This window comes from Furipterus horrens, unplaced genomic scaffold (assembly GCF_987537825.1).
Source record: "Furipterus horrens unplaced genomic scaffold, mFurHor1.1.pri manual_scaffold_1, whole genome shotgun sequence".
NCBI lineage: Eukaryota > Metazoa > Chordata > Mammalia > Chiroptera > Furipteridae > Furipterus > Furipterus horrens.
In genome coordinates this window covers 213,181,099-213,250,419 of record NW_028327171.1, presented here as the reverse complement: position 1 = coordinate 213,250,419, position 69,321 = coordinate 213,181,099, and the positions used below count along the sequence as shown (strand labels likewise).

The 69,321-nt window shown below is 51.9% G+C and overlaps 3 protein-coding genes and 3 non-coding genes across 6 annotated transcripts; 5 read left to right on the top strand and 1 right to left on the bottom strand.

The window, feature by feature from the left end:
- The first annotated feature begins 262 nt into the window (after positions 1–262).
- On the top strand, positions 263–6,305 carry NMUR1 (neuromedin U receptor 1). The gene is made up of 3 exons (XM_090269370.1): positions 263–352; positions 2,518–3,385; positions 5,904–6,305. The coding sequence occupies exons 1-3, from the start codon at positions 350–352 to the stop codon at positions 6,230–6,232; spliced, it is 1,200 nt and encodes a 399-aa protein (XP_090125496.1). The 5' UTR covers positions 263–349; the 3' UTR covers positions 6,233–6,305.
- Positions 6,306–22,831: 16,526 nt separating this feature from the next.
- Positions 22,832–33,007, top strand: NUCLEOLIN (nucleolin multifunctional protein). The gene is made up of 14 exons (XM_090284958.1): positions 22,832–23,008; positions 24,239–24,355; positions 25,808–26,306; positions 26,655–26,840; positions 26,950–27,039; positions 27,217–27,358; positions 27,964–28,088; positions 28,993–29,116; positions 29,637–29,794; positions 30,286–30,409; positions 31,039–31,172; positions 31,699–31,825; positions 32,197–32,420; positions 32,541–33,007. Exons 1-14 carry the CDS (start codon positions 22,991–22,993, stop codon positions 32,615–32,617), a joined length of 2,145 nt encoding a protein of 714 aa, XP_090141084.1. The 5' UTR covers positions 22,832–22,990; the 3' UTR covers positions 32,618–33,007.
- Positions 27,075–27,144, top strand: LOC150022781 (small nucleolar RNA SNORD82). Its single transcript, XR_016513621.1, has one exon. It is a non-coding gene; the product is annotated as a small nucleolar RNA SNORD82 (small nucleolar RNA).
- LOC150022780 (small nucleolar RNA SNORD20) lies at positions 31,279–31,358 on the top strand. Its single transcript, XR_016513635.1, has one exon. It is a non-coding gene; the product is annotated as a small nucleolar RNA SNORD20 (small nucleolar RNA).
- Positions 31,878–32,012, top strand: LOC150022779 (small nucleolar RNA SNORA75). The gene has a single exon (XR_016513612.1). It is a non-coding gene; the product is annotated as a small nucleolar RNA SNORA75 (small nucleolar RNA).
- Positions 33,008–56,090: 23,083 nt separating the features above from the next.
- On the bottom strand, positions 56,091–59,158 carry B3GNT7 (UDP-GlcNAc:betaGal beta-1,3-N-acetylglucosaminyltransferase 7). Its single transcript, XM_090269357.1, has 2 exons — positions 58,978–59,158; positions 56,091–57,364 (listed from the first exon to the last, which is right to left on the bottom strand). The coding sequence occupies exons 1-2, from the start codon at positions 58,986–58,988 to the stop codon at positions 56,170–56,172; spliced, it is 1,206 nt and encodes a 401-aa protein (XP_090125483.1). The 5' UTR covers positions 58,989–59,158; the 3' UTR covers positions 56,091–56,169.
- Positions 59,159–69,321: the final 10,163 nt, after the last annotated feature.

Below are 69,321 nucleotides of genomic sequence, written 5' to 3'. Positions count from 1 at the left end.
GCCGGGTTCTCACCCCTGACATGGGCGCTGTAGCGGTTTCTGGAGAGGAAGACGCTCCTTGGAAGCGCCCCCTCAAACGCTTGGAAACACAACTGCTATCGTTCGGGTGGGCGCGCAGGTCGCCCCAAGGAATCGTGCCTGGGTCCAGCGGCAGGGCAGGCAGGCTGCGGGGGCGGCCCTGCCCCCTGGGGGCGGTCCTGGATGGGCGCCCGGGCCACTGACGCGCGGGCGACGGCGCGCGGGCTGTGGATGGACCACACGCGGGCGGTTGGCCAGTCCGCCTGGCGCCGCGTCCCCGTCGGGTGAGCTCCCCGCCCCTGGATCTCGGGAGCCGCGAGCCGCAGACGGCATGGTAGGGGAGCGGGGTGCCGGTGGGGGCGAGGGCGCAGCGGCTGCACGGGGGCGCGTCGCGGGCGGGGGCTTGGGTGAGAAGAGACGCGAGGAGCGCGCCGGCTGCACCTTCCCAGGGCGGTATAGGTTGGAGGCTCCTCTTGGGGCGCCCCCATCCCCGGAGACTCGCAGCTTCCCGGGTTATTTGTCTTATTGCGGGTCACGGAGACCCTTCCAGGCGGTGTAGGGAGCCTCTCTTGACCCTTGGTTTGCGCTGCACCGTCCCAGCTCAGCCCCGTGGCTCTGCCCTTGGCTCCCGCACCAGCGGGGTAGGGGTAGCAGAAGGGGGGTGGGGGCAGAGGTAACATCTGAGTGAATTAAAACGCACCCGGATCCCACGATGGGGGTTAGGTGTGGGAGGGGGCAGGGAGGCTGGGGGAGACTTCTGGGTAGAGGCTTTGGAGAGGCCGAAGGTGCTCAGGATTAAGAATGCTTGGGGCGGGAGCCCTGTGGCCCGGTTTACCCTATCATCGTAATAAAGAAGGAGGAGAAGAAAGCGGAAAGGTGGATGCACAGCTTTGTGGGTAACAGGAGGCCCCAAGTCCCCGACTGAGGAGAGGAAATAGGGCTGAATGAACAGGGGGAAGATCCAGGAACTGAGCCTGAAAATCCGGTTGCTCCGAGGGGAGGCTCAGGAGGACCGTATGGGGCTGTTACCCTCTTTCCCCTGGACTGCCTTTCCTTTTCTGTGCGGGGGTAAGGATCATGTTACTAGGCGCTGCAACGAAGCACCCAGAATGTGCCAAAGCGCTCCTGAGAACTTTGTGTGTAGTCTCTCATCTAATCTTTCCAGAACCTCTAAGCTAGGCTCTCTTTGACACCCCAACTTCACAGATGAGGAGACCGAGGCCCCGGGAAGGAGAGGTCACAGCCAGAGTGTGGCAGACCTGGCATTTGAGCTCAGGCTAGTTTGTTTAGCACCATGGCCTTGGTTCTTCATCACCGTATACGGTGGGCTGGCAGAGATGCGCAGCCTGAGAGAGGAGAGGGAACCCCGGAGCTGGCAGTGTTAAGGATGTCAAGTATTTCCACCTCTGACAGTTCGGGTGACGAAAAACAGAAACAAGAGCCAACTTTTGGATCAGCATTACAGTTTTCAGCCCTTGATCCCCTCAGTGACTCAGTCCCCTCAGTGAGGTGTTGATACCCTGGCCCTTCTGTGTGTCAGGCAGGCCCAGTGTTAACACCTTTCCTGGATTAAGTGCCCTCAGTCCTCGTAATAAGGAAACAGCCGCAGAGAGGTTACCAGGCAAATGGTCACACAGCCTGGAATTGGGGAGGCTGGATTTGAACCCAGGCAGTTGCTTCCAGAGCCTTTGTTCCTCAAGACTATGCAGCACAGCACACTGTGTCCATTTTCCTGATGCCCAAACTGAGTACCTGTCCCAAGGTCTGTGGCTTGAAGGGGGAGAGATCCAAGGGCGGACTACACAGATGGCAAAGCCCATCTGAAGAGGATTCATTTTTTAGTCACGGGATGTAATAGATCATGAAATTTAAAATTGAAGCCCACTTTTTATCATTTAAAACATGTTTTTATTATTTGACATTTTAGAGAGAGAGAAAGGGAGAGAGTGCGAGAGAGAAGCATCAACTTGTTGTTCCTCCTGTGCATGCATTTATTGACACTTGTGTGCACCCTGACCGGGGGATCGAACCCTGCATCGGACAGTACTCCAACCAACTGACCTACCTGGTCAGGGCCACATTTGGTCATTTTTAAGATATACACTTTTAGCCCTGGCTTGTGTGGCTTGGTGGATTGAGCACCGGCCTGCAAACTGAGGGACCGCTGGTTCGATTCCCAGTCAGGGCACGTGCGTGGGTTGTGGGCCAGGTCCCCAGTTGGGGGCGTGCGAGAGGCAACCGATCTATGTTTCTCTAGCTCATGGATGTTTCTCCTCCTCTCTGTCTCCCTTCCTTCCCCTCTCTCTAAAAATAAATAGATAAAATCTTCTTAAAATGTACATTTTTACCTCTCTGACGTTGTAACGCATCTTACAACGGATGACAGTTTTTTCTTTCTCAGTAGTACATAAAGTAATGGCACCTTTGGTTTGATGGACTATGACAGAGCCAGGGTTCTCTGAGTGACTTTTCTAGGTGTCCCTGTGTTCTGTTTCACAGGCTTCTTTCTGCCTCAACTGTTCCATTTTCCCTGGAGACATGTCCCCCAGGGATACAAGGAGCCCGGTGTCCTGCAATGGCAGTAGGGGCTGGGGGCTCTTTGACCCCATGGACTTGAACCTGACTGACAAGGAGCTGAGACTCAAGTACCTGGGGTCCCAGGAGACGGAGCTGTTCATGCCCATCTGTGTCACATACCTGCTGATTTTCGTGATGGGCATCGTGGGCAACGGGCTGACCTGCACGGTCATCCTGCGTCACAAGAGCATGCACACGCCCACCAACTGCTACCTCTTCAGCCTTGCCGTGTCGGACCTGCTGGTGCTGCTGGCGGGCCTGCCGCTGGAGCTCTACGAGATGCGGCAGAACTACCCCTTCCGGCTGGGGGCTGGGGGCTGCTACTTCCGCGTCATGCTCTTTGAGGTGGTCTGCCTGGCGTCTGTGCTCAATGTCACTGCCCTGAGTGTGGAGCGCTATGTGGCCGTGGTGCACCCGCTGCAGGTCAGGTCCGTGATGACTTGGGCCCACATGCGCCGCGTGCTTGGGGCCATCTGGGGCCTTGCGGTGCTCTGCTCTCTGCCCAACACCAGCCTGCACGGCATCCAGCAGCTGGATGTGCCCTGCCGCGGTACGGTGCCCGGCTCCGCCGTGTGCACGCTGGTCCGCCCCAGGGCTCTCTACAACGTGGTCATACAGATCACCACTCTGCTCTTCTTCTGCCTGCCCATGGCCACCATCAGCGTGCTCTACCTGCTCATTGGGCTGCAGCTGCGGCGTGAGAGGCTGCTGCTGCTCAAGCGGGCCGCCCAGGGCAGGGCCAGGGCCAGAGACAGCCGCAGGGGTCGGACGCAGGTGACCAAGATGATGTGTAAGTGTCTCTCAGGGGAAGCAGGGCTGAGCCAGGCACAGGGTCCGAAGCTGGGCCTTCCAGGGCTGAGGGGCAGGGGCTGGGGCTGGATTTATGAGTGGGAGGCTTGGAATCACACGCCCCACAGTGGTGTGTGTGTGCATGCATATGCGTGAGCATATGTGTGTATGCTTGGGTATTCTTAGATTACCATCGAGCTATTCACACCAAAGATAAATAGTCATGGCTTATGGCAGGATTGGCTGCATAATTTGCAGGGTCCAGTGCAGAATGAAAATGTAGATTCCTAGTTCAAAAATTATTAAGGATGTAAAGTCAGCAACAGCAGAGCATTAACGCTTTTAAGCTTGGGGCCCTGTGCACATGCACAGGTGGCACATCCATGAAGCCAGGCCTGGTCATGGTACCAAACCACAGACTAGGCAGGGGTACAGGGCTGGGCTCCAGGATGGCAGAGCTGTTCATGGCATCTGGACCCTCCAGATCTCTCATCTTGGCTCCTAAATATGTCTTGGCTCTGTCCTTCCCTACATAGCGTGGCAAGGTCACGGGTACAGAGGTTTGCTTTCTTTTATTTTAAAAAGATTTTATTTACTCATTTCTAGAGAGAGGGGAAAGGAGGGGCAGGAATGTTGATGTGTGAGAGCAACATCCGTCAGTTGCCTTTCCCATGCCTTCAGGGCCCACATCCCAGGCATGTGCCCTGATCAGGAATCGAACCAGTGCCTTTCGGTTGGCAGGCCAGTGATCAACCCCCTGAGTCACACCAGCCAGGGCTGAGATCTGCTTTCTTGAGGAAAGGATTCTAATGGGTGGGGATAGTTCATGGCCCACCCCCGGGCCAGAGTGACATGATGCTGAAGTGACTAGCCCCCACAAAACCAATCTGTGGGATCTGGGGGCAGCTGGAGAGACAACATGATGAGTTTCTTCCATTTATGTCTTTGGTGCCTTGGGGACCACAGGAGTGACCATTGTCTAAAAGAGAATTGTCCGGAGGCGTGCCTGTGAGGGTCTGTGTGCAGAGCATGGGAGAATCAGGGCAGAAGTGTGGATTGGGGCCAGCCAGGGCTTCCCCAGCTGGGGTGGGGCTCTGGGTCTTTCTGTGGCCTAGAACTGGCTCTTCTTCACAAACAGTGGCCCTGGGGAAGCGAGACAAACTAATACTAAACCAATCATTGATTTCCGCCCCATCTCACCCCACCCCAGCAGGGCCTGAGTCAGGTAGGTGGGGTGAGCCAGGGCAGGACAGGGCTGGTGAGGCCTTGGTCAAAGCCATGGGGTTAGAGCCAGCTAACTGGGGACTGCCCCATTCCCAGAGAGGCCCACCCTTCCTGCTGCCCAGGAAGAGTGTCCCAAAGTGAGGTGTCGCTTGTCATCGCCTGGAACTCCTTGGTTGCCTGCCAGGTCTGCAGTGTGAAACCTGCACTACAGACTTACTGGCCCCTACCCACCCTGTACCCGCCTTGGCCTTCCCCAGGTCACGGTCCGGGTCCGGGTCTGCTTGGCTGGGATGGCCCTTGCCCTGGGCAGGTGGGGTGTATCCTTCAAGCCACCTTGCTTGCTGGCTTGGGGCCCTGGCTTTCTTCTCTCCCTCCCTTCTTCCGTCCCTCCGTCCCTCTATCCCTCTTTCCCCCACCTTCACTTTCTGAAGGCCTACTGTGCGCACTAGGCTGTGTGCTGGGGACCCCGAACCCTGGGGCTGTGAGGAAAACTACCCTGGGGAAGACACTGCAGGGGAAAGATCGCTGAGCAAACAAGAGTAATAAGAAACCAAAACCAAGGCAGACCGGTGACAGAGACCCACAAAAGGACATGGCTGGTTAAGATTAGGGCTGGAAGGGAGATGGGGAGAAAGAGTCGGGGCTTGGCCACCTCTTGTGTCTTTGGCTGGGGGTGGGCTCCCAAGGAATGGGCGGTTAGTGCAGGGAGGGCTATTCAGCTGGGCCTTAGGAGAGCTGGCCTCTGGGGCTGGGAAGGCACCTGGGGCCAAGGGAGGCAAGGTGTGTGTGTGTGGGAGCGGTTGTCTTGCTTTCTGGCCCCTTAACTTCCGATCTACTGCTGTCTGAACATGGACCCATTCTCCTGCTTCTCTTTGCTTACGTGTCAGCAAGCATGGGCCCCGAGTGGCGCCCCAAGTGGGCGCCCGAGTGGGCCTTGGCCACACAGTCTGCGTCATGCTGGGGCCTGGCACCCGTGGCTAATAGTCACCCATTTCCAAGTTCCAGGGTGAGGCAATTGGGCTTGGCCAGCTTGGCTCAGATGCCGGCGCATGGTTCAGTCGGCTGTGGCCGGGGCAGAGCACACACGCCCTCGCCGAGCCAGCGACAGTGCTCGGAGCAGCATCTCCAACGGGTGCGGCGAGGGCAGGCAAATTGCTGGAAACATCCAGATGACAGTGGGCGTGGGGAGCCTGTGGGCTGGGAGAGGACGCGGGGAGGAGCGGAGCACAGCGGGGCGGGGAGGGCAGGGGACGGGGCTCCGGCGGGCGCTCAGCCTCCCTCCTCTGCCCCTGCAGTTGTCCTGGTCCTGGTGTTTGGCGTCTGCTGGGCCCCGTTCCACATCGACCGCCTCATGTGGGGCTCCGTGCTCAACTGGACCGAGGGCCTGCACCAGGCCTTCCAGTACGTGCATGTCGTCTCCGGGGTCTTCTTATACCTGGGCTCGGCGGTCAACCCCGTGCTCTACAGCCTCATGTCCACCCGCTTCCAGGACACCTTCCGGGAGGCCCTGTGCTTGGGCACCCGGTGCCAGCGCCACAGGCTCCGCGGCAGCAGCTCCCCCAGCTTCAGCAGGGTGAGCACGGGCAGCACCCTGTGTGACGTGGGCCTCCCACTCTCGGGCTGAGAGCTGTGGCCCTTGGGGGCAGCCAGAGACGGACCCCTCCACAGAGGAGCCTCCAAGCAGCTCCACCCGGAGGAGCCAGAGGGCCACGTGCAGCTTTGGGAGCCACACCTGCCCTCCTCTGCGGGGATGTCTTCATGCCTGTCCCCTTTGGGCCCATCCCCACTGCAGCCACCTCAGTGACTCCTGCCCCCACCACGTACCAGAAGGGATATAAGGTTACCGTCTGCCCCCAGGCCCCCAGGAAGCCCTTCCCTGCTGGACAAGCCTTCACCTGGGGACATCCCCACTCCTGCCACCAGTTTCTGACATGTTTTCACAGGACCCTCCCTTTCCTTTGCATTTTCTGTCCCTCCTAGCTTTAGCCTCCACCTGGGACCCTACTCTTACCTGACCCCTCCCCAGCCCCAAGTCAGTTTCTTCTGCTCTGGCGTCTCCACCTGGTGGCGCTGCTGCGTGGCGGGGCTGCCAGCGAGCTAGGGACCTGGTTCCAATCTCAGCCCTGTTGCCACCTTGCTGTGTGGCATCAAGCAAATCGCCGCCCCTTTCCAGGCCTCGGTCCCCTGTTTGCAAAACATGGAAGGGGTCCCGGCGTTCTAAGTGCCACCCCTGACACTTTAGCTGTGTTTTCTGCGTTCGTGCCTAAGTCATTATTACCCCGCGGAAATGACTGCGCACCCTCCCCCTGTCCCCCCAGCCCTGGGCAGTCCCTCCCCCACCTTCCCGGGCACCGCCTCCCATGCCCCCTTCTGGAGACTGGTTGCACAGCAACGTGAATATCCTCAAACAATATTAAACTGTATGCTTACCTGGTTAAGATGGTAAATTTTGTTGTGTATTTCATCACAACTTTTTTTCCAGCTTTTCTTTATTGATTATATTGTTACAATAGCTCCAATTTTCTCCCCTTTACTCCCCTCCCTTCAGCATCTCCCTCCCCCAGCATCCCCCCCCAAGTCCATACCCATGGTTCGTGAAAAATAACTATCCCTCCCTCTCAGATATTAAGACCCTTTGTAATCTTGTAAAGGACAATGGGCGAAGGTCTCAAGCTCCTCTAGCTGCTTCAAGCTGGACATGGTCGTCGTCCTACCTACCCTTGGGTCCAGAAATCCCTAATAACAGTGGGGGTGTGGAGGGGAGGGTGGCCTTCCCACATGGGGAAGGATCATGCAGACTCCAGGTCAGTTGGCTGTCTCCGGACAACGGCGTGCTTGGTTTAGCAGGCTGGCATCCTTGTTGTGTTCTGGGGGCAACAGATTTGGCGAAAAGGGTTAAAAGACATCATTCAATCCATAACTACAAATAAAGAGCATTTACAAGAGATTATTTTATTTTTTAAATTTTATTTATTTACTTTTAGAGATAGGGGAAGGGAGGGAGAAAGAGAGAGAGAGAAACATCAACGCGTGGTTACCTCTTGCACACCCCCAACTGGGGACCTGGCCTGCAACCCAGGCCTGTGCCCTGACTGGGAATCGAACTAGCGACCCTTTGGTTTGCAGGCTGGCGCTCAATGCACTGAGCCACACCAGCCAGGGCAGGTATGAACTGTTTTGAATTCTGCTCCCTCCCGCCTCACTCCCCCATTTAACAGTAAATCCTAAACATCTGCTAGTCCTCCAAGCTCAAGGCTGAGGTTTTTTTGGTCTATCATGTTTTATTTTTTAATTTCTTTTTTCAAGTATTTTTTTTCAATTATAATTGATGTACAATATTACATTACTTTCAGGTGTACAACCCAATGATTAGACATTTCTATAACTTACGAAGTGATTACCTCAATAAATCTAGTACCCATCTGACACAATACATACTTATTACAATATTATCGACTGTATTTCCTATACAGTATTTTATTGGGTTGGCCAAAAAGTCTGTTATGTTTTTTTCCCTGCGATGGATCTAGCAGTGCTTAGTTGTCTTCAACTTCACTCGAAACAATTTTGTTAGATTGTTTTGTGACAGCTGTCATATCAGTGTGCATTAAAAAAAACTTAACAAACTTAATTAATTTTTGTGCAGCCATTTTCATATTGAAGATAAAAGGAAATATGCAACATTTTTGGTATAATATGCTTTATTTTTTCAAGCATGGTAAAAATGCAACTGAAATGCAAAGAAAGATGTGTGCCGTGTATGGAGAAGGTGTCGTTAGTGATCGAATATGTCAAAGTGATTTACAAAATTTCTTGGTACTATTGACATTTTGGCCAAATAATTCTCTGCTGTGGGGCTGTCTTATGCGTTGGAAGATATTTAGCAGCACCCTTGGCCTCTACCCACTAGAAGCCAGTGGTGGGAGAGAGCTGACATACTCAAAATATCCAAATCAATGAAGTTATTGGTGAGAATGAAAAATGTATCTTTTATTTTACAGAGAAAACGTAAGGGGCTTTTCGGCCAACCCAATACATCTCTATGACTATTCCGTAACTACCAATTTGTGCCTTGTGATCCCTTCACCCATCCCCCAACCCCCCTCCCCTCTGGTAACCGTCAAAATGTATCTATGGGTCTGCTTCTGTTCTGCTTGTTGGTTTTGTGTTTTAGATTCCACATCAGTGTGAGGTCACCTGGTGTATGTGTCTTTCTCTGAGTGGCTTACTTCAAGGGCTGAGTTTATTTGACCGTGTCAGGTGCGCACCCGCGGGCCGCTGCTGGCTAGCGGGAGGTGGCGTCACCTGAGCCGCAGGGCTGATCTCCAGGTGTGAGATCCTGCGTCTGTCCTGCCAGCCTCTGAGAAGGCCCGAGAGAAGCCCTGCTGTCCTGGGAAGGAGCTGCAGATCACACCTGGTCACAGCCTCCTAGCAGTGGCCCTGGGACTGCTCCTAAGGGCCAAGAAGCTCAGCTGGAACAGCCCGGCAGAGGGGAGGGAGAGGGGAGGGAGATGGGGGATGGCGGTGGGGGTGGGGGGTGTTAGGAGGGGCCTGATTCTAAATCCATGGTTCCTGCCTTGGCCGGGCTTCAGTGATCCCTGAAAGGCTCTCATTCCCCGTGTCCCCTGTCCCTGTGGTCCCGTATTTTCCCTGGCAAGTCAGATCAAACCTACACTCTTCTCCTTCTCTTTCGTGAACGGCACCTACTAAATAAAAGCTGTTTGACGAAGCCCATCCACCCTGCCTTCCTCTTTGCATTTACACACTTGCCCAGATCCTCACATTTCCCGCCTCCTCCCTTCCTGCCCTACGGGCCCTTTTCCTTCCCTGGCAGGCCCTTCCTGGCACTCCTGGCAACATCCCTGCCTCTCTGAGCTTCCCTCCATCCTCTCACTCTCTGTTCTTGGGGGTTTTTGTTTGTACTTCCACCAACACTGAAGCATGCCCACGTCTCTGGCATACTCCTTTTTATTTCCTAGTTAAAACAAAAAATTTAAATTAGGAAACACATTCACATGGTTCAGAATTCAACAGGTATATCCCTGGCTGGTGTGACTCAGTGGATTGAGCGTCGGCCTGCGAACGAAAGGGTCGCTGGTTCCATTCCCAGTCAGGGCACAGGCCTGGGTTGTGGGCCAGGTCCCCAGTTGGGGGGCGTGTGAGAGACAGCCACACACTGATGTTTCTCTCCCTCTTTCTCCCTCCCTTCTCCTCTCTCTAAAAATAGATGCACGGGGGCGTGTGCAGGTGTGCATGTCTGCATGTGCAGACGCACAGGCATGTGTGGATGCGCGTGTTATCTTGGAAGAACAGATAAAGTTTATTTACTATTAAATAAATGAGTAAATAAAAAGTCAACGTGAAATAAATAAATAAAGTCAACATGAAATAAATACATAAATAAATAAAAACTCAACATGTACAAATCCAAAGGCCTCCAACCCACCCCCTAGTCCCCAGTTCCTCTGCGTGGGAGGAAACCAGTATTATGGTTCCACTGTTGTGCACGAACAAGGAATTATGTTTCCGTTATTTTTCCCCACCTGTTTTTTACACAAAAACTAATATGTTACACACATTCTTCTGTACCTTACTTTCTGTGTGTGTGTGAGATTTTATTTTATGTTGGGGGGGTCAGGAGGGAGAAAGAGAGGGAGAGAAATATTGATATGAGAGATAAACATTGATTGGTTGCCTCTTGAAAGAGCCCTGGGGGACTGAACCCACAACCTAGGCATGTGCCCTGACTGGGAATCGAATAAACCTGCAACCTTTACGGGATGACCCTCCAACCGAGCCCCACTGGTCGGGGCTGTACCTTGCTTTTTTTTCATTTAAAGTATCTTCGAGATTGTAGGGTGGTCGGTGATGTGGGCTGTGAAAGAATTCACAAAGGGAAGAAAGTGCAGAGAGCAAAGTTTTGTTCACTTTCCAAGAGTGGAGAGGGGCGTGGTGTAGCGTGACACCAGCAGTGAAATGTAGGGGCTTTGAGTTTTTATTGGATTATAATTGGATTATAGGAGAGTGGGGGGGAGTTGCCATTGTGTGGCCACTGGGCTGTTGGGGCGCTGTAACAAGAGGCTGCAGTTTGCTCCAATGTTATCTTACGCCTGCGGCTGTAGGGGGCAAGTTAGTCACATTTTGTTCTTGCTTTCCAGTAATTTTCAGTCCTGGGGACAAAAGCTCAGAAGAGTAAAATGGCAGCCATGTTGAACAAGGTCATAGGCCTGCTCAGTAAACGGGCCAGCTCTATCCTTTCAGAGATCACGCCGTATCAATAACAACCAGCCGCTTCGCTGGTTTTATGGCTGTAGCGCTGTATGCCGCGCGGGTTTATTTTATCAGTCTCAGGTTAACCCTCACTCCGGGAACAGATGGACTCCCCATTCATAGTACTGGCTCCGCAGTGGAAGTCTGTTTCTCACTCAGGCCACAGTTCAGAGAGCTGTCCGTGTGATCTTGTGCCTCTATGCTGTTCTGGGTCACTGGCAATCTCCTCATTCAGCGAGTGGACAGGAAAGAAGGAAGATGCCACGTGAAAACTTTCGAGGGGCCTGGATATGTTCACCACTGCCTTAGGCTACAACTGGCTCAAATGAGCGCAGCTCTAGTCCCAAGGGGGTCTGGGGGTTGTTCAGCAGCGGCACGTCGGGGAGGACCGGGTGGGACGAGTGGCTGCCCAGTCTCTGCCGCACCAGTGCCCTGTCCTGGACATGCTGCCGTGCTCCGCAGAGATCTGAGATCAGCCTTTCCCTCAGTCCACACTGCCTTCCAGGTCCTGCTTTCCTTCCATCTACAGCCTGCGTCTAGTCTCTCTGTCTACACTTGCTTCACTTCCAAAACATTCCCCACCCAACAGTCAAAGTGACTGAAGAAAACAGACCCAAATTAGGTTACACTACTTCCCTGCTTACCATTCTCCCATGATCCCCTACATTATTTGTGGTTAAACCCAGACCTTTCTAACTCATCCACAAAAAAACCAAACAGCCCAATTAAAAATGGGCAAACGACAGAATACTCAATGAGCCGGTGAGGGCTGGCAGAAGCGGCGCGGGCTGGCAGAAGCGGCGCGGGATGGAGGCCTGGGCAAAAGAGCCGAAGGGATTAAGAAGCACAGTACAGAGTGGTAGTCACAAAACAGTCACGGGGTGTCAAGTACAGCATGGGGAGCACAGGGAACAATACTGTAATAACTATGTTTGGGGCCTGCTGGGCACAGGACACACAGGAGGGTCACTGTGTAAAGTATACGCTTGTCGGACCACAGTGCCATGTGGGTCCTCTGTAGACACAGCAGCTTTTCCTTTCCTGCTTTACACTCAAGACCTCCACTGGCTCCCGCCTCCCCGCCCCCAGCTCCCCTTACCCGAGGTCACCCCGAGGCAGTCCTCCTCCTTTTCTGGGCGACTCTTGGTAAGGGCCTCTGTGCCCTCTCCCCACCAAGCCTTGCGCGCACACCCCGGGTGTGTTCTGAAGCTCCAGGGCAGCATCTCGTCCTCTGAAACCCTGCAGTGGTCACTGCCCACCCTGGAACGTTGCCACTGTGCAAAGGGACAGGAAAAACCCACTGAAGACTGGCCCCAGGGCCATCCGCTCCTGCCCTGTCTTCACTGCCCCTCCTGTGGCCTCTCCAGATGGATCTACTGCCGGTGTCCAGCCGGCCTCTGTTTACCTGCCACGTGAGGATTCCCTGCCTGCTCCCAAGGCCCGGCCTGAGCCCTGACCAGCGCCCAGCACCAGCAGCCTGCTGGCTACACCCCGAGCTACATATAGGGGCCCCACCCTCCCCATGTAGGGTCCCCTTCCTCTCCAGGCTTCCCGGCAGAGGGTGAGCAGGAGCCCCGGGGAGGCTGGGCAAAGGCACGGCAAAGGGAAGAAGGGTCCAGCCCATTTGCGGAAAATAGCGGTGATGGGGATCCCTGAGGGCATCCGCACCGTCATTTTGGGGCCTAGTGCAGGGCTCCTGTACAAAGATGATAGTTTCACGGTGGCAACAGCAAAGCATTAAACCAATCCGAGGGCCCTTCTAGGTGTGAGTCGCACGCCCACGAAGCCAGCCTGCGGGCACGTAGAGTCTGGGCTCCCGAGAAAGCTCTGCGGCTGTCGGATGCCCTTGGAGAGGCCCAGCAGCCTTCGCCCTGCGCGGGGTCGAGCAGCGGCCGCGAGGCTGGGGTCGCCTCTGCACTGCCACCTGCTGGCCACCCCAGACCCCTGCCCGTCTTCAGGAAGAAGGTCCCTGGGCAAGCAGGAAAATCGGCCTGGTGACCACCGGGCCACCCAGCCGTTCTTTTCACTGAAGGGGAAACAGCACCCCCTCCCCCGAGGGGGGCAGGGGCATTCTGCGCGCGGTCACAGCAGCCAAAGCACCTCAACGAGGGCAGCCCTTACCTGTCACACTTGAACCTGTAACTTTTTTAAAAAAATTAAAAAACAATTATTTAAAGAGAGAGAGGGGAAGGGAGGGAGAAAGAAAGGGAGAGAAACATTGATGTGTGAGAAAAACATCAGTTTGTTGCCTCTTCCACACCCGCCAACCAGGAACCTGGCCCACAGCCCAGGCATGTGCCCTGACTGGGAATGGAACTGGTGAACTTTTGGTTCACTTTTGGTTCACAGGCTGGCTCTCAATCCACCGAGCCACACCAGCCAGGGCTGTAACTTTTTTTTTTTTTTTCAATTGTTCCTAAAAAGAAAAATTGTTCCTAAAACCAGCTGCACTGCATGGGACAGTTATTCTAATAAACTGATGACTCTTTTATTTTATTTATTTTTAGAGAGAGTGGGGAGGAAGAAAGAGAGGGTGGGCGAGAGAATCCATCAGCTGCTTCTTTCATGTCCCCAACTGGGGACCTGGCCTGCAACCCAGGCATGTGTCCACACTGGGAACCGCACCAGCGACCTTTGGGTCCGCAGACTGGAGCTCAATCCGCTGAGCCACCGCAGCCAGGGTTGGACCTGTCTGTTCTTGACAATCCTCCAAAGTAGAGAAGACGCCCCATGTAGATGAGGGAATGAAGTTAAGAGTCTGAGCTCTCCTGCTGCTGTGCTTGTCTCCCATGCCCCTCCTCTCTGGTCCAGCCTACTCCCCTGACTCTTCCTGGGCTACCCACCAACCCGAGTGCTGCCCCACGTGAGCCTGGAGTTGGGGTGCTGGCCCCGGCTCACACTTACCAGCGTAACCCATTACCTGCTTTCAGGTGGGCCTGTAACCAAGGGCGGTGGAGGGGACTTCTTTTTAGCTGGGACAGCTGGGAAGGACATTTCTAGCTCCCTCCTGCTCTAAGGCGTGTAGCCAGGAGGTTTATTGCCTGAACCGCAGCAGGAGGCACATTGCCACAGCAATGGGAGCTGGTCTGAGCCCGAAGCTGACATGGGTTAGGGGAGGCACAAAAGCAAGTCCCGGATGATATCTTTGAGCTGCTGGATCAAGCCGGCCCTAAAGTGTGAGTCCGGCTGCCCCGCACTTCGCGGTGCTGGGAGCAGTGAATGCTCTCGGGTATGTGAGCCGTTTTGAGCAGCTGCTTGCAAGGAAAGTGTCTCAAGCGTCTTTCAAACCTCTCTCTGCCTCTCTAGCCCCCTCTGCTGTGGATCTTCTGTTTTGACCTGGATCCCAAGTCTTCAAGCCCCTGGTGTCCCTGAGTCCCCAGCAGGGCACCAGCCCTCTCTCCAGGGCGTTTGTACAAGCTGTTGCGCCCGCCCAGAGCACTCTCCCCTCCCCCACACGGACCCCTGTGGCCTCAGCCTACATGGCATCTCAACAAGGCTCTTTCTAACCCCAGTTCACTCCAGAAACATCTGCTGAGCTCCTGCTCTGCCAGCCGCGGGCCCGCACCCCACGGGGAGCTCTGGAGATGCTGGCGATCTCAGGGGGCGACAGGAATCAGACGGCCGCACTCGTGTCCTCAGATGAAAGAAGTGAGACGTGGGCCTGGGAACGAGAGCGTGGCTGGGTGAATCTGGAGATTTCAAAGAAAGCCATGAGGCTGGAAAGCAGAGGCAGGGAGTGGGGGATGGAGCTCTCTGTCGGGCGGGGCGGCGGGGAGGGGGGCTGGGGCTCTGGGTACCTTGGGAAGGCGGTCCGCCGGCCTTCCGTGTTTGCCCAGCTGCTTCTGACTCAGCTTCCACCGCAGGCCTGCAAATCAGAGTCATGGCTCAGTGAGAGCTGCATTTCTCCTTGAAGTTCATATGTTTTTATAAGGAATCTGTTATTGTGATATTATTCACGTACCATAATAGTCGCCCTTTTAAAGTGTTGACATAAGAAATGTCTAAACCTGCAGAGAACTTTCCTAAGAGTTTATTGGAGCCAAACAGAGGACATATGCTGGGGAGCAAGACCTCAAAGGCTCCAGAGGTAACAGTTCGGCAGCCTTTTTTCACGCATTGGACATTCAGAAAGGGCTCCCGGATCCCAGCAACAAGTGCCTTTCCCCGTCCCCTTCTGCCAGCCGCCTTTTCTGTGCCTTCCTTTCTCCTAAGTTCCAAGAGCCCTTCTTTCGCCTCTAACTTGTTTCTTCCACTGCTGTGACTTTCTAAGCAAACCCTTGCTTGCATTTGAGTTCCTTGGCTCTGAACTCTTTCCCAGCCGAACTCAAAACCGGAGGTTGCGGAACGAAGGTCTAACATCTGGTGCCATCGGCCGTTAACAGTACCATGCGCTTTACCTTCACTGTATTAGTTAATTTTCAAAATGACCTCATGAGTTTGGGGTAAGAAGAAAAAAAAAAGAAATTAAAGAGGGAAAGTAAGGAGGATGACAGGGAGGCGGGAAAAGCAAGGCAGGGATTGGAGTAGTTAATTATGTAATGGTTATGTGCTCTCTTGAGGGGGGTTATTTTCAAAGGTGTGTTCACCTAGAGGCACAGAAACAATGGGCAGGGCTTGCTTAGGGCAAAGACAAACCTTTTACTAAAAAGTTATATAGGCCTGGGGTGTGACTACCCAGCAGGACCTGCCCAGTTAGGAATTTATGATCAGATCACCCTGTGAGGTTACCTTCCACAGAGCCCCCTTTTTAACTTACAAAAGTGTACAATTTAGTGGGGTTTTTTTTTTGTATATTCATAAAGTTGTATGACCATCACAACCATCTAATTCTAAAACATTTTCCTGACTTTACAGAGAAAGCATGTATTACCATTCAGCAGCCTGTTCCTGCCCCGCCCCCAGTTGCCGGGAAACCAGTCAGCTCCATTCTGTCTCCAAAGATCTGCCAATGTTGGATATTTTATATACATGGGATCATAAAATATCTGGGATTTTGTATCTGGCTTCTTTCACTGTTTTCAAAGTTGATCCATGTGGTAGCGTGTATCAGCCACTTGTCCCTTTTTATGGCTGAGTGACATTCCATTGTATGGACAGACCACACTGTGTTGGCCCATACACTCGATGGTAGACATTCAGATTGCCTCACTTTTTGTCAGTTACGAGTGATGCTGCTATGGACATTCACGTACAGGTATTTGTAGGGACATAAGTCTTATCTCTCTTGGCTACACACCTAGGAGTGGATTTGCTAGATTATATGGTAACTGTGCGTTTAACCATTTAAGGAACGGCCAGGCTACTTCCAAAGCAGCTGCCCCATTTTACATTCCCAGCAGCAGCGCATCGGGTTCTGATTTCTCCATATCCCCTCCAACACTTCTTATGATCTCACTTTTTTATTATATCCATCCTACTGGGTATGAAGATGTGTCTCATAGTGGTTTTGACTTATATTTTCCTGATGACTCATAATATTGAGGATCTTTTCATGTGCTTATTTGCTATTTGTTCTACCTTCTTTGGAAAATGTTGATTAAAATTTTTGCCTATTTATAAAACTTTTTTATTATTTATTTATTTTTAGAGAGAGGAGAAAGGAGGGAGAAAGAGAGGGAGAGAAAAACATCCTCGTGTGGTTGCCTCTCGCACGCCCCCAACCGGGGACCTGGCCTGCAACCCAGGCATGTGCCCTGACTGAGAATCGAACTGGTGACCTTTTGGTTTGCAGACCAGTGCTCAGTCCACTGAGCCACACCAGCCAGGGTAAACAATTTTTTTAAAGATTTCATTTCTTTATTTTTAGAGACAGGGGAAGGGAGGAGAAAATGAAGGAGAGAAACACCCACAACCCAGGCACATGCCCTCGTCAGGAACTGAACCGGTGACCCATCCGTTTGCAGGCAGGTGCCTAGTCCACTGAACCACCTGGCCAGAGCGGAAGTGTTGCCATATGAACTAAATTAAGTCTATCAAACTAGAAACACAAAATTTCTTTTAATGACATTTTGCATTTTTCAGTGCACAAGCCTTTTTTTTTTTCATTGTACAAGTCTTGCACTCTTTTGTTAAACTTATTCCTGTTTTATTCTTTTTGACGCTAGTATAAACAGCATTGCTTTCTTAATTTCATTTTTGATTGTTTATTGCTATTGTATAGAAATATAATTGTTTTTTGCATGTTGATATTGTATCCCGAAATCTTGCTGAACTTTTCATTAGCTTTGTTATTGAATTTTAATTTATTTTATTTTATTTTTTAGGGAGAGACATTGATTTGTTGTTCCACTTAGTTATGCATTCATTGGTTGCCTCTTGTATGTGCCCTGACCGGAATCAAAAGAGGTGGCTGAGTCCTGAAGGTTGACGAGGAGTGCAGGGAGGTCGTCTTAGGCAGGGGAAGGAACACAGGAGAAGGTGCAGGTGGGACAGAGCCCCAGGGGGATCGTCCAGGGGGCTGAAGCCTGGGTCCCAGCAGTGAGGCAAATGAGGCAGTTGCCTTGGGTACAAAATTTAAGGCCCAAACTCAGTAATCAATGTAACATTTTAATGCAAGCTTTAAAAAGTAATGCAAGCAAGTCTATGATGAGCAAAAATACCAAGTTTACCTAAAGACGGGATCAGTAATAAAGTGTGTCAAGACACAGTGGAGCCTAAGGCAAAAAGAATATCAGTGATACGGACCCTGTGTTTATTGAAAATTTTGATTTTGCCCAGAAAGAAGCCCAGAGCGGTGCCGAAAGAGGAGGTCCAAAAGTGTCCTTTGCACTAGCAACCAAGGGGGTGTTGGGGGTCCTGGGAGGGACCGGCAGCAACCTTTCTAAAGTCTTCCCAGAAGGACAATAGAGCGACAGGAGGCTGTGGCTGAGGAGATTTACGGAGTGGGCCTGGATATATATATATATTTTTTTGTTCAAATTTTTTAATTTATTGATTTGAGAGAGAGAAAGAAGCATTGATTTGCTCTACCCCTTATTTATGCATTCATTTGTTGCTTCTTGTATGTGCTCTGACGGGGGGGGGGGGCGTCAAACCCACAACCTTGGGGTATCAGGATGATGCTCTAACAAACTGAGCTACCCCTCATGGATGAAAGAATATTGTTTCAGAGAAAGATTCTAGCTTCCCTTGGGCCTGGAGATGGGCAAGCTAAGGACCAGGGCTGTATGCAAATCCAAAAATGGGAATGCCCTGGGGAGGTCTCTATTTCCCTGTGAAGTGGAAAATGGGTAACTCTGTTGGGAGGGAGGGGGCGGGGAGAGGTGAGGAGCCCTGCAGAGAAGACAGGGAACAAAGGCCGGGGAGGAGGATGGAAACCAGAGGCAAGATCCAGTCTGGAGCGTCGGCTGCTGAGGAGGACTGTCGGAGACCCGGGCCCGTGTCATCACAGGATTTCTCTCCAGCGAGGCCTGACCTCCTGGAGGCAGAAGGGGAAGCTGACCGTGGCCTAGACTAGGAGATGCGGCAGGGGCGTCGGGGACGGCTAGCATCTGGGCCCATGAGCAGCCCTCCAGCAGGCTCATGGGTCCTCTGGTCCTGGGTCAGCCGGGGAGCTGAGGGCTGACCCCTGAGCTGGCAGAGGAGTATCTCAGGCTGTCTCCAGAAGATGAAGGCCTGGTCCTCTGACTCTGGCCCCTGAGCCCCAGTTGCCTTGCGCATCAAAACACTGGCCTAAATGCCAAGCAAGGCCTGGCAAGGGAGGAAAGGCTTAGGACCACTCTTCAGCTGGCCTGGTTGGTAAGGGGAACTGGGCTCTGCCCCTGTCCACAACCTCACACCAGACACCCCAGGGCCTCTGGCCTCAGGCACGCTTGGCTGGCTGGAGCTGAGGCTGTGAATGCCCCTCCAGGCCAGGTGTGGTGCCCTCTGACCCCATGCTTTGGGCAGCTAACCTGGAAGCAGCCCTGGTCCCTCCACTGTGGCTCTACCTTCAGTGGAGGAACCTACTGGGGACATCAGTCTGCAGGTGGCAGCAGCTCTGGCCTGTGCCTTAGATCCCATTTTGCTTCTTGGCAATTCTATTAACCTTGGAACCAATTCCCTGCTTAAAGACCTGATGTGATTTTCCTGCTCTCGTTGGAGCCCAGTCGAGGCGCTGGGTTCCTGAAGGTCTGGATCTGGGATTGGAGTGAACCCTTCCAAAGACCTGCAGGCTTCCTGCAGTGGGCTGGCGGACCCCCGCACCACGTGAGTCCCACTGTGGCCGACTGGGTTTCTGGGTCCAGAAGTGCCCGTGGATGCCCAGAGTGGGTGCCTCAGTGCCGACAGGTGCACTGGGTAAGGCGGGAGGCCCGGCCACGATAATGGGCTGTGCCAAGCAGCCAGCAGCAGAGGTGGCCGGCGGTGCCCGGCGGCTGCGCAAGTAACCCCGAGGCTCTGGCTGGTGACAGAAGCTGGTCACACTCTTCAGTGTGGGAATCCAGGGAAAAGAACTACAGTGACGCCTCTGTGGCATGTGGTAGCTTCACTGCTCCCCCTCCCAGTCCCCGCTCTGCCAGAACTGCCACCAAAAATCCCAACCAAAGGCGGCACTGGGAGGGCATTTATCAAAACGTGAAAGACGATAGCCTTTGACCCAGCTAGTCTACGTTTAAATTATAAATATTTTATATGTTATACGGATATAATTTTAATGTGCAAATGTAGTATGCAAAAAGGTTGTTTACCATGACACTTTGTAATAGCGAAGCACAGGAAATAAATCTACGCGCCCAGCATTGGGGGCTTGCTAAATGGATGGCCCCTCACATGGGGGCCATGCAGCCATCACAAAGGATGAGGCAGCTCTGCATGGGCTTGTGTGGAATGAGCTGCAAGAGAAATCCAGTCAACAGCAAAGAAAAAGAAGGGAGCATGTGGCGTGGTGTAGATAGTGTGACGGCATTTGTACTCGTCGGCAGCCGTCCGTCTCGAGAGACGATGGTGTAGCTTCTTAAGAGTCTATCTGCACCGCCGAGAATGGTTGTGCAGTCCGACTCGGGAGTGACACGGTATCTGTCTCCTCCCATGTTGAATCGACATCTTGCGATGAAGCTGGAGTGTCCTCTCCAGTGGAGCTGAAGCTACAGAGCCTGGGCAGGGTGATATGGAGGGTCTGCTGTTGCCCATGCAGCAGACCCCCCCTCTCTTCGCAGCTGAAGGATCCAAGGGAAAGACGGAGTCAATACAGCTTGGCTTCAGGTGCGCCGCAGGAGTTGCCGGTGTTGACTACAACGTCAAACCGCCTTAGGGACTCCGGCTCCGGATTTTCTGTCGGGGTTTACTCCCTTAGCCTTTCCCCTGAAGAGGTATGCCGCAAGGCAGCAGAGGTTTTTTGGAATCAGAGTTTTCCTTAGTAAATACACCTGTTTGTAAAGCCATTCACTGAATCTGGAAAGATACTCTAGAGACTGCTACTGGCATGGTCCTGGGACAGAATGGAGATGGGGGAGGGCACTCGGACCCCCGCGGCAAGAGAATAAAGCTGGAGGTAGCCTTACCTAAGCTTCTCGGCACTCGGGGAGCCCATGCGTGGTTTCCTTTCTAGAATCTCAGATTTAGAACCCTTGAGGATATGAACCTGACCCACCTTTGCCTTATTCTTCGTACTTAGGCTTACCCTGAGATATAACAGATAATGGAAATAAACGATCTCCTCTCCCTCTCTATTCAAGTCACCATCTGTCAATGGTAACTGGCTAATATTAATTAAGGGCTTATTATATGCCCTCAAATAATACCTGCAACGTCGCAACACTCATAACAACCCTGGCAGGTACTATTATTATCCCCATTTTACACAGAAACTGTGATGACAGACCAAGGTCTCAATTTAAATCCTAGCCCCTCCACTTACCAGCTATGGGACCCCATGCAAATTACCTTCCCTCTATGCCCCGTTTCTGGAAAACAGTGATAACTTTTTAAAGGTTATTATTATCATTCAATTATATTTTATTATGCCACTTAAAGGTTATTTTGAAGAGTAAATGAGTTAATATAGAAAGAACTGGAATAGTGCTTGGAACTTCAGAGGTCTTATAAAAAATATTAGATAGTACCATATTTCTATCTCAGGCTGACCCAAAGCAAGGCATCTGAACACTAAACTGTATTGCCTCACTCCACTGCTTCTTTTACAGAAATACATCATTTTTTCATTCAAATGATTTTTACCACGGCTCCGGGAATACAGCAGAGAACAAAGGCTGTGTTCTCATGGCTGGGGAGGGATCAAACGACGATGAACAGCCAAGAGACATGCCAGTTATTGATAAGTACCTGGTGAAAATGGGTAGAGTAACGGGATAGGGAGTCTGGTGGTGATTTTCATTGGAGGGCTGGGGAAGTCCTCTTAAAGAGGTAATATTAAGTGAAATCTGAATGGCAAGGAGCCAGCCAGGCCAGGATTTCTAAAATTCATCCCTGTCCCTGGGTGATGCCCACTGTTCCCCTCTGCGGCCTCTTCCCCTTAGTGCGCTAGGCTTGCTCTGTGCCAACCTGCTGGGAAACACCGGGCTCTTATTCCCCATGCCTTCCCTCATTGCTGCTCTTTCTGTCCCCTTAGCCTCCTTTCCAGAGTTCGAAATGTGACCTCCTCAGGGGGTCTCCACGGATCTTCAAAAGCAGGGTGCAGACCGCTGAAGGCGCCCCAGGCTCCTCCCTGATCCAAGCACCCCACGGGGTAGCTATGGGTTTCCCGTGTGTTCAGTCCCAGGAGTGTTCTCATAAGAATTACAAGATAACTCGGCGGCTCACAAGCATCCCCTAGGGCCTTTGTTAAAATACAAAATCTGGGCCCCCAACCCAGACCTCTTTACATCAGGATTTCCAGAGGTGATCCTGCACATCAGTTCAGCTGGGGGAATCTCGCCAGAGCTGCAGGTATCTTGGTTTTGTAGGAACCTGGGTACCAGGCGCCCGGAATCTCTCCCAGGCAAGCTCCCCACGGAAGGAAGCGCCCTGGGGCAAGCTCAGCACCGAGGCCGTTTGCCCGCAGGGACCTATAGGAGTCGTTGTCAAAAGCACAACAAAGAATCTGCTGAGCCGCTGCCATCAAGGGAACCTTCCGCTGGGCTCTTGACCCGCTCCTGGACCACCCGGTAGCCTGCTTCTCGGCCACCCGCTAACGGATCTTGTGAGCGGTCGAAGGCACGGGTCCGTGGCCGGCCGGGCCAGGTCCCCTTCCCCACCCGTTACAACGCGCTGCGACCGCCCAAGTTATCTCTTCGAGCCTGTTCCCAATCGGGTGCAATACCGAGTGCCCGAGGTTACCCCGGCCACAGTAAACCTCACAGATACACGCGATTGCCTTTGTTTTTATTTGTTTTGCTTTTACTAACAGCTCTCAGGAAGCAACTTCAGGCACACGGCCCGGGGTGGGGGGCATCGCCGGCAGACAGGGGTTTGCAGGCCCTGGTTCGCTGGCGGGCGGGGCTCAGGTGGGCCTCGGACTCCGGCGTGAGCCTCCGGTCTCGGGCTCATCAGTAGGGACACGGGGGCTTATTTCTTTCTCCACGACCGCCGGAGGCTGAGCGTGGAGTGCGGAACGGGGACATCGAGGACGTCCGCCCGCGTGGGCAGGATCCGGACACATTCCCGGGACAGGATCCGGTCACATTCCCGGGACAGGAGACCCCGAGAACCCGCGGCGCCAAAAAATGCCCCCCCCCCCCCCGCCCCCCGCGGCAGAGGCTCCGCAAACGCAGGCCGCGGAGAAGCGCTTCGGTAACCGCGCGCCCACCGCCCAATCGGCGCCTGCCTTGCACAAAGCGAGTCCTCCCCAGCAGGGCGCCGAAACCGAGTCTCCTCCCACTTCCCTGGCGGCCTCGGCCCGCCCACTCCCGCCCGGGCCCCGCCCCGCGCCGTTCTTGATAGAGGTTCGCGATTGGCTCGTGGGATGAGCGCGAACTCTGGTTGGTTGAAATGGAGTCACGAGGGCATAGTCGTCGCCTTTCCAGAGGCGATTACTGGGCAGGCTCAGTCTTTCGCCTCAGTCTCGAGCTCTAGCTGGCAGTGCAACGTACGCGCTCCGGATCTCCAGTGCCAGCGGCCGCCATCGACGTCGTTAGGTCCCTTTGGGCTCATCTGCGCCACTCACCCGCCACACGCTCGGCCGTCATAAGCCGCCACCATGGTGAAGCTCGCAAAGGTAAGAGGCCTTCCTCCCGTAAGCGCGGACGTCGAGGCCTGTTCTAAGAGCAGCGCGCGCGCGCGGCGCCGCGAGGAGGAGGCCCTGAACGCCATCCCGGGCGCGTTCGGGGGCGCCATGCTGCGGGAAGTCTCGCGTGACTAACGCGGATGTCTCGCGTGTTTTGGCTGCTTGGTGGCGAACTGAAGAGCTTCGGCAGGTGTCGCGGGTGGTTGATTCCGTGGTGAAAGATTTAGGGACTGCGCCTGGGGAGGGGGCGCTGGGCCTCGGGGTGGCGGGATGAGGCCAAACTCCTGCGACGGAGCGCGACCGGGCCCCGCCTCCAGGCGCACGTGTCTGGGCGCGCGGCCCGCCACGTGGGCCATGCCGGGCGAGTCGCGGTGTCTCCGGAGGGGACCTTGCGTTGAGGCGGGGAGCGGCGGGATTACTTCAGGTGGGTGCTTGCGGCCCGTGGGATCTTGGGCTTGAGGTGGACTCCGGGAGGAAGTCCTGCCGCGTGCTTTCTGTGCCGGGATCCGCGCACGTGGTGGCCTGCGAGGTACCCCCACGTGGCTCCAGTGGGTCCTGGAAGGGGCGGGGTTTCCCTGGGAAAAGACGTGATGAGAAGACCAAAGGTAGTTAGGTTAAGACGTGTCTGCTTTTCTTCTAAGTTGCCCTAATTTAAATTTAGAGGAGAGGGGTGGTATAAGGTGTCGGAATTTACCGATGGCTTTTTTTTCTTTTACCATTTTATTTATTTTTAGAGAGAGGGAGAGAAGCATCGATGCGTGGTTGCCTCTTGCGTGCCCCGAGCTGGGGACCTGGCCCACAACCCAGGCCTGTGCCCTGACTGGGAATCGAACTGGCGACCCTTCAGTTCGCAGGCCGGCGCTCAGTCCTCTGAGCCGCACCAGCCAGGGCTACCCCAGGCTCTTTTAAGGTCGCTTCCCCTAGGCCAAGGGTTGTGGGTCGTTGGCCATTGAAACGGTCCATTTGCAGGCTCCTCGGTATTAGAAATTGAGTCTGATATAAGAGTAGGTCCTGGAAGTGCGGTTTTTAAAGCGGGGGTGCTTAATGAACGCAGCAGGAAGCGGGAGACATTTCCTTGAAGTTGCCTTTTACCTAAGGTTGGTTTATGTTGTGATCCCTAAAGGTAGGAAAAGTGGGTTCTGAGCTGGGGAGATGACTGCACCGTGTGACGGCAAAATGAGGGGGGTGTAACGTGTTAATTATTATCTGTGTCTATTTCAGGCTGGTAAAAACCAAGGTGACCTCAAGAAAATGGCTCCTCCCCCAAAGGAGGTAGAAGAAGATAGTGAAGATGAGGAAATGTCAGAAGATGAAGATGAAGAAAGCAGTGAAGAAGAGGTAATTGTATACAATTTGATGCAGAATGGAGAGCGAAAACAGGTGGTCCTGCGGGTCTGAAAATAACTGGCAGAAATAAGGTGGTGTTCGTTCACACGTGTCCTGTTGCGAGTGGAGTGTCTCAGTCTTCCCTGACCGGTCAGATACCGTGAGGGTAGGGATTGGGGTGAGCTGGAGAGAGAAGATCCTCCTGTGCCCACCTGGGCAGGGCCTCGTGTGATGGTAGAACAGATGGTCTCCCCAGCTTCAGCGTGTCAGCCCCGCGTGCCAGGTGAGGAAACCGCCTGGACAGCTGTCCTGCACGTGGCAGTGTTGAGCATCCCAGCCCAGGGCGAGGCCACCCTTCCTGGGTGCCTTTTGTGACTCCCCAGCAGGTCTCAGGTCCTTGCATGGGTTCTGTAGTCCTGGTCACGGTGTTATAACTCCTTGGAGAGCGCGGACTGCCCCCTCCCTCTGTGCCACCTCGTCACTTGTACTCCTAGCTGCTCTTGCTTCCCTGTAAAATCAACTAAATTATATTTTAATATGTTGCCTGATAAAACTGGTGGCCAACAAAAAGTAGCTTTGAGTGTGACTTAAATGTAGATATGTAATTTTTTATCAGGTAACAGCTTATTTTTAAATTTGTATTAATAATGCAAGAATTGAGCCTATTTGATACTCATTTCATCTCTGGTCCTAAGACTGAGCTTTCAATGAACTTTATGTGACCTCCCACAGGTCACACTTAGAGATTTCTTTCTTCTCTCTCTCTCTCTCTCTCTCTCTCTCTCTCTCTCTCTCTCTCTCTCTCTCTCTCTCTCCTTTTTCTTTCTTTTCTTTCTTCTCTACAAACATTTTATTAGAGAAACATCAGTGGGTAAGAGATAATCAGTTGGTTGCATGTGCCCTGTCTGGGAATCAAACCTGCAACTCTTGGGTTCACAGGCTGGCACTCAGTCCACTGAGCCACACCGGCCAGGGTAACACTTAGAGATTTCTAAGTTCAAGGTTTTTAGTTAACAGAAATCAATTCCTAATCCAAAAACAACATGTAAAGTTGGTACTACTAACGTTTTTAGAAGAGAAAAACATCTGAGGCTTAGAACGCCTTGCCTAGGGCCACAGAGCAGCGTGGTAGCCAGACAGCCTGTTCTCAGTCGCTTTGCGGTGTGCTGCCTCAGGCTGAAGTCGTTCGAGGATGTGGTCCAGAAATTCACCGATCTGGGTCCAGAGGTATTTGAAGTGTTTAAGGGTTCGTTATGCTTGGGTGTTTTACCTGGAAATGAGGACTTATCCTCGGAGGTATGCAGAAGGACATTTAACGTGACCCTACAGTTGAACATGCTAGCATGTATCTAATGTATGTAGTCTTCAGCCAGGCTCAGTGTCAGAATTTAGCACTCAGTTCTGTGGGACCAAGGCTCCCTTCTTAAGTTTGAAAATACTCATTTGTTTTTATTTATTCTTCAGGTGATCATTCCGCAGAAAAAAGGCAAGAAGGCTACCACAACTCCAGCAAAGAAGGTGATGGTTTCCCCAGCAAAAAAGATGGTGGTTGCCACACCAGCCAAGAAAGCAGTTGTCACCCCTGGCAAAAAGGCAGTGGCTATGCCTGCTCCTGGCAAAAAGGCAGCAGTCACGCCAGCCAAAGCAGTAGCCACACCTGGCAAGAAGGGAGGTACACCAGCCAAAGCATTGGTAGCAGCCCCTGGTAAGAAGGGAGTGGCCACCCCAGCCAAGGGAGCAAAGAACGGCAAAAATGCCAAGAAGGAAGACAGTGATGAGGAAGATGATGAAGACAGTGAAGAGGAGGAGGATGAGGATGAAGATGAAGATGAGGATGAATTTGAGCCAGCAGTGAAGAAAGCTGCTGCTGTTGCTCCTGCCTCAGATGATGAGGATGAGGATGAAGATGATGATGAAGATGATGAGGATGAGGATGATGATGAGGATGAAGATGAAGAAGATGGTAAGGAGTTCTAGGGTTCTTGTTTGTAAGATGTGTTAGGGGTGAGGTTGGGGGATGGGCAACATGCAAACGGACTCTTTCCATGACACCGTGGGGTTAGATAAAAGTCTCCCAGGGCTTCTCTGGGCTGTTCGTATACTAGAGTGAGACCCGTGAATGATTGCCTGCCCCTGAGAAAATGTTTAATGCAACACATTCTATGAGTATTTTTCAAAATACAGGGTTTTGCTTCTGTTAATTTTTGCCATAACTACTAAGCACAGTATTTTTTTTCCTTTAGATTTCTCTAGAATGAATGTTGACTGGGGATCATTCTCTGAGTTTTTGACTAGGTTGCTTCTCTTTCAGACTCTGAAGAAGAACCTATGGAGGTTGCACCAGCCAAAGCTAAGAAAGTTGCAAAAGCTGTTGTTGTGAAGGCCAAGAGCACAGCTGAGGATGAAGATGAAGAGGATGACGACGAAGAGGACGATGATGAAGAGGATGATGAGGATGATGAAGATGAAGAGGAGGAGGATGAAGAGGATGAAGATGGTAAAGAAGTTAGATTCTAAATTATAGTAGAATGAGTTTTATTTAAAGGAGGTACTTGGGTATGTGTGGCTACATATGGATGACACAGGTCGTTTGAAATCTTGTGCAGAGCCAGTCAAAGATGCAGCACCTGGAAAACGAAAGAAGGAAATGGCCAAACAGAAAGCTGCTCCTGAAGCCAAGAAGCAGAAGGTGGAAGGTAACTGGGCAGGATTGTCGGGGGTGGGGCCCGGCAGCACAAGTGATGAACAGCAGAGGGACTTAATTCTGAAACCTGATGTTACATTGCAGTATGCTGATGTGCTGTGCATACAGATTTGTGCTGGGAATGAGGCTCACACCATGGTAGATTAACTTGAGTTCATTTTTTGTACAGCCACAGAACCAACTACAGCTTTCAATCTCTTTGTTGGAAACCTGAACTTCAGCAAATCTGCCCCTGAATTAAAAACGGGTATCAGTGACGTTTTCGCTAAAAACGATCTTGCTGTCGTGGATGTCAGAATTGGTATGTCTCGGTGAGTATGCGGGGTTGGACCACAGCGTCTCTGCACGTGACTCCTGCGTCTGCTGTTGCTTTCTGTTCTCCCTTTTTAGAGCCTTAGCCCTCTGCCCTTAAGCATGAATGTGTCCTCAAGAGTTTAGACGTTAATGAATTTTTATTCAGATTATCAGGTTGTAAAGCCCCCAGACTGAAATTTCCATAATCTCCCTGAACTTCTGATGTAGCACAAGATGACTTTTACTAAAGCTACGAGTTTTTAAAGCTTTTATTACCTAAAACTGTTAGATCGGAATAACCATGACAGTGAGTGCTTTTACCCACCCAAGATTCTCTGGGTGCTGGAGCAGGTCCTTCCGTTGGCTGACACGGGCAGTGTGGGTAATAAAGACAACCACGGAGGTGAGCCTGCATCAGGTCTGGGTGCTTGGGCCTTGCTCTGTATCTCCAGCTTGCAGAGCCTGACTTTATTTTGTTAATAAGTGTAGCTGCTTTTTAATTTAATCTGCTTCCACCATCACATTAGTGCTCCTGCTTGCTTAGAATACGTGTTAATGTGGCTCCTGTTTTTGTTTTTTTTTCAAACCTGTAATTATGTGTCTCTGCCTTACCACTTTGAAGGAAGTTTGGTTATGTGGATTTTGAATCTGCTGAAGACCTGGAAAAAGCCTTGGAACTCACAGGTTTAAAAGTCTTTGGTAATGAAATTAAACTAGAAAAACCAAAGGGAAAAGACAGTAAAAAAGGTATGTAGTGCTTTAGATAACTTCTAAAATTTTATTTATTGATTTCAGAGAGAGAGAGAGAAACATCTATTTGTTGTTCACTTCTGCATGCATTGGTTAATTCTTGTATGTGCCCTGACCAGGGATCGAACCCACAACTTTGGTACATGGGGACGATGCTCTAACCAACTGAGCTACCCGACCAGGGCCCGCCTTAGGTGATTGTGATACTGATAGGTAACTTGTTAATGGATGTGTTTCTAGTCTAATTGGCCAGGTTAAGTATTTGAGGATTAAATGAGTTAGAATGTTAAATGTTTACAACAGTACCTGGCACTTGTTACTGGTGTTACAAATTCCCGAGGCAGGCAAGCAAGAATGGACTGAAGTCAAGAAAGAATCGGTTAGATACACAGGCATACCTTGGACGTTCTACAGATTTGGTTCCTGACCACTTGTAATCAAGCAGGTGTCGCAGTAAAGAAGTTACAGCCTTTTTGCTGGTGGAGGGTCTTGATTTCAATTAGTTCTAAAAACGCGATACCTATGAAGCGCAATAAAGCATAGTGAATAAAACAAGGTATGCCTGTAGCTGAATTAGTACAGAGATGCCTCTCCTCACTGGAACTAGATGGGGTCCGACTTCCTTTTTGTATCCTTCGCATACTTTGTCATGTTTCATGTGTGTTTATGACTTTAAATTTAAAAATACTAAGCACATGGTAGGTTGTTTCAAGAATCCAGCACATAGTTTGATATCAGTTGTGATAGCAACTTGTTTTGCCACTGCTGTGTCTCCATACTGTCAGAGTGTCTTGTGCATTATGGGGTCTCAAACTAACATCTTAAATAGAACTTTTCTGTTGGCCAGTATCTCGGGGGAGAGGTCTTTTAACTTACCTGATTCATTTTGGTTTTTACCTAGATCGAGATGCAAGAACACTTTTGGCTAAAAATCTGCCTTATAAAGTTACTCAGGATGAATTAAAAGAGGTGTTTGAAGATGCTATGGAGATCAGATTAGTCAGCAAGGACGGAAAGAGTAAAGGGTATGTTTTGTGTCTACTGGAATGTTAAGAGTTGTATTAAAACTAATGCACTGTAATTTTAAAAAGAAACCTTGATCTAACTCTTCCTCGGGGTATGATTTGGGCAAATTAATTCATCTATAACGTATGCTTCAATTTCTTATCTGTACATTGGGGATAACACATTTAATTCAGTGATTTTAAAAGATTAATTAATGTGTATAAAGTATTATATGAAATGTGCTCAGTGCATGCTTTGTAAGTAATGGCAATTGCAGTGAGTTAGGGTTACCATGAACAGATTTTCTAGGAGTATTTGGCAACCTTCGCATATTGGGATGAAAGTTTTCATTGAAAGTGGAAGATGGCAGAAACTTCAAACATTTCAGTTAGTATAAAATAGGACATTTTTATTGTACTCAACTAAAGCAAAGTCATGTTGCTGAGATCAAAACGTTTGTGTTAAAGCATTAATTAGGTTTCAGAAGTGAACTGAATTCTTAGTGTTTTTTTAATTCCTCCCCCTAACCTCCCATTGCAGGATTGCTTATATTGAATTTAAGACAGAAGCTGATGCAGAGAAAACCTTGGAAGAGAAGCAGGGAACAGAAATAGATGGGCGATCCATTTCCCTGTACTATACTGGAGAGAAAGGTCAAAGTCAAGACTACAGAGGTGGCAAGAATAGCACTTGGAGTGGTAAGAATTTATAGGTTTCCTACAGGGTTCCAGAACTGATAGAAATCCTTTGCATCTTTGAACTTTATACGAATTGACTGATTAATTGAATGTGGGTGTATATTAATCAAGGAAGTTATACCTCTTCATAATAGTTGAGGGTCTTTGAAATCATTTTGCATTAAAACAGCTCTGACTGCCTTTGTATGTATTTTTATGTTTTAAATGACTTATGTACATTTTAAAATGATAAAATCATTCTAGGAACATACACACCAGTAGTCAGCTTACACATCTGAACAGCAGGAATAGAAGGAAACAGGACATAACAGTGCATAATAGGTACTTGGTGTGTTGAGACACTTGGTGTGGGATTCCATTTGCCCCAACAGTAGCGTGTTTAGAAAACACTAGTATGTTAACTCCTAAACACAAATTCTTCACAAGAATAGCTGTGACTAAAGTTTGCAAACCACTGTTTCAGTCTTAATTTGGCATCTCTCTATTTGTAGGTGAATCAAAAACTCTGGTTTTAAGCAACCTTTCATACAGTGCAACAGAAGAAACTCTTCAGGAAGTATTTGAGAAGGCAACATCTATCAAAGTGGCCCAGAACCAAAATGGCAAATCTAAAGGGTAAGATAATCTGTACAGTATTCCCTCACTTATCGCGGGTGTTACGTTCTAGACACCCACCCACCCCCTGCGATAGGTGACAATCCGTGAAGTAGAAACCTTACATTTATTTTAGTATTTATGTATATTTAAGACTTTATAAACCTTTCCCGTACACTTATAAACCGTTTCCAGTCCCTTATTAACCTTTCCCATTCCATTATCAACCTTTTCCACACTTCTATAAACACCACTTATGTTCTTAAACATATTCTACACTGTTAAATCTACAGAACTTACCATATGTATACAGTACCACAAAATCTCGCAATATAGCGAAAAGTTCATGATAAATAATTAAATATAATATTTTTAAAAATCCCATAATACATTGAGGCCGCAATAAGTGAACCACGATATAGAGAGGGACTACTATACCTCTGTTGTCAGTTACAGTCTGTAGGAGTGTCTTGCATAGGTAAAACCATGTTTCCCTGGCTGTTGGAAGCGGGATTACGTTAGCTAGACAAATCCATATAGAGAGCACTGGTTTTATGTGCTTGAAGAAAAAGGCTCAGTGGCATCAGATGTGATTGCAGAGGAGCCATGAGCTTGGTATCTTAGTCTAAATGTTGACTCTTCACCTGCAGGTATGCATTTATAGAATTTGCTTCATTTGAAGATGCTAAAGAAGCTCTAAATTCCTGTAATAAGAGAGAAATTGAGGGCAGAGCAATCAGGCTGGAATTGCAAGGACCCAGAGGATCACCTAACGCGAGAAGCCGTGAGTTACCGTGAACAGGACCTCGTGGTTGGGGGACAGCTTTCATTTTTGGGGCAGATCTAGAGGTGAACATTGGGTGTTTCTGTTGCTGCTGAGTAAACGACACTGGATATGATGACTGATTGTCTGAGAAATAATTGATGAAATCCCAAGAAAATTCCTCTAGATAGTCAAGTTCTGATCCAGCTCCGTCAGCTCTGAGCAGCAGACGTGCCCGCGGTTTACTGCCTGCCTGCTCTAGGGCCACTGTCCACTCCTGTGGTTGGTTCTGCTTTTCATAAAAGGTCTGACACTAGTTCTGCTGCTTTGGGCATCAAGGTAAACTTGAGATGGCAGTTGATTTGAGCCCTTTGCTTTCATTAAGCATTGGTTGACTGAGATTACCTTCTTTATCTCACAGAGACACCTTCAGCTTCCGCTAAGACAAGCATTCTTGGGCAGTAGTTAGGCTAAACATGTAAACCCAGCGTGTCGTCGTTATGAATTGTGATTTTAAATAAATGGTTTATTTTGTTATTCTTCCCAGAGCCATCCAAAACTCTGTTTGTCAAAGGTCTGTCTGAGGAGACTACAGAAGAGACATTAAAGGAGTCGTTTGATGGCTCTGTTCGGGCCCGGATAGTCACAGACCGGGAGACGGGCTCTTCTAAAGGGTGAGATTCAGGGGTGTGCAGTGTCTCCCGAGTGGAGGCCTCCCGTCAGCGTATCTTCTCATTGAGCTCCTTTCTGTCGCTCTGTGGCAGTTTATGGATTCGCACGAGAAGAAGAGAGACAGTTCACAGAGCCAGCATTGTTTTGCCTCCTGTCTTCAGAGGGCTGTTGCTGTTCTGTGAGACATTCTGTCGTTCGGGCTCTCAGGGAGAGCAGTTTCAGCTTGCCCCAGAGCGAGCTATCTGGTCCTTGGATCTGCTCCCAACGGAGCGAGGTTACTTCCTAGGGGATCCCGGGCCGATATGTGAGGTTAGCTTTGGCGTGTGGTCCGTATCTCTCTGCTTTATAAAGGGAATTTTGTTTGGTGTTTTAGGTTTGGTTTTGTAGATTTCAACAGTGAGGAAGACGCCAAAGCAGCCAAGGAGGCCATGGAAGATGGTGAAATCGATGGAAACAAAGTGACTTTGGACTGGGCCAAGCCTAAGGGTGAAGGTGGCTTCGGGGGTCGTGGCGGAGGCCGAGGTGGCTTTGGAGGCCGAGGTGGTGGCAGAGGAGGCCGAGGAGGATTTGGGGGCCGAGGCCGGGGAGGTTTTGGAGGTAAGGATCATGGAGGGCCGCCTCAACGTGGACACTGACGCTGTATCAGCGCTCACTAGTCGTTGGGGTGGGAGAACCGGCAGCTTTGCACCTCTGGAATGACGTCTTCCCTTCCTGCAGGTCGAGGAGGCTTCCGGGGAGGCAGAGGCGGCGGCGGCGACCACAAGCCACAGGGAAAGAAGACGAAGTTTGAATAATTTCTTCTATTCCTGTCTTTCCCTCTTCCGTTTGAAAGAAAGGACTCTGGGGTCTCTACTCTGTTACTGATCACTGACAGAGCCTTCTAAGGACATTCCAAGACAGTATATACAGCCCTGTGGTCTATTTGGAAATCCGCATAGTTAACATTTCAAGGGAGATACCTTGTTGGTTTTGACTGGATATTCATATAAACTTTTTAAAGAGATGAGTGATAGAGCTAACCCTTATCTGTAAGTTTTTGAATTTATATTGTTTCTTCCCATGTACAAAACCATTTTTTCCTACAAATAGGTTTTTGTGTGTGTGTTGGGGGGTATAAAGGAAAGAATGTTTTATCATGATTTCGCTTCAGCAACTTTGGGACAAATTAAAGGTCCTAAACTCTGGTGCCAGACTTATACTTCGTAGCGTGTTTCTCCGGGAATGTCGCTGCAGGGGGAGCATGGCGGACCCAGCCCTGCCACTCCAGGTGCAGCCACCCCTGGTGGGAGTGCGCGCTGCTCGGGTTTCAAGGGCCCCAGACAAGTTGCGGTGGAATAAAGTGGTCTGCTGTGGCTTCTGCTTGTAGCAAGCCGGGGAGCCGGTGTCCTGGAAGGGCTCAGGACACACTGAGTCCTTAGGTAGTGCAGCTGTGAGCGTGGGTTCTGGAATAGGGAGTGACGAACGAAGAGAATTCGGAGGCTTTGGGACTGGGCGGCTTGGGAGGAAACTTATTGATCCAGGAGATGGACCCTGTGTTTTTGTAAGTCTCCCAGCAACCTCAGGTTAAACCGCCAAGAAAGGCTTTTGGTTTTGCACAAGATGTATAGTGCCCAGACATTCTGTCTGATTTGTATCTTTTAAATATTGATTTTAGAGAAAAACATCTATCAGTTGCTAACTGTATGCACTCCTGTTGGGTGTCAAACCCATAACCTCTTTGATATATGGGGTGATGCTCTTAATTGAGACACCCAGCCAGGGCCTATATGATTAAGCATTCCCTGCCCCCACCTCTACTTTTACTAAAAGTTAAAAGCTGAGGTCAAGGGACTAATAACAATTTAGTTGGAAGATGGTACCCCAGATGGTACAGAGCTGAGACATGGAATCCAGACAGCCAACCCCCAAAACCTGTTACTCAGACTAGTAAAAACGTGAAGTCACAATACTGGTAGATGAACATACAGGGCAACCAGCCTAAAGGATGTAATCGGATAGCTGAGATTTATATCGGCTGAGTTTCGCGAGTGGGATGAGGTGGGACGAGGAAATACAGGCACGTGCACAGTACCTTCCACTTACAGTTCTGTTCCGAGTGAGGACCGAGGAGTAAGGCAGCTGTTGCTTTTGAGGGATGAGCGTGCCAGCGAGCCCTGGCTGGTGTGGCTCAGTGGACTGAGTGCCAGCCTGCCGGCCAAAAAAAGTTGCTGCTCCATTAATTCCCAGGCAGGGCACATGCATGCGTTGCAGGAGTTGGGGGTGTGCAAGAGGCAAGCATTGAAGTAGCTGGTGCATCAGTTTCTCTTCCCCCTCTAAAAATAGTCCTAAAGTGCCCGCGAGAGCTGCTGCAGGGGAGGCCTGTCCTGGTAGGGAACCCTAGAACTAAGGCGGACCCTTGGCCAGCTGCAGTTTTCTGAGTAAGTTCCAGTTTGAGCCCATCAAGCGTGTTGTGGATTAAGTCTCAGCCCTTATTTCTTATTACAGATTCTGGTGAAAGACATTGATTCATTGTTCACCTATTTGTGTATTCACTGGTTGATTTTTTTTTCTTAAGATTTTATTTACTTTTAGAGATGAGAAGGGAGGGAGAAAAGAGGAAGAGAAACAGCAATGTGCAGAACAACTTTTGGTCGCCTCTAGCACGCCCCCAGCCAGGGACCTGTCCCACAACCCTGGTGACCTGGTCTGCAGGCCGGTGCTCGGTCCACTGAGCCACACCAGCCAGGGCTCATCGGTTGATTCTCGTATGTCACTTGAACAGGGATGGAACCCACAACCTTGGCGTGTTGGGATGACACTAACCAACTGACCTACCCTGATGGCACAGGTCTCGGCTCTTAGGCAGGGCTGAGTGGGGTTAGAACTGGACGTGTTACCTCATTAAAGGCAGTTGGTCCGTCCCCGAGCTACTGTCAAGGGCCTGAGAGTGGTGTCGGGCCCCCTGGGACCCATCAAGGATGACTAGCGCCTTGTCTATTACTCCACAGCCTTTTCCCGAGTGGGTTCCCGCCCTGGCTGGCTACTTCGCTCAACTTTGGGCAGACCTGGGGGATTAAAGACCTGACGGTGTACTACGCAATTCGGGCACCTAGGAGCACGGGTTTGGACTGCTCCTAGCCCAGGCCCCGCAGTCGGTGCTCGTTCTGTACCCGGGTGACGTTTGAGAGCTTGGAGTGGGGTTTCGCTGGCTTCTTGTGCTAAAGGGCGGGGAGAGGAAGGCTTGGACGGGACCCACGGCACTCCGGCTGCAGGAGTGCTTGGGCCCTAGGCTAGGGCCTGTCCTGGACCGGCGACCTGCTCTGCCGTTAGAGTTGGGCTTCACCTCCAGTAAGAATACTAATGGTGTGCCCACAGTAAGCCAGCGACTTACCGCAGCCCCTCCACAGACCTGTGAGGCCAGATGGGCAGAAAACGAAGGTTCTTCCTGCTATCCTGTTGCTCCCCATTAGGGATGGATTCAGTCCAGCCCTGGTAACTGGGTCCAACCAGGAGTCTGCTGTTTACCGGCGGAACAAAGGTGATCGATGGCGGCTGCCCTGCAGAGCTCGAGAGGATCGGGCTGGCGTTCCGGGTCAAGCCCTGGAAACATCAGCTCCGGCCTCCGTGGTGCCTGCCTGGTTTCTGATTTGGTGGGTTGGGTGAGGACTTCGCAGCCATTTTAGGAAAGCGTCAGTTCCCTCCAGCAAATGGTTGTCGCTACTTTTGTTATTCTCCCAGCAGGTGGCAGCACACCCGCAGGAATGGAAACTGCCGGGGCGCCCGGGAAGCCTGCAGATTAGTTCCAGGCCAGTGGTTCCGCAACTCCAAAATCGTGCTCAGATTAGTGCTAGGGCGTGGGGATCGGCAGGCAGTCCACTCAAGACACTGAGAGATGCCGCAGGGTCCCCAGAGAAGTGGATTCCAATTGGGTCCCGGAACTACAATGTATTGAATGTTTCTGTGCTCTGTCTCTGAGGTATCCCCTTTCTCCATGCTTGGTCCCCTGATTATCTCCTTGTATCTCAATCTGTGTCTGGCCTCAGCTTTAAAAAGTGTCCAAAGCTTTTCTCATCCAAAAAGAGTGTCCCCTGACCCTACCAACTCACCCACCCCACCCCCCACCCAGCTGTTCCCTCCTCCCTTCATTGCCGGACTGAAAAGGACCACACTCCTCCCTCCCACTCCTTGGCTCTCAGCACTGTGGCTTCTGTCCCCAGACCCCTCCGGTGCTCACTGAGGGTGCCAGTCAAAGGGTGCAGGTCCAGTGGTCAGTCTTCCCTCACTTCATGGCCTCCCCGGAGCATCTGGCAGGTGATCCCTCCTTCCTACCTGAAACTCCCTCTCCCACTCTTCAAAGGTGGGCAGACACACCAGCGTGGTGGCTCCGTGACAGGAGGCCGAGGTGAAAAGGAAGGAAAAGAACAACCCTGGGATTAGGGCCTATCAACAGACTGATTTTAACCAATTAGTAATGTGGCCCAGCGGTTGTTTCTGATAAGCCAGGTAACCTGTAACGGCGGAAGGGTTCGTTCATTGCTGGGCCCTCGACGTGGAAACATGAACATGCTCCTGCCAACTGTTCTGTCCTGTGGGTCTAGAACGGCACCTGACACACAGTAGGTACTCAGTGATGAATGAAGGAAACCTGGAGAAGCTCCTTTCCCACCTGCAAGGGGACCTATGGTGGCGGGTGGGAGAGAATCTTTAGGCTAGGAGTTCCTAACGTAAATTTAAAGTTTTCAGCATTTTTGCATTGGGAATCATTTTGGGAGTCTGGTGAAGCCTTTGAACCCCTCTTAGAATAAGTGTTTTCAAAAGCGATTACAATGGAAACCAACTGTTAGAATAGTTACTTAAATATCTAAGAACAATTTTTGTGATATAATTATATTGATGCATTAGATAAGATGTATTGACATTTAAAATACAGTTAAGTTAGGAAGTAGGTTCTGGTAATGGTAGAGTGGCTTTAACAGACTAATCCTCCTGTTGATAACTGTAAACTCCAGAAAAATAAAAACCAACTTTTGTAGCTGTTGAAGGACAAACAATACCAGAAACCCAAGCAGATACCATCCTTGCCATAAGGTGAGATCCACGTTTAACCTGCTTTGGCCAGCGGGCCTCTCCAATCAGCGATTCCTTGGGCATAGAGTTTAGGCAGAAAGAAGGTCTGACTCCACTGAGGAGTCACGTTGTAGTATGAGTCCGGAAACTTTCCCGAAAATGAGGGAGACAGAGGAGAAAGCCATCAAATCTGCCTACTAATTGCCTGCAGATTCTTGGCTGAGTCCCGAGTGCGTGTGTACGCACAGGGCAAGATCTAGCGAGCCTAGGCAAAACAGTGAAGTGAATCCTGGCGACAGGGTCCAGCAGCTGCCTGCTGCTGGGGAGAGTTTGGAGTTGAAGTCCTGCTCAGCTGGGGACCTGGCCTGCAACCCGGGCATGTGTCCTGACTGGGAATCGAACCAGCGACCTTTCAGTTCACAGGGTGGTGCTCAATCCACTGAGCCACACCAACCAGGGCAGAGCCATATTTTAGAAGTAACAGCTACATTCCAGGCCTAAGGAAAATAGACTCATCCTAAGCCCCCACATAATGGAATCAGTTGAGGATTTCATTGGCAACTAGAACAAAATTCAGCAGTGTTCAGAGGAAGATAACAGAATCCAAACTCTACAGTATATCATGTACAATATCCAGTAGGCAAAAAAATCACTAGATGTGTATGAAATATGAAAATATACAAACAAGAAAAAAGTCAATGGCGGGGACTTAAGGCCAAAAAAAGGGTGAAGCCAAAGAACTTACGTGCACGACCCATGGACATGAACTTGGGAGGGGGGTGAGGTTTCTGGAGGGAAGGGCGGTACTGGGCAGAGGGGAGCAAAGGGAAAAAAATTTGGGACAACTGTAAAAGCATAATCAATAAAGTATACTTAAAAAATAATACTAATAATCTGACCTGGATTTTAAAAGCTCCGTCAACCCCGCCCCCTTGTTTCCTTCACAAATATCAGAATAGTAGGGTGATATAAATGAGTGCTTGAAGGCAGAGCTGAAAAAAAGTCAATTCACGTTGAAATTTATAGGCAAGGACTTACATCATTATAAATGATTTTCAGGAAAAGATGAATATATTGAATGAAAAAAATGGGGAATTATTGGAGAGAGATGGAAACTCTTAAGAACCAAATGTGAATCCTAGAACTGAAGAGATATTTGAAAAAATTCACTAGAAGGGCTTCCAGCAGAAGAAAGGATCACTAAACTAGGAGGGAGACAGACCATAGAAATTATTGGTGGGGTTCAGGACACGCCACCCCAAAATACAGCCCCTTGGAACACTGAGTATTTCAAGCTGAAGGATTGAGAAGTGGCAGGTGTAGGGACTTTCTGACCTTCCCAGCAGGTCCGTCCCCTCTACACCTGGAGGGAAGGTGCATCCTGGTCTCTGAAGACAGGTGAAGGCAGAGGGAATTTGAAGGGATAGAACTTGCTGTTTTCCCCTATTCCACGAACCCTCATATCCTTCTTGTTTTATTTTATTTTTTAAAGTATATTTTATTGATTATGTTGTTACAGTAGTTCCAATTTTTTCCCCCTTTGCTCCCTCCCCTCCACCCAGTACCCCCCTTCCCTCCAGCAATCCCACCCCCCTTAGTTCATGTCCATGGGTCATGCATATAAGTTCTTTGGCTTCACCCTTTCCTATATTATTCTTAACTTCTCTCTGTCTATTTTGTACCAACCACCTATGGTTCTTAGTCCCTGCACCATTTCCCCATTTCTCCCCCTCCCCCCTCCCAGCTGATAACCCTCCAAATGATCCCCACACCTATGATTCTGTTTCTGTCTGGTTTGCTTAGTTGGATTTTGTTTTTATTTTTTAGATTCGGTTGTTGATAGTTCTGAGTTTGTCACTTTAATGTTCATAGTTTTGATCTTTTTTTTTCTTAAGTAAGTCCCTTTGACGTTTCATATAATAATGGCTTGGTGATGATGAACTCCTTTAGTTTTACCTTGCCCTTCCATTCCAAATGATAGCTTTCCTGGATAGAGTAGTCTTGGTTGTGGGTTGCTTTCAATCACATTGAATAGTGCTTGCTAGTCCCCTCCTGCCCGCAAAGTGTCCTCTGAGAAATCAGCTGATAGTCCTATAGTCACCCCCTGTAGGCAACTCTCTGCCTCTCTCTTGTTGCCCCCAGGACATCTCAGTCATGATAAGTTCCAGAGTGGGCCCTCCGTGCTTCCTGGACCTGTGTGTCTATCTTCGCAAAATTTGAGAAGTTTTCCTCATTTTTTTAAAATCTTGCTTCCTCATTCTGCACTGGTGGACTGTTTTTTTCTTCCTTATGTTCTAAATCATTGATTTGAACCCCGGTTTCCTTCCCTTCACCATTGGTTTTGTGTGGATTTTTCTTCATTTCACTTAGCATAGCCTTCACTTCTTACGCATTTGCCATACTCAAGCATATGTGTCAAGTCTGTGAGCATCTTTATCATCAGTGTTTTGAATTCTGCATCTGTTAGGTTGTCTATCTCCTCATCTGTTAGATTGGCTATCTCCTCATCTCTTAGTTCTCCCACTGGAACCTTGATCCATTCCCCCTTTTGGGCCATACTTCTCTGTCTCCTCATTCTGACAGGCTCCTGTGTTTGTTTTCCTCCACGTCCCAGGTAGAGCTGTTGCACCTATCACGTTGTAAGGGGCGGAGCCTTAGGGATTTGTCAGTACAGGGCGACCTATTTCACCACGTTGTGGTGCTGTATGTGGGGGAGGGGTCTGAGAGGGAACAATGCCGTCTGCCCAGCACTTGCCCCTTTTCCAGGCACCTCTCCCACTTCTGCACCAGACTGGCGCCTCTCTAGCAGCTGCCCTGGCTGTTGTTCCCAGAGTGAGTGGGTCTGCGGACCTTCTAGGACCCTGGGGGTCCTTTAAACAAGCAGACTCTGCTGAGAGACCGGCAGTTTCTGCCTCCACCCCAACCCCCATGGGTTTTCACAGTCAGAAGCAATGAGGCTTGATTTTCCTCGGTGCTGGGACTGTGAGCTGCGTGGTCTGGTGAGAAGCTGGGAGCACTCCCCAGGTGTCCCTCCTGACTTTCCAAAATGTGTGACTGTGCTTTCCGCCAGCCTGCCGCTGCCGCCGCTGCTGCCACCACCACACCGTGTCCTCTCCTCCCCAGCTCCGCCCCTCCTGCCTGTCTGGATGAGTATTTCTTCTTTATATCTTTGTTTGCTGGACTTCAATGCACCTTGATTTTCTGGAATTTCTGGTTGTCTCTAGTTTTGAGGTAGCTGTGTTCCTTCTTAGTTGTGGAGGGAGACCCAGCGTGTCTGTCTACACCTCTATCTTGGCCGGAAGTCATATCCTTCTTGTTTTATAAAAATTTTTTGGCCTCATCACGTTTTTCACAACTCCCTACTCTTTATCAAACCTAACAAAAGAAAGTCAGGTTTACTATTTCTTCAGGGGTTCATTTCCTTATAAAGGTTCCCATGCCACGTAAACATTATATTAAGTCAATTTCTCTTACTAATCTGTCTTGTATTACAGGGGCTCCAGGCAAGAACTTAGAAGGGTAGAGGAAGAAGATATTATTCCTGACGTACATTATCCAAATTGAAGCTCAGAGGAAAAAGATCAGGGAGAAATGAACAGACAACCACAAACCGTGTAACTGTTCCCCGAAGGAGAGGAGAGGATGAATAGTATGTATCTACTCTTCCATCCTTTTACTCCAATTTCCCTTTTTCTGTACAGTTAATGTGCACCTCCTCTGTAGTTTCGTCCTAGTATTTTTCATCCCATTGGACAACGTCTGCCTTCTGTTTCGTCCCTTTTCATTGTGGATATGAATGAACTTGGGTCTGTCACCTCGCCGTTTGTTTTCTAGTGCTCTGTGAGTCCTTGCAGCCCACCTGCCTCGTTTTGTGTTATTTCCTAGTGTTCATCTCTTTGAATGAGTCACCCGTGTCAAAGGTAGAAAGGACACAGCTGTAGCCCTGTGTGCTTGCCTGCACAGAGACTATGTGGGGAAGCCTCCGGAGACAGATGGCAGTGGGGCCTCAGGGAACCGGGATGTGCTCACTTGGGGCCATCGGGGAGAGGCACTTTTCCTCATTATATTCCCTTTGGTCATTCTGTGCCATGTCTGTATACACGTTGAAAAAGTTAGTCAAATGATTTTTTAAAAGATCAGATGACCAAATAGAGAAACAAAGAAACTTCCCTCAAAAGGCCAAGGGGAAGCGTGGAAGCTCCCAGCCCTGGCTGCAGCCCGCAGATTTACTGTGCCTGCTCTGCGTGGCCATGTGCATTTCCTGCCCAGCGACCATCAGCGCTCTGGTGGCTAAAGGGGAGGCCCAGGGAATCTGAGGAAGCCTGGACAGGTTGCGAGGACAGAGCCTGGGCCCAGGGACAAAGAGGGTCCTATCTACCTGGACGTCAGCCTTTGCCACCCAGCCTCTGGGTGCAGAGCAAGGACAAGAAACCAGCAGTTCCAACACCACCAGGCGCTTTGAAAGCCCTGAAGCAAGGACAAGCCGAAGGCCTGGTGATCAGGCATCTCTGCCGGCCACTGGTTTTCCTCTGCACCGCAGGGTGTGGCTGGCCCTCTGCTGGCGCAGGAGGGCGGGGAGGACAGGTCCTCCATCTAAAACCTGAAAAGGTGGCGGGTCTGTGGGGCAGGAGTGCCCAGGCAGCTGCAGGGTCCTGCCCTCCTCTCCAGGACTTCAGTCCAAGCGTCCCTTTATGAATTCATGCTATTTGCCCGTTTCTGATTTTTTTTTAAAGGTGTTATTTATTTTTAGAGAGAGGGGAAGGGGAGGAGAAAGGGAGGGAGAGAAACATCAATGTGTGGTTGCTTCTTGTACACCTCAGTTGGGGACCTGGCCTGCAACCCAGGCACGTGCCCTGACTGGGAATCGGACCAGCGACCCTTTGGTTCGCAGGCCAGTGTTCAATCCACTGAGCCACACCAGCCAGGGCTCTTCTTTTTTTCTTTTTAAATAAAAACACTTGGAGATGGGTTTTGAGATCTCGGCTTTAGACATATCTCGTTCTTTCTAGCACAGGTATTGTTCAGTGTGTTTTCTTTTAAGTCGGCCTATCTTTCACTGGCTGTCCAATTACTTTATAATTTCACTTTTACATCTTCCTTGTTTGTCGAATCTTGTATGATTTTCTTTTTAGAAAATCTAATTAAAATATACCCACTGATGCTGGGCTGCCACTCCATGAGTGTCACTGTGACCAGCAGTTTGGAATCACGAGAGATTTTGTTAGAACTTCGACTTTCAGTCTGCAATTCACACAATTCCCAGGTGATGGGTATACTTCCATTAACGATTGAACAGGACTGTAGACTAGTTTGTTTTACACAAATTGACTAATAAATTATTTAACTCAATACGAAGTATTGGAATTTTTTTTTTTTAATTTTTAACTTTTTAATAAACATCAGTGTGTCTCGCTCATTTCAGCTCCTTCACTGCCAAACCTGGGGGCAGGGACTGCTCCAGTGTCTGGGCGTTCTCATCGACCACGGTATAAATGCATCTGCTGCGTCGGACTTTAAACTTCGTGTTCTCCTTATTTTTCTTGATCTTGACAGGTGCGGCCTCCCTTCCCCTGGCTGTGACTGTAAGTCCCTTACTTCCTCGATTTTGTGTGTGACCAGCACAGCAAACGGGGAGAAATGAAGAGGCCGAAAAAGAGGCAGTGTATTGAACTTGATCAAACACCTTTTCATCGTGTTACTGAGATGATCACATCCGCTCAGCGCTGAGCTGGTTTTGGTTATTTCATGTATCAATATCCTTCATGTGCCTGAATATTTTGTTGCACGAACGTTCCGCAGTTTGCTTATCCATTCATCTGCTGGTGGGCGTCCGGCTTGTTTCCTCTTTTCGACCATTAGAAAGCAAGCTCTGGAACATTTGTGTACGAGTTTTGAGCAGACACGTGTTTTCCCCTCTCTTGTGTAAATACCAAGGAGTGGCTGGGTCACAGGTATGTTTCTTTTTGGAAGGGGCGGGGCTGCGGATGGGAATGTTTCATTTTTAAAGAAACTTCCAATATATTTTTTAAAACTTACCTTCAAAATAGGTTGTTCAGGTTTAAATTTCCACCAGCATTGTGTGACAGCACCCGTTCCACTACAATCTTGTCAATTCTGGGAACCTTTTCTTTTAAAAATTACCTATATCTAACCATCTATCATTGATCTATTATTGTGGTAAAATACAGATTAAAATTTACCATTTTAATCTTTTTTAAAAAAATTTTGTTTGTTTATTTATTTTTAGAGAGAGGGGAAAAGAGAAAGAGAGGGAGAGAAACATCACTGTGTGGTTGCCTCTCACTCGCGCCCCCAACTAGGGACCTGACTGGGAATCGAACCAGCGACACTTGGCTCGCAGGCCGATGCTCAACCCACTGAGCCACAGCAGCCAGGGATTTAATCTTTTTGAAGTGTACAACTCACGGGCATTGAGTCCGTTCACAGTGTTGCGCAATGACCTCCAATACCCACCTCCAGGACGTTTTCATCACCTTCAGCATAAAGGCTGTGCCCATCAAAGACCCAGTCCAGCTCCTGCCGTCCTGGGAACCTCTCTTCTGCTCTCTCTCTCTATGGTTTGGCTGCTCTGGGTCACTCATACAAGCGGAAGCATACCGTATTTGTCCATTTGCGTCTGGTTTGTTTCACGTAGCCTTACGTTTTCAGGGCTCATTCATGTTGCGGCATGTATCAATATCTCAGTCCTTTTTAAGGCTGCGTAACATCTCATGGTATGGCTATAGCACATTTTGTTTGTCTGCTCATCTTCTGATGGACATTTAAGCTGTTTCCACCTTTTGGCTGTTGTGAATAATGTTGCTGTGCATATTGATGTACAAGCCCCTGTTTGAGTTCCTGCTTTCAATTCCTTTGGGAATATTTTTAGCGTGGAATTGATCATTGGCTGGAATGGCTTTTGAGGAAATGCCAACCCATTTCCCACAGTGGTTGCACCATTTTACATCCCTACCAGCAGGGAACCAGGGTTTGAATTTCTCCATATCCTTGCATGTACTTAGTTTCCGTAATTTGATAATAGCCATCCTCATGCATTATAGGTGCCTAATGAGGTATCTAAGTAGAATCTCCTTGTGGTTTTGATTTGCATTTCCTTAATGACTAATAATATTCAACATCTTTTCATGTGCTTGTTGGATATTTATCTTCTCTGGAGAAATAGCTACTCAAATCATTTGCTCACTAAGCTATGTTGTTTTATGTGCTATTAAATTGATTCTCTAATAGTTTATTTAGGATTTTTGCATCTAGTGGACCCACCTAATCTGCTGCCAGATTCCTGAGATATTTATTAGTGTTTTAAACAATAATAGTTAAGCTTGGTATAATTTGTTTCACAGCAATAGATAACCACCACAGTTCAGTTTGGGAAAGTGGACCCCTTTTTGGGCAAAGAAAATTGGAATTCCTATTCCCTTTCTTCTGCCCTGGGTTTCTCCTTTCTTTACCCCAGATCTGGGGTTCAGGCCACAACTCCAGATTTGCAGAGACCTGAGAACCCCTGGAAACTGATGTGAACTCTATATTTAAGTTGGGGTGACCACGCATGAAAAATCCTGGTGGACTCTGGTGGGCAGGGGCTGGAGGCCAGATTGCAAGAAGGATCCACAGCGCCCAAGGAAAAAGCAGTCTTGTAAGGAGGGGGGAGGGAGGAGGGGGGAGGAGGAAGTGGGGAGGGGAGGCTCACCTGGGGGCCTGAGGGTGGGAAGCATCAGAGCTTGCGCAGACCCAGACCGTGAGAGTCACCTTTAACCTCAGGTTCTGTGGGCGGGCCTGTCATTTTTGTTGCCTCATAACCCCTTCCTCTGGGGAACACACCCTTCCCCCACCTTCTATTATCATCCCGCTCAGGCCACGTGGTTCAAGGGGGACTAACCCCGCTCCTGGCCTCAGTGCGGTCCTGCTGGAGGAGTCTCTCCTTCTCGCTGTGGACACTGGTTAATGCTTGGACATAGGATATAAACCAGCCTAATTAGAGTCTTCCTTTGACTTTTTGCCGGAAATATCAGACAAGACAGTCAAATTTTTCCTTTGGGAGTGTGAATTGTAAGGGCCATCTAAGTCCGAAGCTGCCTGGGACCACCTTCCGCCCATTTAGAGATCAAGTCAACCCAAAGAAAAGGGGAGCAACAGATGAAGAACAATCATATAAACAAAGAAATATGAAAACATAACTAAAAATTTCTCTTTTCAAATGATGGAGGCTCTGATATTGCTAAAAAGTGTCTTTTATTTCATTTTAATTTTTATTTATTTATTTTTTGAGAGTTGCTTTGGGAAACTCGATGTTGCTTAAAAAGTGTCTTTAACATTCATTAATAAGAATCTTCAATAGTTGCCTTTTGCAAAACGTTTGTAACAGCCATCACAAATAATATTGCTATGCCCAAGGCTTAAATACTTTTCACAAAACTTGCAAAAATATTTTGATAAGCGACTCGAGTAGCATTTGCTGAAGTTCTTCAGCATCTCTTGGGTTATCTAACTGATATATTTTTCCAGCCATTTTCAATGGTAAATAAAAACAAAAAACAAAAAACATAACACTGACTTTGAAGTTTGCAGGAAAAACACCCAACGGCATCAACACTGACTTCGAATATCACACATCCTTACGAAACGTGTGTAATAATCAAACTGATGGCTTACATATTATGGCTTAACATTAGTCATGCACAAACATGCAGCTGGTCATGACCTTGAACCTATGCACCCGATGTACATAATATTTTTAAAAAGGTTGTATCTCTCAGTCGGCCATGACCTCCACAGGGTTATCTATCCTGGACCCACCTGTGTAAAAGAAGTATGTGTCTGTCATTTTACTTTTTATCCAGTCCCAGAAGTTTCCACGTGTTGCTTTCTCCCGCCTCCCTAATCTACACCATTGAAATTCAAGTAACCCCCTTAAGCCTCCTCCTTTGACTGCAATGTATAAAATAAGGTGCAGAATTGCCATTTTCTGGAGAATTTTCTCAATCCCTTGAGATTTTGTTTCCTGGCAGTTGTCATCAGATTGGCTCAAATAAACTCATAAAATTCTCAGAGGTTTGGAGGTGTTTTACGTTAACAATAAGTTAATTAGTTAGTATGTTAAAGGCTCTCAACAATTTGTCTTTCTAGCAACATCTAGACCAGCACAGCGTAGCAGGGTCTGAACTCAAGGATCCTTATGATTTTGATACAATTTAGTTTTAAATCCTAGCTCTAGAAACCGACTGTCTGTCTTTATCTTTACGGCACTCAGAGATGTAGCCTTTCCCCCAGGTAATCAGCAACCCCTAAGGCAGCAGGAGACAGTATCCCTGATTCAGGGCCTCTGCAAGCTAAAGGTTAACAGTTAAGTTTCAGTTCCTGAGCGCTAAGGCAGAGCAAACCCCTGGCTGCTTTCTCCATGAGCTCAGACAGAGGGACAAGGGAACAGGTCTCAGAGCTGCCCTTAATATCCAAACAAATGATTCATTACCCTCACCTCACCTCCGATCAACCAGCTCCCAGAATGACCCCAAACCCCTAACCTGGTGTCCTGTGGTTTTGCCCTGTAGGATCTGTAACCTACATGCCAACGGGGAGTTCAGGCTTTGGAGCATTAACTTCATGTTCTCCTGGGTGGCGCCATTCACAATGAAATGGGCCATATCTCTGGGCTGCCGTTCTCAGTGTCTGGTGTTATGCCCAGCCAGTGCCGGGTAGAGGAGCTCTTTCTGGTCTGTAACAGGTCTTCCGTTCCAGCTGCAGTCAAGGTGTGGGCTGGCTGCATTGCACCTGGAACTTCAGCTCTTCTTCCCGGCTTGTTTTTGGTACTGGTAGCGTTCAGTTCCTTCACGCGTAGGACTGAAGTTCACTCACATTTCCTGCTGGCTGCCAGCCGGGAGCTGCTCTCAGCTTCTAGAAGTTGCCCTCGTTTCTGGTCACTTGGGTCCCTCCATCTTCAAGGTAGCAATGGCACGCGGACTCCTGCTTCCAACCCCTCCAACTTCTCTGTCACCAGCCAGAGAAAGCTCTCCGGTTTTATAGGCTCACGGGATTAGGTCAGGTCCACCAAGGTAATGTCCCTATTTTAAGGTCACCTGTGCCATCGGTGTGATATCACATGTGCAGGTTCCAGGGAGCAGGCAGGACATCTGTAGGTGTGTTGTGATGCATAATCGATACAAAGAGATCTGATCAGAACACTGGGAGAAGTAGGGAGGGGCCACAGGAGGAGGTTGCCGAGGCAACGGTAAATAGTCTAGGACGGCGGGATTGGCTGAGAAGCTGGATGCCTCCAGAGCTCATGGAATTATGAGCAAGAAGATGTGAAATAAAAGAAGGACTCCAGCTTTTCTTCCTTGAGGATGCCTGGGTGATGGTGCGCAGCTGCCTGCATTTCCCACCGGATAGTATTTTGGATGGGAAGGAGCTCCGGGCCCAGCCTAGGGTCGGGCTGACCTGGCAGAGGGTGGCAGGTTTATTCTTTGGGTGCTCCAGAGGGGACGAGCTCTGAGGCAGAAGCCTGCCATTCTTCCAAAAGCTATCTTCCAAATATAGCTTTTGTATCTTATGTTGTTTTAGTTTGTAAACTAACCCTGTAGAACCAAGATAACTAAAAACTAAAAGGGGGAATGCTAGGAGAACCCAGGGGTTAGCGTTTAACCTTAGTTGGTAGGTGTCAGTGAGTACACCTGTACCTAAAGAGGTGAAGCGTTTAGCCTTAGTTGATAGGCCTAAGTGACTACTGCGTGTGGAAAGCTGTGAATCCAAAACTAGGAAGCTTTTCGATAAAGACTCCTTTTTCTTTACAGCCAACCTTTGCCTCTGGAATTCTGCCTAGAGGGTGGAGGCGCGCAGTGGGACCCCAACTTGCTGTTCGGTAACACAATGGCTCATAAGTCTTCATTATAAAAGACACATTTATCAATTCCTTTATTTTTTAAGTGCCAAACAACATAGCTTCAAATTATATAAAACGTATCTAGCAAGTAACGTTTGACTAGGTCTGGATGAGCTGGGCTGATTAAAAAAAATAATTATTTATTTGTTTATTTATTTATTTTTAGAGAGAGGGGAAAGGAGAAAGACAGGGAGAGGAACATCACTGTGTGGTTGCCTCTCACTTGCACCCTCAACTGGGGACCTGACGTGCAACATAGTCATGTGCCCTGACCGGGAATCGAACCAGCAACACTTGGCTCGCAGAGAGCTGGGCTGATTTGATCTGAGTCTGGCCTTTCAACCAACAGCTGGTTGTAGCTAACGGCAGGCAGCCATGGTGGATGGTCTGCTCTTTCCAGATCTGCCTCAAACATTCCAGACCACATCCATGGTTCCGAGTCGTGGTTACCGTGCAGCCTTTGCCACCTGGCTGCCTGAGCTCAGACCGCAGACCCCTCACTTTCAACCAGGAGGCTCGGCAAGTCTGCATCTGCTCTTCATCTCTACCTTGGATGCGCAGCTGGATCAGACCAACCCTGAAGGCAGCCGCTCTTGGCCTTTCACTCATGCCAGCTGGCAAATCTCCTTTAAAGTTTTAAGCAGTTTGAGCTGAGTTTTATGTTATTTGCAACCAAATATATCCTAATCAATGTTGGCTACATATTAGCTTTTATTAAAAAACGAGTTATTATCATTTGTCAGCGAGAGTTCAGCTACTAAACAACTAAGACAATGACAATTTCCAGGTACCTAAGGCACTCATTTTGACTTCAAAGGCCTGGGAGGATGGGCTGGCCACAATGATTACTGTTAACCTGAAGAGGCTGCAGTTACCTCCTTGGTGGGTAAAAAAAGAGAATCATTACCCCTTTTCTTTTATTCAGTTCTTGTTTCCTCAATCTGTACTGGTTGACTGTTTATTTCTTCCTCATGTTCCAAATCATTGATTTGAACCCAAGTTTTCTTCTCTTCACCATTGGTTTTGTGTGCATTTTCCTTCATTTCACTTAGCATAGCCTTCACTTCTTCCCTTATGCCTTTGCCATAGTCAAGCATATGTGTCAAGTCTGTGAGCATCTTTATCACCAGTGTTTTGAATTCTGCGTCTGTTAGGTTGGCTGTCTCCTCGTCACTTAGTTCTCCCAATGGAACCTTTATTTGTTTCTTTTTTTGGGCCATACTTCTCTGTCTCCTCAACTTGACAGGCTCCTGTGTTTGCCTCTCTGTCTTAGGTAGAGTTGTCACACTTGTTACATTTAAGGGGCAGAGCCTTAGGTATTGGTCAGTATGGGTCAACCTGTTTCACCACGTTGTGGCCCTGTATGTGGGGGAGGGGTCCGAGAGGGAACAATGCTGCTTGCTCAGCACTCGCCCCTTTTCTAGGCACTTTTCCCACTTCTGTATGGGACTGGCGCCTCTCTAGCTGTTTCCCTGGCCGTCGTTCCCAGAGTAGGTGGGTCTGCGGACGTTCTAGGACTGTGGGGACCTTTTAAACAAGCAGACTCTGCTGAGAGACCAGCAGTTCCTTCCTCTGCCCCAACCCCCACTGGTCTGCACAGTCAGAAGCAATGAGACTTTATTTTCCCCGGCGCTGGAACTGTGAGCTGTGCGGTCTGGTTGGTGCTGGGAGCACTCCCCAGGTGTCCCTCTTGACTTTTTTAAATGATTGACTGCACTTTCCGCCAACCTGTCGCTGCCGCCGGTGCTGCCACCATCACACCGTGTCCTCTCCACCCCAGCTCCGCCCCTCCTGCCTGTCTAGATGAGTATTTCTTCTTTATATCTTTGTTTGCTGGACTTCCATGCAGTTTGATTTTCTGGAACTTCTGGTTGTTTCTAGTTTTGAGGTAGTTGTATTCCTTCTTTGTTGTGGAGGGAGAAGCAGCATGTCTGTCTAGGCTTCATCTTGGCCAGAAGTCCCCTCCTCTTTCTCTTGAATGAACCCCACCACCACCACCAAGGTGACCCTGAGGGCCTCAAGACCACCTGATTCCAAAGCCACCATGTCTGTGCAGATCTTGGCATTCTTTCATCTCCTTTACCCCTCAACTCAGCGATACCTACTATGTTAGAAAGTCTTCCTTATACAGATGAGAAAGAAGAAAAAAGAAAAGCCCATGGAATCCCACTTTCAGGAAACGATTCCCATGAAACAGTTTGATCTGGAGTTTTCCAGCATTAAAAAAAAAAAAGATTTTATTTATTTTTATAGAGGGGGAGGGTGAGAGAAAAGGAGGGGGAGAAATATCAATCACATGTGCCCTGACCAGGAATCCAACTGGGGACCTTTTGCTTTGGCTGGCGACCTTCAATCAACTGAGCCATATGGGTCAGGGCAAGTTTTCCAGCATTTTTGTGACACACATGCCCTTAGTTAAAGCGATGACAAGGTCCAGACTTCACATACCAACTCAAATCATCCTACTGTCACGATGTCCCTACGTGGTCAGCTGGGGGCGCTCCATGCCTTCTCCTGGGAGTGCACAGCGCCCCGGACTACCCGAGTCCTCTGGCCCTGCCCAGCGCCCTTCACCTTCGCAGGGGCCCCGCCCCCGCCCCCTGCTCGTCTTTACAAGAGGCAGTCCAGAGGGATCTGTCAGCTGCTTCGCGCCCCCCACGACGGGGCGGCCAGGGCCTGCAGGTAGGTCCCATTGGCAGATGTTGCGCTTGGGGGTGCGGACCCTGCGCACTTCTTTCCAGGCCTCTGGGATCCAGGGATTCCCCCACCCCCGACCCCCATTCCCTGGAATGGAAAAGCGCAACTTCTCCCGCTAAAGCCCAATGCACGGGGTGGGGGCCTGGGCTGACCGCCCTCGAGCGCCCCGCACCTTCCAGCAACTACTTTCTGCCCAGCGATTTCAAGCCTTCAGGCGGGGCAGTAATTCCCGGTATTCTTGTTGGATTTGTCTGCACCAGATTAAAACAAGGCGCGAGGAGATTCCTGACAGGTTACCACTGGCTGCAGTGCAGGGTCAGTCATTCCCCGCCCGGGTGGGTAGCTCGCGCGCCCGCCCGAGTCACCGGGGCAGCCGTTTCAAACACCTAGGCTTGCGCCCACCCCGACAGCGCATGTAACCCACCCGCGTTGGGACCTGGACGCCAGCTTCCTCGGGGGCCTATCAGACACGGAGCGGGTCTGAGCCCCTTCGGGAAGCGTTGAGCTCCAGGCTCAGCTGGAAGGTGTAAAACATTCCAAGATGTAAGTTCCGTATTAGAATTATATGCAAAAATTGCATTCTACTCCCTAATGTGTCTGTGTTCGTTTTAATATAAAAGCAATGGTTAAAAGATACTTTTCAGGGAAAGATAAATTCATAATGAGTACAAGGTTAAGATTTATTTTGTTCATGTGAGGGCAAGCAGATGCTATAGCCGGGTCACTGGAGAGGCCAAAATCGCACATTTATGTGGAATGAAGGAATTGCAAATGGAGGCAAAACTGGTTTTTCCATGGGGGTGGGGTGGGGTGGGGAGAGAAGTCAACAGAAGCTCTGCGGGACAAAAATACTGAATTTCCAAAGTCAAGCACCAGGCATAACATGGAAGTTACTGAACCCCACAAGTACACATGGAAGTTACTACTAAGGAAAAAGGCAGGAGAGGGACGCTCTTGAGGAATACAGGGTGAGGGGTTAGGAGCACATACCCGAGGTCACGTCCTGCACTGAGCGACTGTGGGACCCTTTACTTGGGAGCCTTCATTTCTAAGCTTGACCGTGGTGCATAAAGGGGTTCTAGGAGTTTCCCTCCCTGCTCTGCGGCTTAGGTGGACAGAGCCGGTCACCTGGGATCAGGCTTTCTTTGTTAAGGGTACGGCTCTTTGAGTGGTCTCCCTTAGTTATGTAAATGTGGCCGTGAGGGCACCCGCTGCCCTGCGGTGGAACAGAAGCTTTTGTGGCCTGACAAAGCCAGCCCTTCTCAAGGCCCCTTGGAATGCAGAGCTGGCGACGGGGAAGGAGGGGCAGGCAGTGTTTTTGGATCTGAAGCCCAGGGCCTTGGGAGAGGAAAGAGCTCGAGACCCATTTCCCCAAATTCAGGTTGGGGGTTGACTAAAATGTACTGTCAGGAGAGGCCTGGAAAGTTGCTGCTCAGGGACCGCCTGAGTGCTTGTTGGGTTCCCCAGTGACTGGGAGCCACAGGACCTTAGCACCCCTGTCTTGCTGCTGCTCTCTCGGGGGGAAGGATGGTCGAGTTGGTGAGGGTGATTAAGAGGAGGGCCGCTTTGGGGTCTGAAGCGCGGGTCCTGGCCGCCTGTGCACGGCAGGTGCACCTGAAAAGCTCCAGGACTGTGCGGGCTCCACAGCGCCACCGCGTGGAGGGAGACAGAGTCCCCGCCTGAGGAGTGCGGCTCAGTCCTCCAGGGACCCCGCTGTTCGGACTTGAGGAAGCCTTTCAGACTCTGGACGGTTGGGGGTGAGTGGGCTCCAAGAGGCAGAGGCAGGATTTTGTAAGGAGGAAAAGCAATTTTATCTCTGCCCTTCTGCGTTCTCAGCTGAGACCCCCCCCACACACACACCGTAATAAAGGATTAACAAGAGAAAAAAACATACGTTTAATGACGTGTATACCTTTGGTGTACATGGCAGATGTCCAGGAAGGCTGAGAAACTCCCCGGAATGGCCCAAGCCACCATCCTTCAGGATCGGCTGAAAACAAAATACAGATGTAGGGGGGGGGGCAATGATGGGAGGTGACCAGGAAAAAGCCCAGTAAAAGGGTATAAGTTTGTAAAGTCACAGATTTAAGACACCCTGCTTCACTCATCAGTTTCTTGTGATTAAGAGCCATCCTCTTCCTGGTCAGAGAGGGGAAAACTTACAAATGGAGATTTCCTTTTTAAATGCAAATATCCCTTATAAAAGAGTGATTTCTAAGTGGTTTTCAGAGCTTCACCTGTGTTGGCTGTTTTTAAAAAATAACCAGCTGAAGATAAAAGCCTTATGCCAAAGAGGCAAATGTTGGGGTGCCATATTCTGCTCCCCTTCATTTTCTGCCAATAAGGGTCCATGAGGGATTAAAATGTATCCAGTCATATTTATACCCTGAGTTACGGTTACTTTCATTATACATGTTAAGTAATGTATACTTAACGTAGTGTCAGGTGTATTGAATGTGCTCCACAAAATGGCAATAATTATAGTATTCCCTCACTTATTGTGGGTATTACATTCCAGACCCCTCTGTGAAGTAGGAACCTTACATTTATTCTACACTCTTAAACTTACATAACTTTAATAACATACGTATATAGTACCTCAAACTCCCGCCATATATTGAAAAACCTGCAATAAATAATTAATGTTTTTAAAAATCCCGCGACACAGTGAGGCCACAATAAGTGAACCGCTATATAATGAGGGACTACTGTATCATTGTTACTGGGAATCAAGATGGTAAATCTTGAAGGTTCTGGAAGTTTCCAAAATGTCCTTTATGTCTGTTTACCATCAATTAACCTCAGAAAGGCCAGGGTTATCTTTGGAGGCAGCCAGGCTACCCTCCCAAGCATCCAGAGGACCCCAGGGCCAGGATTGGGAAGGCCAGAGCCAGGCCAGGGTCAGGTCGAAGGCTTCAGTCAGCTGGGGCAGTCTGAACAGGCTGGCTTAGGGTTAAGCTTACATTCAGGGTGGGCAGTCATTAGCTTTTTCTTTTGTGGAGCCCCCTTCCTGCTAAGGGGACAGAGCAGCTGGGGGACAGTGATGGGCAGGCCTTGGGGCCATGTTCCATGTTCCCAGCATCATGGTCCTGGGATTCAGGACTGGCTGCCTCTTCATGCCCCCCAATGGGAGATGGCGGGTGCGCACATGTTTCTAGGGTCCCCATCTGATCTTGTGTCTTCCCCGCTTTGGAAGCAGCGATGGCTCCTTGATGCTGGCAGAAAGCACCCTAACTCCTAGGCCTGGCCTGGCCCTCCGTCCTCTTCCACCACAAGGCAAATGCCCACTGTTCCCTCAAGAGGCAGGTGCAGGGGTGAAGCCTGCTCCTCATGCTGTGCTGGGGTTCCTGTTACACTGGCCCCGGTAGGCTCCTGCCTTCCTTTCCTTCCTTTTGTTGTGCTGTGCAGGCCCCTGAGATCTGAAATGGGGTCAAGAGCAAGGCCCCCCAAGGACAGAGGTTGAGGACGGTCCCATCCTTGGGGCCAGCTGTAGTCAGCCCAGAGGGGAGTGCACACGCAGGGCCCCTGCTGCTTGCCCCTGCTCTCGGGATCCTGCAACCTAGACCCGCGTGGGCCCTGCCCCCCCACCCCGCTAACTGCTGTCCCTTCTCTCGCCCCAGCCCCAGCCTCTGAGGAGCACCTTTCTTCCTTCAGAGGCACTGCCAGCCCTCTCCCCTCCTCCAGCACCACTTCCTTCAGGTTGCAGCTGAATGCAAGGCTGCCTTGGACCCACTCCTGGGCCTGAGTCAGTGGCCCTTCCACGGCCCAGTCTGCCTGTCCCTCCACTGCGTCTGCCCTCCCTGGACCGAGCTCCAGGAAGACAGGCCCCAGTGCCCCGCTCTGCTCCCTGCAGCCCTGGCCTCAGTTGGTGAGTGATGGACACACCGGGCCTGTGCAGTCTCAAGGCCCCGCCTCGGGAGGTCCTGTTCAGCTTAACTCTCTGCGGTGATCTTGAAATTCTTAACTTTTTAAAACCAGGGGCCCTACACTTTCGTTTTGTGCTGGGCCCTGCAAATTCCGTAGCCATGTGGGGGATTGGTGCCGAGGGAGAAGAAACAGCTAGAGCAACGTTGCCTTTTCTCTGAAGACAGAGGGGTCCCGATGGACGTCCATTTAGTTTTCGCCCTCTTCTACGCTCTAAGGTGTGTTATGTGAAGATCCAGCCCTTCCTATCACTCAGTCAGATGAGAGAGCCATGACTGTCGGTCTTGGGGCATGTGTCCCACGCTGACGCCTGAGCTGGGCACTGGCAGGGAGATGCTGGTTTGCTGACTACAGCCCCAGTGACCCTCCTCCTGGGGCGGGGGGGTGGGGTGGGGGTGGGGCCTTCCCACCCTGGAAAAAAGCAGCTGAGGCCAAGAGGCCCTGCACCATGGTGTTCCCCCAATGCCATTCCCCTGCCCCCAGTTTCAAAGTTTCTTGTCAAGCTAATCAATGCATCCTGGTTGACTGAAGGGCCACTGGAAGCCCACCGGCCCCTGCGTGCCTCCACGCACCCCCACTCCTGAGGCAGCCTGGGGACCGACTCTGCCTTGCCCTCCGTGGGAATGCATAGTTAGCTGGGCGCTCCCCTCCGCCCCCACCCCCAGGCCAGGGAACATGTTTCTTGGCTCTGGCCCTGTGTACCCACTAGCCAAGAACAAGGAGCAAGCTGTGTCTTCTGAAAGCTCTGGCAAACGTGGCCCCAGGCAGGCCCCTGATGGAAATGAAACAGGAAGTTTCACACCAGAAAAGAACCAGTCCCCTTTTATTGAGAAAATAGTCAATTCCTCAATATTTTCCCAGGTGACTTTACCCAGAGATACGTGGTGGCCCCCTTCTGCAGCCACCGCCGAGGACCCCTGAACAAGGACACTCCATGCCTTCACAGGGCCAGCGCTGCCCGGCTCGGGAGGGGCCCTGCGGGGACGAATGAAGGGAAGACCCCCGCCATCTCCTGAGGCCTGGCGCCTCCTCCCTCCAAATTCTTCATAAATAAAACTTCATAGGAACAGAGGTATGTCCATTTCTGGGGCCTCAGTGGGGCTGGTCGGGCAGCACCGTGGCCTCGGGGGCAGCGCGCTGCTCTCTGGCCCTGCGTCGGGGGTGCGGGTGGGGGGCTGCGGTCACCCAGAGGTTCTGAGGGTCGCTGAGGTAGTAAGAGCGGCAGGTTGTGCTTCCAGACAAGGGCTGGACGGAGCAGCACAGGAGGCAGCCCGGCCGGACGCCACCCGGGAGCAGAGCAGGCCGAGCGGCCGACTCCAGGCAGCTCTGGGGGCAGGGAGGGTGAGGGAGGGTGTTCTGAGCCCTGTCTCCAGGAGCCCCAGGGGTGCGGGCTGGGGTGGGGGGCCTGTGAGCCTGCACAGGGTTGAGCTTCTCCTCAAAGGGTCGCTCAGGCCTGCGGGGAGACTGAGGCATTTCACGGGAGGAGAAGAATCTGGGAAGAAAGAGGGCAGCCACAGAGCCATCCAGGGCCTGGCCTGGCCCCGGTCCCTGAGCACGGGGTTCCTTCAGGGGCCACCAGGGCCTCCCACCAGGCCAGAGGGGGCGCGGCAAGGAACCCAGGTTAGGAGGGCTGCCAGCAGCTTCGTGCCCCAGATGGCCGTCCCTGGGGGTGTGTGTGTGTGTGCCTACACAGGGAGGCCCCCCGGGGAACACGTACGGCCCAGATCGCCCCGCCCTGCAGGGGACTGCGGCCCCATGCGCCCTGGCATGGCGGCCCGGCGTGGGTCAGAGCACCTGCAGCTTGCGGGAGCAGGTGAGGTTGCCATGCACGAGCCCCCACATGGCCAGCAGCTCGGCGGGCAGCAGCTTGTGCACGACCAGCATGGAGCGGAAGAAGCACGGCTCCTTGTTCATGCGGCTGGCGCGGTTCCGCGAGATGCCGAACGTCTTGAAGCCCTCGTGGGCCACGGGGTGCACGCCCAGCACCTCCAGGCACATGCCCAGGAAGACGTCGTCGATGGGGTACAGCTCCACGGTGTCGCAGGCGTGGTGCAGGCGCCGGGCCAGGCCCCCGGCCATGAGGAAGCCGCCGCCGCCGGCGTAGGGCGGGTAGCTGGTTTTGCTGTACAGCGCCCCGGGGATGTAGTACTTGTTGTCCTTCCTGCGGATAGGCCGCGCGTGCTGCAGGACGTCGCCCACGAACAGGTCCTCCTGCGGCTGCCGGTCGGCCAGGAACTCCAGCAGGTTGGTGGGGTTGACAAAGACGTCGTCGTCGCCCTTGAAGACGAAGCGGACGTTGGGGCAGTAGATGTCCAGCCACTTGAGGAAGTGGATCTCCTTGAGGGTCAGGTTGAAGAAGCTGTCGAGGAAGTCCCACTGCAGGATGTCGCCGTAGAGACGGTCCTCGTAGGTCAGCAGCTGCTGGTAGTGGGCGCGCTCCTCCTGCTTGGAGGCCGTGCCCAGCAGGAAGAGGGTGCGCCTGGCGCCGCGGCCCTGGCCCGCCGACTCCTGCTCGCGGCCCCAGGTCTGGCGGATGGCCTCTCGGCGGTCGTGCTGCGTGATGACCGACTTGACAACCACCAGCAGGTACACGTCGCCGTCACACTTCTCCGGGTGGTTCAGCAGCATGGGGAAGTATCGGCAGTGGCGATAGAGCAGAAACTGCTGGAAGTGTGGCTCCAGGCCCTGGTACCAGGACTGGTGGGTCAGGTTGACATTGGCTGAGCAGTTAGTCGTGGTCACGTCCCAGGCCTGGGGCCCCTGTGCGGCCATGGGCGTGGGGGTGTCCGAATCCTTTGATCTCTTCCAGAAGTCACTGGGGTTCATCAGGTGTCCACTTGGTTTCCGGGCCTCCTGTGACCCTGAGGTGGGTGGCGAGGGCTCTTGCAGAAACTGGCTGGGGGTCAGACTGCGCTGGAATACAGCTATGGCCACGAGCAAGGCCAGGGACAGGCACACACTCTTGTAGATGATTCTCTTCCTGGGGGCGGGACGGGGGGGGTGGGACACAGAGGAAACACAGATGAGTCACTGTGATCCTCCCAGCAGCCCTGGTGGGAACTGTAGTCCTAGATGGGCAAGTGGGTCCTGGGCATGGACTGGAGTCGCAGAGCCCCAAGCAGTCAGAACAGGGCTCCGCTTCCTCTCCCACCCAGCCTCCTCCAGGGCACAGCGGAGCTCAAGTATGGCACTGGGGAGCCAGGCTGCCCTGCCACTTACAGGCTAAATGACTTTGAGAGGGTTCCCTTAACCTCTCAACCATGGCTTCTTCCATGAAATGAGGACAGCCCCCTGCTCTGTTCTCTGCTCCCCACCCAGCAAGGCACCCGTTTGCTTTCATTTCCTGTGCAGGCCCGGTAAAGCGCTGGAGTGAACCACTTGGAGGGGCAGGGACAGGACCTGCCCCACAGCCTGGATCTAACTTGGGATCTGAAGACATCTCTCCCCCTTCCCTCCACCCCATCCATCTGACCCAACAAAAAAGATAAAACAGCCCAGGGCATCTCCTAGCATGACCACGGTCCCCCAGGCCGCCAGTCTGGCCTCCTCCCTTTGGCCTCCTCCCTTGACACTGCACGAGGAGAGCCGCCCTACCGCCCTGGGAGGGGAACTCATTCGGACCCCACCTTCCAGGAGGGCCGGCAGGCCCTGGGCCTCAGGACCCTCTCTCTTCAGCTCACATTCTGGGGCGGCCAGGCTCTGGTATCTCCTGCGGAGACACTGGGGCTAAAGGCTCCAGGGAAAGGGCAGACCAGAGAAGTGTGGCCTCATAGGGCCAGGCCAGTGGGGAGATGTCCTTGAACTCCAGGCCGATGGGAAGAGAGACTGCAATGTGGCAAGACGGGAGCGCTGCTGGGAAGCCAGGGCGGCCCCAGCACTGGCTGGTTGAAGGTGCAGGCACCCAGGGGAAGTGAAGGCTGAACCCCATTGGAGCCACACTTTCCTGTGGGGTACCAAGGTTTCACATGCATGGGGTTGCAGGAAGGCTGGGTCACCTCAGGTACTCGGGAGGGGTGTGTGTGTGACCTAAGACCCACAGTGGGAGGGAGGGGGAGCAGAGTGCTCCGGTTCTCCCACCCAGGGGGTTTCAGGGAGGCTCCCCCATACCCTGGCAGGAGAGGCGTGAGTCCAGCAGGGTCACCCCAGGCGAGCGGCATGCGGCGCGGCCCCTCCAGCCCAGGAAGGAAGGAGAGCCACTGGGGTAGAGGACAGAGATTGCCCGGGACGCAGGAGGCCCTCGGAGTGGAGACAGGAACCCAGCTGCCGGCGAGACCTTGAGTCCCCAGCTCTCGCTGTGGGATCTGGGGGACTTGGGGCCGCGGGGAGGGCTGGGCGCACGGGCTCCGCAGTCCGCGGCCGCCCAGCGGCGTGTGCAGGCGCCGAGCACTGCCGGGCATCTCCCGCTACTGCCGCGCGAGCCCGTCTGTCCCGGGAAACCGCGGCCAACCCCGGACAACTAGCGCGGCATCTCCCGTGCCCGGGAGCTGCCCGGCGACCTGTGCCGCAGCCCCGGCCTCTGCGGGAGGTGAAGCCCGGGGTTCCCGCGCCCCAGCCCAGGCCCCCCTGCCCGACGGCCCGCGGGCCCCCACTCACCCTAAAGACATGGCGGCCCGGGCCGGGGCGGCGGACGAGCGGAGTGGAGCGCGCTGGTGGCTGCTCTGGGCGCGCGGCTGGGGCACGGCAGGCGGGACTGGGACGGGGTGGGCAGGGGCCGAGGCAGGGCCGCGCCCCCGCCCTGACTTTTCTCTTCCCGGCGGCAGGAGGAGGGGCCGGGAGGGGCGACGGCCCAGGTGCTTTAACCCCTTCGGCGCCCCCGGCCCTCGGTGCCGGCCGCGCGCCGAGCCCGCCACGCTGCGGCCAGGCGGAAATCGCCCATTTCTCGGAGGCGGAATCCGAGGCTTCAGAGCTTTCGGAGCCGCCCGAGGTTACCCTGTCCGAGCAGGGTGGCGCGTTTCCCCTGTGGCGCTTCCCTGGAGGCGCCAGCCCATCTGGGCGCATGAGGACCCGCACACCACCCACCTCCAGCCTCCCCGGCGGGGGCTGGGGTGGGGCCATTCCCTCTGGTCCCACTCGGACCTTTCTTTGGTGGGGGAGGCAGAGGCAGGCTGGGGTTCAGGACCCTTCACGGTACCCCCAGGGAGCGGCCCTCTCCATGCCTGGGGTCCCTCCTTCCTCGGGGAACTCCTCCTCACCATCAAGGGAAGGCCTGTCTGCCTGGCCCAGCGCCTTTCTGTTCATCCATCAACAGATATTTCACTCAAAACCCTTTTGTCCCCAAGCCTTTATTAATCCATGTGTGTGCCAGACCCAGCTCCTCCTAGGGGATGGGCCGCACTAGACAGACTTGGAGGGGCGCTCTTGGGTCAGTGGGGTATAGGGCGATGGGTGTTCCCAACCAGGTGACTTCCAGAATCTTCTACCAAGTAAACACTTCCACTGCCCTGCCTTCCCCCAGATTTCTGTTCTAGTCCTGTTAAATGTTGAGGTCCCATCACTTAAAATCTATCCTGGCTGGTGTGGCTCAGTGGGTTGAATGCCGGCCTGAAAACCAAAGGATCACAGGTTCGATTCCCAGTCAGGGCACATGCCTGGGTGTGGGCCGGGTCCTCAGTTGGGGGTGTGCAAAAGGCAACCACACATCGATGTTTCTCTCCCTCTCTTTCTCTTCCCTTCCCCTTGCTCTAAAAACAAAGTGTTAAAAAAAAAAAAAAAAAGCCTATAGAATTGAAACGGAAGCATTTCACAGTCCAATAAAGTCCAGTAAATAACACTAGCAGTCATCAAGCAGTTACAATACACCGATCACAGTTCCAGCAGCTTCAGGACTGACCCCCTTAATCTTAGGGGCATGTGCTACTATTATTCCCACTTTACAAAGGAGCAAATACAGATGCCAGGAGGGGAAAGCACAGTGGGCCACGTCCAGTAATTAATAAGCAGACCCAGGACGCCAGCCTGGCTGGGGAGGCAGGCTCTGCTCTGGGACCTTCCCTCAGGGACAGCTGTGATGCCAGCGGCTTTCAAGCTGTGATGCGAGCGGCTTTCAAGCTGGGCCCCAAGCCCCTGAGGCCCCTGAGACCGGTTCAGCCTCTGCCTTAAGGCATGTGGGCTCTTTACAGAGGGAGAAAACTCCAAGGTGCCCCAGACTTTTCCTGAGTTTATAAACTCCAATCGAGGGATGGGAAGGGCCTTCCTGGAGGAATTCCCCAAGAAAACCCTGGGACAAGCACCTTTCCAGGTGCCAGAGCAGGACCTGCCTGCCGCTGGGGGCCATCAGAACTCCACGGAGCACCCGTCCCACAGGGCACCAGGGGCTTCACTCCGCTGCCCAGGTTTCTGGGTTCTCTTTCACCCTGTAAATGTGACCTGGAGGGAGGAGGGCTAGGGGCAGGCCCAGCTGAGGACAGGACCACCCGACCTCAGCGCTACCTTTTACCCGGAGGCTGTGGGTCTCCTCAGGCACCTGGGAGGGGCAGGCACAGCTGTTCCCTGGGAAGAGGTTTTGAGCCCAGGTTTGAGGACCAGAGGGGAGGACTCTGTACTTCCTGGTTGTCACTAGGGGCTGGTGGCTTATCCCCTCGAGACTTAGTTTCCTGTGAGTGGTTACATGAGACGATGCATGTGAAGCACACAGATTAGTGTCTCCTACATGGTGGCATCATGACAGGCTGGCTGCTATTAATATTATTATTGTTACTATTAATAATCCAACTCACAAGGCCCCAGAACCCATCAGGGCTCAAGGAGGTGGTGATGGAGGGAGCCGCCCAAGGTCAGCCGGGTGTTTGCCAGTGGCATCTGGTTCATTGAGCAGAAGCTTGTCATCATGGGTTCATTTCATCTGTGTCTAGCTGGAACTCAGACTGGGGAATGGCTGACAATGAAGTACTCAGCCCCTGATTGGAGGATGGGGGTGAGGGTGAGGAGGACAGGGCCAGACCGTAGTCAGCTTTCACAGTCCGCAGGACTGGCTCCTCTGGGGGCAGCTGGGCCTGCGCCTATCAGCCTGGATGCACTTGACTGGCCCCGGCCCCTCCCTTGGCCCTTCCCTTAGGGCCGAGCCCTGGTAGATTCCTGCTGCTGTCTCAAGCCACAGCTGGGGTAGTTGAGCGAGGCCCCTGGGAAAGGGGAGGTCGTTCTGCTGATGGGAAGTGCCCCGCCCCACAGCCCTGGCCGAAAGCACTGGGAAGCTGCAGAACCAGGAGATCGGGTGGTGGGGGTGGGGTGAGGTGGGGGATGATCTGTAGCCCTGGAGGGGTTTCGGGGATGGGAGAAGCTCCTTGGGTCACCAGCAGGAGTTCCAAGCAGCAGTGGAGGTGGGACATGTGTCCCTGTCACTGTGTACTCTGCTCCCCTCAGGCTGAGGTCTGCCCTGGAAAAGGAAAGTCAAGGAGGCCTCACCTCAGAGAAGCCCAAGAAGCTCCCCCTCGCTCTTCCACTTTCTCTCATCTCCCCACCCCTGGTCTCTGGTTCCTCTCCCATTTCCCTTTCCCCATCCCTATTGCCTTGGTCTTGTACATCAGCCCCCACCCACCCTCCAGAGTCAGTTGGAACAATCCAACCCCTGCTGGTTTGACGCAATTACAGTGAGGCGCACCTGGGACCCAGGATCTGCCTTGCCCTTGGCTGTGGGGGAGACATCGAATGGGCCAGAGGCTGCCCTGAGTCAATGCTTTTTCTTTCAGTTTTATTGAGATGTAACGGACATACAGCACCGTAGGAACTTCAGGTGTGTAGAATAATGACTTGTTTACATATATTGGGATTCCCCTGGCTGGTTTGGCTCAGTGGATTGAGCGTCGGCCTGCGAGCTAAGTGTCGCTGGTTCGATCTTCCAGTCAGGGCACATCAGAGAAGGAAAACTCTGACTCCAAAAAACCTCCGCTGCCTTGCGGCATACCTCTTCAGGGGAAAGACTAAGGGAGTAAACCCCGACAGAAAATCCGGAGCCGGAGTCCCTAAGGCGGTTTGACGTTGTAGTCAACACTGGCAACTCCTGCGGTGCACCTGAAGCCAAGCTGTATTGACTCCATCTTTCCCTTGGACCCTTCAGCTGCGAAGAGAGGGGGGTCTGCTGCATGGGCAACAGCAGACCCTCCATATCACCCTGCCCAGGCTCTGTAGCCTCAGCTTCACTGGAGAGGACACTCCAGCATCATCGCAAGATGTCGATTCAACACGGGAGGAGACAGATACCGTGTCACTCCCGAGTCGGACTGCACAACCATTCTCGGCGGTGCAGATGGACTCTTGAGAAGCTACACCATCGTCTCTCGAGACGGACGGCTGCCGATGATGATGACATATATTGGGAAATGATTACCATAGGAAGTTCAGTTAACATCTATCATCTCATATAGATACAGAAAAATGTTTTTTTTTCATGTTTGTTTTCTTTTTCTTTCTCAAGATTTTATTTATTTATTTTTTTTAGAGAGAGGGAAAGGGAGAGAGAAAAAGAGGAAAAGAAACATCGATGGGTTGCCTTCCACATGCCCCCAATGACCTGGCTCACAACCCAGGCAGGTGCCTGACCAGGAATCAAACCAGTGACCTTTCGGCTCGCAGGCCTAGCGCTCAATCCACTGAGCCACACCAGCCAGGGCTCTTTCTTTCCTTTTCTCTTTTAAATTCTTGCTTATTTTATTAGAGCTGTCCCGATTTTTCCCCCTTTGTCCTTCTTTGCCCAGTCCACCCCTGAGTCAACTCTTAACCAGACAATGTGGAGCTGACTGGGGCAGAGAGACCCTGAAAACTGGGTGTGAGCAGCCATGGGCACCTTGGAGAGAGACTGACACCCACAGAGGCTGGTGCCCGGCGGTGCTGGGCAGTGGCAGCCGGGAGGGGAGCTGCCCTAGGCCCCTGAGCCAAGTCTGCACTGCAGGGGCGGCCGCAGCCCGTGCTTCAAGCCCAAGCGTGGTGGGCTGTGCACGCACCGGAGGGTCTGTTACTTAGCACTGGGGTGTCAGAAGCCGCCTCTCCTGAGTACCAGGCACGTCCTTGAAGACGAGGGCCTGTGCCCGGGCAACCCGGCCGAGCAGTCCCTGCGCGCTCTCTCATTGGCCCAGCGTACCCCGCACAACAATCTGATTGGAGGGTTAGCCAGTCTTTGGTCATTCTCTCTCTGAATTCACCCAGAGAGAGGCTTTCCTCTGAAGGACGCAGAGTGGGGCTCCCCAGGGCTCCTGGGCAGTGGTGGGAGGTCTGTCTTTTGCTTCTTGCTAATAGACGCTTTAAGCGGGGGTAGCACTGATGTCATTGTGATATACCATGCGGTCCTCTGAGCCCACCCGTACCTGCTACAGAGAACCTGGCCCCTGCTGCAGGGCATCCTGGCAGGGCGTGGGGGGCTCAACACACAAAGGAAGAGAACAAGGCCAAGGAGGAGTAGCAGAGGTGGGGGTGGGGGGGCTCAGGAGGCGGGGAGAACCAGGGTTTCAAAGTGTGGAGGGTCTGGTGTGGAGCCTGGGAGGTGCCCTCACCCAAGGGCGGGTTGGGTCAGAAGAAGCCCCGATCACAAGGGGTGAGAGACGCTGGGAGGAAGTTAAATGAGCCTCTTGCAGGGCCCCCAAACAAGCAACACAGCTGGCAACGCCCTGTTGTCAGGGACCTGAGGTGCCCTCCTGCGGCCAAATCCTGATCGAGCCAAGACTGACCCAGCAACCAAGAAGGTGACATTGACCGAACCAGTAAGATGTTTCCAAACAAAAATTCCAGGGAGGGCCTGCCAGCAGAGAATCCAATGGAACCTGGGAAACTGTATTTTTCCTGTTTCCCAGATGATTCTGATATACAGGCAGGTTTGGGCAAGGGGGCACCTCCTCTGTGAGCCATGGGAAGGGGGGTACCTCCCCCACCGTGAGCCATGGGCAAGAGCAGGCAGGGGGCACCTGCCCCTGTGAGTCACAGGTGAGGGCCAGCGGGGGGCGCCTCCCCTTGTGAGCATGGGGAGAGGTACCACAGACCCAGGAGGCAGTTCTGGAGGAACTTGGAGAAAGGAGCAGTTGAGGAAGAGGGGGTGGGTTCAGGAGCTTGGGAACAGTGGGAATGGCTGGGATCTGGGAAAGCCAGAGAGGGAATGCGTGAACTGTTAGGGCCCCCCTGGGCACCCTGGGGACCGAGGCCTGTGGCTGAGTCAGGGATGTCCAGGGCTCTTCTGGGTGTGAGTGACGGGGACCCAACTCAAAGTAGCTCGAGCAAAAGGAACGTATTAGCTTGTATGATGGGAAACCGCTGTCCCTCGCTCTCTTGGCCTCTCCCCACATCCCACCCCCCTCTAGAGGCCACCTGTGCTGACAGGCCTCTGCCACGAGGAGTAGGAGCAGAAAGGCAGGCTGGCAGATGGCCTCAGGGGTTCATCACTATCTTGGGGACCCCAGAGGAAAGCGGGTTTTCTTCCCCGTCGAAACTCCATATATAAAGTTCCAGGGAAGGATTCTCATTGGTCTCACTTTAGTCACGTGCCCACCGATTCTGTCTAGGGCCACCGGAGTGGTGTGACTGGCCAGGCCTGAGTCATGTATGCCCTGCCATGGTTGGGGCTGCTAATCCCTCCCAAGGCCCTGCCTGGGACTGCCCAGAAGGGGCAGATCCCTCAGAGGTAGCTGCTGTAAGCAGGAAAGCAGGAGAAGAGGTGCTGGCCAGTCCTCCTGCTCAGCCAAGCCCCGTGGACTCTTAAATTGCCCTCCAAAACAGACCCTCCGAGACCGGGAGCCCTAGAAGGAAGAAGAAAGGGGTGGTGGCTGTGTGGGAAATTCTCCACATGTTTTCCTGACAAGTCTTTCTCTCCAGGGCGGGAGGAGTCCTGGGCTGGCCAGTGGAGGGTGGACAGAGCTCTTTTAGGGGCGGGGCACTCTGGCCTCCCTTCTCTCCCTGGATTCCCACTGGCCGGTCTGGGGTGGCCCCAGTCCAACAACAGCTTTGAGGTGTGGGACCCAGTCAGGTGAGGCTAGAGCTGGGCCGTGGAGTTCAAAAAGGCCCAGGAACCAGCGGCTGGGTGGGCTTGGGGGACGCTGGGTGGCTGGGTGGAGAGACAAGATTGGAAGGAGTGCTCCCGGGCTGCTGACCAGGGCCCAGGCCTGCTGGGCTGCCTGCACCCCAGGCTCCTGGAGGCAGGGCGCAGTGGGCGCGCTCACACACACACACAGACAGACAAGCGCACACTCGCAGCAGACACACACACACACACACACAAAGCCACACCCGCATGCAAGTGACAGACCCAGACCCAGACCCTACGCAGCCAGGGACAGACATACACACAGACGTCTCACATTCCGAGACACACACAACGCTTATACACATGTAGGTCAGACACACCCAGACGCATTCACACAAAAGCGTGCATGTGCTAGGGAGGCACACACATGTACTCTCAGTCGTGAATACTTATGCACATGAGATACCTGCACGCCCATGAAGAAGCACACATGCACATACAGGCACACAGATACTCATCCCACACAGAGATACGCGCCTTCCACGCACACACACACACCTGCCTGTAGCCTTTCCTGCGTGGGAGGGGCCTCTCAACCAGCTCATCTGCCCCTGGGGAAACCCTGTGTGGCGGGCCCTTGGGAACGTGGGAATGGGGTCCGGATGTGACAGATCCCTCCTGCATCCACGAGTGCCCTCTTGATCTGTCCCAGATCCTCAAGTCTGTGTCCACCCCTGCCTCCAGGAGCCTCCAGGCACTGTCCACAGGCCCTTAACACCACCCACATCCACGCCCCTCCGCACCCTCTCTCTAGCCACCTTGGGTTTCTTCTCCCATTCAGCAAGAGCCCAGCTTCCTTCTGCCCAAAGGCACTCCCTCCCCCTTCTGAACTGAGTGAACTCCTGCTCATCTTTCAAAACCCGCCTCAAATATCCCCCCCCCCTTGAAGTAGGTGCTCCCTCCCCTGGCTGGCATCCTGTCTGTCTGTCCCTCCTCTACCTGTCCTACCACGCTGGCACAACCGAGAGCAGGGACAGGCCTTTCTGTGTCCCGGCAGCACAGGGGAGAGGAGGCCCCCGTGCCTGTCCGCTTAGTAGCCCAGCCAGTGAACTGCCAGCACTGGCTGCCTGGAGGGGACCCTGGCGGGAGGGGGCAACTTGCCTCGGCCATGTTCAGATGATGGCTGGGTGTACCTGCCTCAGGGAGCCTCACACCGGCAAAGCCCAGGCCCCACCCCCAGCATACCCATTCTAGCTCACACTGACACGCATTCACACTCGGGTGGGCATTGTGCCCCTCATCCTGGACAGCTGGGCTGCCCCCTCCCTCCAGGCCACCAATGACTCACATCCCCGTCTGCCAGGCGGCTGGCTTGGGCACACACAGCCTCCTTTCAGCCCCTCAGCCTCAAACACTAGCTTAGTCTTCCCTCCCTGGCGCCTCCCCCTCCTCGGCGAGCCAGCCTGGCCTCCCAGCCTGGCAGCTCAGCCCCACCGGGAGGCCACCTTCCTCTGCGGAGCACAGGGCTCCTGTCTCTCGTCACCCGGCTCCTGTCCAATCCAGCCCTGAATAGCTGCCTTTTCATGGCCCCGAAGCTGGGCCAGGTGCATTCTGGGCAGCCCTGCTCACCGCGGTGCTGCTACCACCGAGGGGACAGAGCCACAGGGGCCAGTGAGGCTCAGAGCCCCGCGGTCCCTCCCAGGCTCTGGTCTAGGGCCTCCTCAGTCCTATATAGACTCTTCCTCTTGACCTTGCCTGTGTGGCTCAGTTGGTTGGAGCGTCGTCCTGTAAAGTGAAAGGTCGCAGGTTCGATTCCTAGTCAGAGCACGTGTGTAGTTGGCAGATTTTGTCCCCAGTCCGGCTGCCTATGATTCCCCAGCCCCCCAGGGTTCTGTCAAGGGAGTTGAGGGTGGGACTCTGAACATACTGAGGAAACATGGTCCCACACGACCCCGTAGCACTTCTCTCTGCAGTGGGAGAGAACTAAACCCTCAGAGCCAAACAGAAACTGGTGCCCCTCAGGGCTGGAGCCTGGTCTTAGAGGCCTTATGGCTGGCCAAGTAGTGCCCCTCCCACAAAGATGTCCACGCCCTGATCCCCAGGGCCTGTGGCTGTGTTACATTGTGGTCAAATGGATGCCGGTGTATTTCAGGTTATAGACCTTAAACTAGGGTGGTTAACCTGATTGTCCCTGTGAGCCCAATCTATCCCAAGAGACTTTGAAAGCAGAGAACTCTCTCCGACTGGAAGCTGCGGACAAGCAGCAAAAGGAATGTCAGAGATTACAGGCGTGAGAGGGATTTGACCTGCCTCTACTGGTTCTGAAATACAGGGACCCCTCTGTGGCCCAGAGACCAGAGGGAGGCCTCGGGGAGCCCAGGGCAACCTCCCACTGACAGCCAGGGAGGACACGGTGCCCCGGGCCTGCGGTTACAAGGAACTGGATCCTGCCCGCAGTCTGAATGAGCTCAGGGGCAGGGTGTTCCCGAGCCTCCCCGTAAGAACGCAGCGGGCCGGCAGCCTGAGTTCAACCTTGCAGAATTGTGAGCAGAGAAACGAGCTGAGCCAGCTGGGCTTCCGATGCTCGGGAGGGTGAGAGAAGGGTCTGAGCCGTGTCAAACCGCTAGTGTGTGGTGGGAACTAGGCACCGCGGCCCGGGGCAGAGAGCGGGGCCCTGAGAGCCGGCCGCTCTGCCTCCCTGGGCCTGGCTGCAGGCTCCCGGAACTTTTTGTTGCTGGTTTTTGTCACCCGTGACCAAAGACTCCTGACTGATGCTGTTCGTTTTATGACTCTTTCACGGTTTCCCAACCAGCCGGCCCTCATGGGCTGTAGGAGATGGGGCACCCAGAAATTGGGGGTAGCCAGCACCAAACAGGCGGGGGGACAGCAAAGGGTGATGAGGGAGGGACAGGCCCTTTTGGCCCTGAGCCTTTGAAAGTTTGAAGCGGTTCTTCCAGAAGGCTCCGCCCCTTCCTCACTAAACTGGATTTCTCCCTTCCCCCAACCAAGGTTGAGGTGACTGGGGACAGAGCCATTGGTTGGGAGTCAGAGAGAAGTGACTTGTCCAAGAGCGTCCTGTCATGGCTGGGTCAAAGCTTGTCAAGGTTGGCAGGGTCAAAAGACATAGGGGTCCTCATCCAAGAGGGTGACAAAGAGGTCCCTGAGCTCACCTCCTCCCGCGGACCCACCAAAATCTCCAGCTACACACAGAATAAGAAAACACGCACATTGGAAAGGGTAGGAAAGGCTGAGACCCCCACCCCCGATATACCTCACCCACAGCACAGCACCATGCAACTGGGAGCGAGCTCACAACTCCCAGCTTCTCCCTGAGGGGTGAAGAGTTCAGACCCAACTTTTAGGACTTCCACTTGGGGAATCGGCCCCAAAAACCTAGCTCTGAAAATCTTCAGGGTTTGCATCCTCAAGACCCACCAAACCCTCGCAAACAAACAAACAGATCTTGGCTGGCTGTCCCTCCAGGGCTCTCCTATCAAAATTCCAATGGCCTTTTTCACAGAGAAGAAAAAAAAAAACCCAGAACTTAAATGTGTGTGGACCCACAAAAGACCTCAAATAACAACAGCAATCTTGAGAAAGAACGAAGCTAGAGGCATGACATTTCCTGATTTAAACTATATTATTAAACTATAATAATGAAAACTATATGGTTCTGGCACAAAAACAGACACATAGATCAATGGTACAGAATAGAAAGCCTAGTAATAATTAGAAAATGAACAACCCAATGAAAAAATGAGCCAAAGATTTGAATGGACACCTCATCAAAGAAGATATACAGAGGGCAAATAATCACATGAAAAAGCAAGACTGGAGTTCTGGCCAAAATGAAAGCCTAGATAGACACACTGCATCTCCCTCCACAAATAAGAAGGAATACAACTACCTCAAAACTAGAGACAACCATAAGTTCCAGAAAATCGAGCTGCCTGGAAGTCCAAAAAACAAAGAAATAAAGAAGAAATACTCATCCAGAC

Coding starts and splice junctions, on each gene's coding strand:
- NMUR1 (XM_090269370.1), top strand. Junction 3,386..5,903: donor GCAGGTGACCAAGATGATGT/GTAAGTGTCTCT, acceptor CTGCCCCTGCAG/TTGTCCTGGTCCTGGTGTTT.
- NUCLEOLIN (XM_090284958.1), top strand. Junction 26,307..26,654: donor GGATGAAGATGAAGAAGATG/GTAAGGAGTTCT, acceptor CTTCTCTTTCAG/ACTCTGAAGAAGAACCTATG. Junction 30,410..31,038: donor CAAAATGGCAAATCTAAAGG/GTAAGATAATCT, acceptor CTTCACCTGCAG/GTATGCATTTATAGAATTTG.